The following is a 72,089-nucleotide window of genomic DNA, read 5'->3' on the forward strand; positions in this document are numbered from 1 at the left end:
GCATTATAAGTATTTTTTAAATTTAAAGCTAATAAACTTAAAGTTCATTCAAACAACTAATACATATTATCACGAATCGTGATAAAAATATTCACCTATTTTTGTTGTTTTTTAAAATTTAACTATAAAAAATTTACTTTTTTAATTAATTTTTAACATATTTTGGTAAAGTGGGTTAGGGATAAAGGTATTAAAAAAAGAAAAAGATTAAAAAAAATTGCTAACTCGGCAAATATGCAAATCAGATTGAGCTTTAGGTTTACTTTCCATTAAAAAGCTGTTTTATAAACAAAACGTGTTCTATAGTATACAAAAAGTATAACTTTCATAAGGTTAACTTAGGAATTACTCTAAATTTATAAAGTTTAAAAAAAAATTCGAAAAAATTTATAAAAAAATTAATGTTGCTTTTAATTTCAGCTTTCTATACAACTTAAAACATGACGCCATGGTTTCATAACATAAAACATAACGTTTTCACTAACTTTTTTTACCACTAAAAAGTCAGTTTTGTTAGTTAGGTACTCTACCTTTTTGGCGGGTAGCACCAATTGAATAAACATAGATAAAATATACATTCATTTCTTTAAACTATAAAGCAGTACATTGATTTTGGTTATATTCAAAGATTGACCAAATTCATAAATAATATGAAATTTGGTTATAATTATTAGTTATTCTAAGTTTATAATGTTAAAGTCTAGATTTTTTTTTATTATTTTATAATACAATTGTACATTTTTTTAAATCTTAAACATTTTATAATTTTAAAAACTATTTCTATAGCTTTCATAAAATTTTTTCTAAACAAATTTGTTATTTCTTGGGTTGAACAAAACCTGTAATCCTAAAAAACTTGGAATTTAAGAAATTTTGAAAAAAACCTGGAATTTCAAGCAAAAGTCATTCAAAATCCTGGAGTTTAAATTTTTTTTTTTACAAGTATGTAGTGAAAATTTGATTTTATACAAATAATCTATCATGTGAACAACATTTTTGGTAATTACCTAGGATGATGTCTCACCATCCAATATTAGGCTGAAATTATATCAATTTTGATATCTTTTTTAATCAAAATTTCAAGCTAAAAATTTATACTTCAGAATAACATAAATGAAATTTAACTTACTTATCATACGCGATAAAACTAAAATATTTAATTGCTTTTATTTTACAATATAAAGGAAAAATTATTATATCAATACAATAATTTGTATTGATTACAATATTGTAAAATAAAATTAAGTAATTTTTTTAGTTTATAATGTTTATAATTTATTTAATTCTTACTATGTATTTAAAGAGCTTGTTTAAAACAAAGTATCTTTTTGGATTAAACACATTAGGCTTAAAACATTGATTTTTAGCTTAAAATTATGGTTAAAAAAGAGATCAAATATCATTTCATTGATATTGGTGCAACATCATCCTAGGTAATTACAATTTTTTTTTGTCATCATCAAACATATATTAATTAAAGAACAAATTTAAAGTAGCATTACAGTATCTTTTCAATGTTGTTATAATACTTAACACAGTTTATTACTCTAAGCATAATTTCAAGGGCATAGGGGTGGGATCAAACACTTTTTTACAATTTGATCTTATTTTATATAGTTTTAACTAAGGTACAAGATGCTTTTTACAGATTTTAAAAATTCAAATTAATTTATTGGATATAGCCAGTCAAAGTTGGAGGCAACAATATGTTCATCATAGAAGGCACAAACTAAAACAGCAAAAATAGACTATTTACAGGGTTGCCACTCTTTGAGCCAAAAAATCTTCCCTGAGTGACCAAAAATTTCCCTGAGTAACCTTAAATTTCCCTGAGTTTCCCTGAGTATTTTTCAAATCTTAAAAAAAAAATTTTCTCTTCTAACACAAATTATTAATACCTCATTCTCATTTTTCTTCTTTAATAATAAAAGGAAGGTTGTATGTGTATGCTTCTGCATTTAAATTTATGAAAAAACTGTTTTCAAAAACTCAATCTTAAAAGGTTTAAACCAATTAAAAATTAAAAACTAAACTTTTGCACAACTTTGTGTAAACTTGTTAGTTATGGGCATAGGGGGGTAAACACCCATTTTTGGTTTTTGATCTTATTTTATATAGTTTTTACTAAGCTACAAGATGGTTTTTACAGATTTAAAATATTCAAAATAATTTTTGAGATATAGCCGGTCAAAGTTGGAGGCAACAATAGGTTCCTTATGGGAGGCGCAAACTAAAACGGCAAATAACTAGAAATTACTAAAAATCTATCTTCTCTTACGTTTTTTGAGATAACTACCTCAAATTTTCAGGAAATGTTCCTTAATATATTTAGAAATTTCTGTCCGAACAGAATTTTAAAAAAATAAAAATTTTATAACAAAAAAAACTGTTTTTTTTTGTTTATTTTTTATATAAAATTTTTATTTTTCATTTTTTTTAAAATTCTGTTCCGACAGAATTTTCTAAATATATTTAGGAACATTTCCTGAAAATTTGAGGTAGTTATCTCAAAAAACGTAAGAGAAGATAGATTTTTAGTGAAATAGTCTAATTTTGCCGTTTAAGTTTGCGCCTCCTATAAGGAACCTATTGTTGGCTCCGACTTTGACCGGCTATATCTCAAAAACTATTTTGAAATTTTTAAATCTGTAAAAAGCATTTTTTAGCTTAGCAAAAACTATATAAAATAAGATCAAAAACCAAAAATGGGTGTTTACCCCCTATGCCCTTAACTTTCTACATAAAAGAATAAAGTTTAATTTGTTTGACATTTTAATTGACAAAATTTAATTATACTATAATAATAATTTCACATGAAAAACTCACTTAAATGCATACATAATAACTTCATTATGACTTGTATGTCTTTCCTAGCAACTGTTCTGAATGCAGTAAATAAAACTTAAAAGCTTAACATTATTGTAAAAAAGTTAACAACAACTTTCATTTCTCTAAACTGTTTGATTTTACTTAAGTAAATATAAATTTAAAACTTAAAAAAACTACAATGTTAATACAAAGAATATTGAAGAACTAGCCGCAAGGCTAAAAAAATTCTAAATAACCACTTAAATAATAAAAATTACTACTTTTGAACAAAATATTGAAACTGGATTAACTAAACCTCATTCTAGATCTAGAAAAAAATTTCCCTGAGATTTTAAAAAACTTCCCTGAAATTTAGAGAAAAAATCAAAACTTCCCTGAGTTTCCCTGAGTTAAAAGAAAAATGCCAAAATTCCCTGATTTTCCCTGAGTTTCCCTGAGATTTTCTGCAGTTTGAAAATTCCCTGAGATTCCCTGAGTTCCCTGAGTGTGTGGCAACCCTGTATTTAGCTTAAAATCTATTTTCTCCTTATATTGCAAGGAACATTTCCTGAAAATTAAGGTAGTTATCTCAAAAAACGTAGCAGGAGTTAGATTTTTAGTGATTTCTAGTTATTTGCTGTTTTAGTGTTTAACTCCCCCCCCCCCCTATGCCCTTAAATTAAAAATAGACCCAAAAACATACTAAATTTGAACAATATATAAATACAAACTAAAAATCTAACTTAAAGTAGAGACCCCTTTTGAAGAAATATATGGTATGCAGCTTTTTTATTTAGATTATAAAAACTTAATGCATAAAAATATATAATTTTTTTTCTAAACTAAGTGTTTTTATTCTATTTTCAGTACTTCTCACTGCTTATTAAATGATAAGTTGATTACATTTTTTGGTTATTAAGAACATTTTTTACTTTTATGATTTAATTTTTTTTAAATCACCTGCCTGCAAACATTTTTTCTGTTAAATCTGACCAGTCAAATTAAGAGTTGTTGCTTAATTCTACAGGGTTGCTACTTTACCTAGAAAAACCTGGAATTTGACAATTTAGGCAAAAAAAAACCTAATTTGAAAAAAACCTGGAATTTTAAACAAAAATCACTAAAAATACCTGGAATTTTAAAATTTTTCACATGTTCAGTAGTAAGATTTTGATTTGATTAAAAAAATCTGTCCTATAAATAAAAAGTGTTGGTCATTATTATTTTTTTATTTTAAAACATATTTAAAGTAAGTTTGCAGTATCTTTTCAATGTTTTTATACTATTTAACACAATTTCTCACCTTAAACTTAACTTTAAACTAAAAATAGACCTAAAAATGTGTACTTTTAAAAATCTGGAAAATTTTTTGAAAAAATAAGAGGCAACCCTGACTCTAGTTTAAGTTACTATCAGCAGAAATAAGTAACTTGCCTGATATAAAACTAATTTTTTTGTAGTTGTTGATCAGTTCAACATTGTTTGTTTTATTTTTTTCAAAAGTTTAAAGTTCAATATTATCGTAAATGAGATTGATAGGGCCACAAAAACAAAATTCATTTTGTATAAAAAATGTGGTTTAGAGCCAGTTTAAAGCTTTAAAGTAGAACTTTAAACTTTTAACAAATAGCTATATCTTGGACATTGTTTTTTGTCACTAAAATGAAGCTCAGAACACTTATTGCTTTCTTTAAGAAAAAAACTATTTATGTTTGATTTTTATGATATACCAAGTAAACTAACTGTTTTTTTTTGTAATCTAACCAATGAGATTTAATAATGTAAATATTGAAAAAAAATAGTAGTAAAGCTGTTTTTATATCAACCTAATTTGATTCAAGTCTTTTGCCATGCTATTATATTTTTTTATACATAAAGTGAGAGTTTATGATTACACTTTACAGTTGTTTGTTTAAATACTAAAGTAAAATATGCATACTGTAAGTTTTATTTGCTAGTATTGATTTTTTTTACTTATTATTTTGTCATATAAATTTAAGCTCTTATAATGATAAAAATTGTTATCTACATTATTTAAAGGCCATTTAAAAATACTAGCCTTGAATTATTAATTTATGTCAAAATAACCCAGAATTTGATCTTAAAAAAATCTTGAATTTTGAACGGTTTTTAATGATAAACTATGATATTTTTATTATAATTAAAATATCTATTTTATAAAATTTTTAAAATATAATAAATTAAATAAAAAGTTTAATATTTTTTTCTTTTATTTAGGGTTTTATTTATTGGGCATAAAGGAAAAGGCATTTTTTTTACAATAAGTAATATTGGCTCTTATACTAAAGCTTTAGGTACAAACTATAAGTCAGTTGGACTGCAATATTTTCGTATGGACTGCAGTTTTTTATTTTCAATTAACTCTGAATTTAAAAAGTTCACTAAAATCTATCTTCTTCATTTTTTAAGGTATTGAACTTAATTTTCAGGAAATTTTAACTTCCCCCTTGCATAAGGATCCTGTTAAACTGTTTGTTGACTTTGTCCTCTCATATCTTTTTCTTTATAAAATACAAACTAATATTTGCAAATGTTATATAAATTGAAAATCTTTAAAATAAGATCAACATGTAAACAATGTTTTAATCCCTATATCCTTAAGGTAACATTTTAGTATCCTTTTAATATCTTCATACTATTTGAACAAGTTTTTTACCTTAAACTGAATTTTGCATTGAAAATGGACAACAAACTTGCACTTTTAAAACCTGGAAAAAAATCAGAAAACCTTGATGAAGTATATAAAAAGCTAGTGACCACTCTTTAAGTAAACATGATTTGAAAAATTATTTACTTGGTTTTTTTATTATGATGCTTTATGCAGGATTTCCATATCACTGGGTTATAACAATTTTACAAAATAAAATCACTGAGGTTCTCTTAATAGTTTTTTTAGTTGTAAAAAAACACTTGTTTTCCTGGGTTTTATATTTAGCCTAAAAAATATTATAACACTGTTGCCAAACACTACAGCTACTTGTGATAGCTTAGACAAGTTTAAAAAAATTAAACTTTAGTTTAGAAAAGCTCTGGCTAGTTTGAACATTTTTGCAAAATTTGGCTGATTCAGGTATGTTTGACTTAATTCTGCAAAACTCAGTCTAGTTACATTTTTCCTGAATGTCAGTGTTTTTTATTTGTTTTTAATAAGTCTTTATTTTGTTGTTGTGCCATTTTGAGGTAATTAATCATAGTTTAAAGTAAATTTATTAGATTTTAGTGTAAACAGTGGCTTAAAATTGATTGCATTTTGAGTTCACTAGACTTTTATGATCGGTTCATAAGCTTGGGCTGACTTAAGCTAGGTTATACACAGCTAGCATAGTTTTTTGTCATTCAAGCTTTTTTTTGATTCAAAGAGGAGCAACCCTGTTACTAGTAATACTGTATGTTCAACTTAGCAACTTAATTGTTTTAATAAATTGTGTTTTTTATTAAACCACATTAAAAATTGTACAAATAATTATTTTGAATAGTAATTTGTGTTTATGTGACAGTAAAAGACTAAAATAATTATGCTAAATAAAAACTATTCTCATCTAACTTTTTGTGGTCTGCAAAAGGCCTTAATTGTTGAAGTTTTTTATCTTTGGTTGACTTTATTTTTTTTAGTATGTACTCCTATTTTTTTAATTAAAAAAATATTAGTTGAATTAGATAGTAACATCCCAAATTTAAATAAAAATAAAATACATGTTAATAGTATTTATGTAATAGAACAATAAATATGAGTATAAAACATTACTAATTCACTTTAATACAGTGTTCCGAAAACTTAAGCTTAATCTGATGCTTGCTACTTTTTAGCTCAAACATGTTTGAAAATTATTTGTAGAAAAATTTACAATAAGGATCTAAATTATTTAATTTTAACTATTGGTAATCCTTTTATATTTTTTTGATTTTAGATAGTTCTTTTATTTAAACTAATTAAATGGTTTGAAATGCTTAAAAAAATATTACTACATTTAACTTACAACAATATTGTTAATTAGAGTTTTAGCTTATAAACAAGTATTAAAAATGGGTAACCAAAGTTCAACACCAGTACCAAATGACATAAAAGCTTACTGGTCAAAAAGTGACAACAACTTGCCATACACCCCAAGAGAAGGCCAATGCTCCACCCGTGTCAGCTCTAAAGTATTCATGTTCGGTGGAGTGACTGAGGACATAGAAGAATCCAACTCAATGTACATTTATGAATCCCAAAAAGGATCTTGGAGCAAGGTGGAGGACAAGGAGAGTTTTTCACCAAGGAAGAGAAGTGGGGCTTCCATGGCTGAGTTGAATGGAAATTTGTACATGTTTGGTGGACTTAACCAGGAAGTGGGTTGGCTGGGAGATGTGTGGAGATTTGATATGAAAGAAAACAAGTGGCATGAAGTAAAATGTGAAGGTTAGAAAAATGTCTTTAATGTGTACAATCTTTTTTTTATGGTACTAACTGTGGAATTAATCTAATTTGAAACTCATTTCTTTTTTTTATAGCTTATATGATAAAATAAACATAATTTAAGATTAATCATTTGAAAAAGAAATTAAATAATACACAGACAAAATTGTTTTCTTAAATGCATCACTTTTTTTAGGACAAATTCCAAGTGCAAGAGACAAGGCATCAATGTGCAACATTGATGGCAAAATATACTTGTTTGGCGGGTTCCAACCAAAACAGAATCCAAGCCCTGCTTCTTTAAATCCAGAAACTCTTCCTGTTGTCACGGAAGAGGGAGAAGATGAGTGGGAAGATGAACCAGAGGAAGATGATGTTACAAACACCCAGGTTGCCATGGAGTTTGAGTGGAGCTCAGAGCTCTTTGAATTCGATGGCAAAAATTGGAAGCTGTTGAAGTCAGGAGGTATCACACCTCGGGCTGCTCATTCCATGGCTGCCATGAAAAGTTCAGAAGGAAAGGTCAGGTTGTATGTTTTTGGTGGCCGTGGTGAAAAGGAGAGGCAGAATGACATTTGGAGGTTTGAAAATGGAGAGTGGGCACAGTTGAAAACAAAGGGATGCGCCCCAGACCCCTGCTCTTATTCCCAGCTAGTTTGTGTGGGAGAAGACCGCCTGGTTGCTTTTGGCGGCCTAAACCAGGACAACAAGCACTCTGACCACTTGCATGTGTTGGACCTGTCTATAAGCACATGGCTTTTACCTGAGGTATGTTTTAATGATTTTGTTTTTAAAATCTAATTTTCACTGGAGTTGAAACTGTATTTTGTATTTTATTAATCTTTAGTAACACAAACTAAGTTAGTAAAAATTTATTTTAATGTTGTTTTTAAATACATTTTAATGTAATTCATACTATTTTAAATAAACTTTATTTTTAAAACTTTTAGTAGTTATATTCATTAATATAAATATTTTTTTTCGTCAAGGTTTGTTCTGACTTGAAACCAAACGGAGTTTCTAGTCATTCAATGGAACTGATTGGAGAAGATGAAGTAGTCTTAGTTGGAGGCAGCTATGATTTTCAGGAAGGCTCGTGCCAAAAATTTTCATCTGCAATTTGGAAACTTCAAGCAAAAAGTTTAACACAAGGTGGTGTTCTTGAAGAAGAAGAAAAAGCAGAAGATAACTAAAAAAATTCATGCTGAAATTTTATAAAAAAAATTGTTAAATGAGTGGCTTTTATAGGAGTTTAGTAGGAAAGTTAGTTATTTGTTGAGTTAATTTACTATATATAATATAGCTGTAATTATAAAGTTGTCTAGGAAGTTCATGTTTCAAACTCACTTTATTTTATTTGAATCATATTTGTTATATGAGTATATATATATATATGCATATTGTTTATTTTTTAAGTAACTAAACTTTTTATCTTAAATACTTTTTCTAAACTTTATGGTAAAAAATTTCCTTTGTAACATTTTATCTCTACATTAGTCACTTTAAAATTTAATATACCTTATTTCACTCAATATAAAAAAGAAAAGTAGTAAATGTACAATTTTTAGATATGTATAATTATAGTTTTAAATTTTTGGTAAAGCTATAAACATATAATATATTATGAAAATTACTTAAATAAGTATAGACAAGCAAAACTATTAGTTTTATTTTTATAAAGTTTCAAATTACATTTTTGCAGTAAGGCTTATATTTAATGATATATACTTTTGTAACAAAATTAGTTTACTATCAAAATACTTAAGTTGTTAGAAATGAATTTAGTACTACCACAACTACATATTTTGCTTCATAAATTTTAATTTTGTTTCTTTTTCTGTCTGAAATTAATAAAAACATTTAAATTTTAGTTTTGAAGAAATTCTATAATTTATGATTTTTCTTTAATTAAATTTACACTTTTCATGAAAACTGTAAGGTACAACAAATTGAAATACATCTAAAATTTAAACTTCTGTTTATCTTAAAACATTTATTTATTTAGATTTTGAAAATTCTTAACGGTTAACTTACTTAAAAAATATTTAAGGCGTTTATGAATTTTTAACTTTTTTTTTTAAACTTAAAGCAAGTTGTGTTTAAGCATCTTCCAAACTTCTTTTTATAACTTTTAAATTAGTTCAAGTTTAGTCGGTAGTTTTTGTCATAAACTTTATATTCCAATAGTCTTGTAAAGTTGTTTTATAATTCTTGAATAAGAAATTAAATTGGTATATTACTAATTTATTTTTTGTTTTGGTGCAAATATATATTTGATATAGTAAAAAATTTAATTATTCATATTTTTTGACATTGCTATGGATGCGATGGTTTCAAAAATATTTTTAAAATTATGTACCCAAAATTTTATGAACCTAGTTGTATGTCATAAATACTACAGTTTTTCTTAATAATGTTTTTATATTACTATTAAACTTTTTACTAATGAAAATTTTTAACACTAAGTAAGATTGATTTAATTCTTAATATCTAATTACAATGTTGTAAAAAAAATGTTAAACAAACTCTGCTTTGTATTAGAGTACTTTATTTGAATTTTTTTTTATTCAAAGTATATTTTCATAATTAAAAGTTTGCTAGTTATTTAATGTTGTAAATTTATACAAATGTACTGTTGTCTAATGTAAAAAAATATCCTATATATTGTATAAGTAAAACATACTTATTATTATTAAAAAAAAATCGATAGTTTTTTAACATCTGAAAAACTCAAATATCGTTAAATTTATTACTTATTACCAAATTATATATAACTTAATTAGTTGGCTAGCTGAATTTTTTTAAAGCTTTTTACAATTTTTTGTAGTATGGCGTAAGCTTAATTTATCACATATTTCATCAGTGCAAACTATAACTTCAATGAAAATTTTTAATATTTAGGTAGTATAGTATAATGACAGAATTTTAAATAATATTTTTATTAATGGTCAGCAATTGAAATGAAGAAGATAAAGTTTTATTTTGTGCATACATTTAAAACAGAAAACTAGCTTTGTAAACTGTTATTTTGTTGTAAAGTAACTATTTATTAGTTACCACACAATCATTAAAATATTTGAAGAAATTGAAGGGATACTCAAGTTTTAATTAGGCTGGCTTAAAACTTCTTAGTTATTTAAAAAACTCAGGTTTATGTATTTTTAGATAGTTTTTAACTTATAAGTATGTTCTTTTCTTCATTAATTTTTTTAAAGTCTTTATTCTTATTAATATAATACAGGGTTGTCACTTTACCTGGAAAAACCTGGAGTTTGACAATTTAGGCAAAAAAAAAAACCTGGAATTTGAGAAATTTTGAAAAAAACCTAGAATTTCAACAAGTTCAGCTTAAAGTAGCTTTACAGTATCTTTTCAATTTTTTTACTATTTAACACAGTTTTTTACATTAAAATTAACTTTAAACTAAAAATAGACCCAAAAGTGTGTACTTTGAAAAACCTGGAAAAATTTTTGAAAAACGAGTAGCAACCCTGATAATACAAGATATTATAATAATATATATATAAATTCAGTGACCTACAAGTTTTTTAAAAATTGTGCTCAAGTTATTCTGAACGAAAGAATTGTTTACACACTAAATCAGGGGTCAGTAGAATTTAAAACTATCAGGCTAATTTTTATAAATAAAATTAGTCGCATTGTATGAAAAAGTCTTCTACGTGCCGCCGTTAATTAAAGAAAAACTATCGTTATTAAAAAAAAAACAATATTTTAACTAGAAATATGCATTAATAAAGCACTATTAAGTTATAGTTGTCAAAATAAGAGTATTTTGTACTCTTTTAGCAGGTTTTTTTTTTATTGTTAAAAAAAATAAAATAGTTGTTAGCTTTAGATTATAACTCGGGACGCAAATTTTTGTTTTGGGCTGCATTTGGCCCGGCTTCCACTTATTAAACTTTACAACATTAAACATTTTTCTAAAAAAATAGGTATCCAAAAAAGTAAAAAGAATTTTTGTATAATAGTATCTAACATTATACACATAAAACATATATTGAACTCTACGTTAAAAGTTAAAGTTTCAATCTAAAATGTTTTTAATTTTAAAGTTTATCAATAATTTAACCTTTTGTATGATTAAAAAAAATGAATAAATAAATTTGAAGTTAAAAAAAAAGTATGTTTAAGAATTTATATTTTACTTTTAACTTATTAAAAAGTAAGTAATAATATAATAAAGCTATGGCATTAAAAAATAAAGCTGAATTGTTCATAAAAAAGTTTTACCTATGGTAACAAAACTGTTGTTTTACTGTAGCATGTAGCTGAATTACCGAAAGGTATTTTTAAACACCAGGTCTACTGACTATATTTATAGGCATCTAATTTTCTTCTCCAGTAAATTATAGTGTGAAAAAATATGAAATTTTAGGTAATGTAGACTACTAACTGCAGCTAAAATATGATCATCTTTTAAAAAAATGGGATCAAAATCGAATATTTTAACTAAAAAATAGAACTGGTTTCTTAACGTTTACAAAAACTTAAACATACTCTTAACAGATTAACCCACATGTGCTTAGATAATTCACTACTTAATAAACCATCAAATACTTTGAATAGTAAAAACAATTTAATAGATAAAAAATCAAAACATAAATTAAAAAGAACAAAAAATATAACTAAGAATAAATTTAAATTACTTGGTATGTATGTGATTTTCTTTTATTAGAGTTCTCTCCTGATTTTATTAACTAATTAAAAAGTTTTTTATTGGTGTTTTCTAGCCCATTCTATCAAAAGAATATGTTTTTAAAGCCTCAACACTTGTCGAACGATAGAAAGAAGGACGGGTCAGTTTTGTACGAAGTCGCTTTTGCACGGATTTTACTTTTGTAACTTTAGTTACTCAAAATTAATAATAGTACAATTTCAATTTATCTACTTAAAATTAAAACATTTACTGATCAAAACTTATTCAAAAAAATCAAGTAACTTTATAAAATAATTAAAATGAGGCTAAATAAAGTTAGTGCAAAAGTGAATCTCGTTTTCTTTTGACGCCTATCTACAACAACTAAACTTTGTTTTTGACAAAAGCCGCAACAAAATATACACAGACTCTAATGACTAGAGTCAGAAAAGGCAATGCAAAAGTACATATATCCTTAGTCAAATATCTACAAAAACTACGTAGTACAAAGGTTTTAGTTTTTATTGAGGTTTTGAATGGTACTAAATTTTTTTAAAGATAAAAGTTTTATCTTTGTAATGTACTTTGATTTCTTCAAAAATTGAAACAAATTAATATAGAGATCTGTCTTGAGTTTAGCCTGCTGTCGAAGGAAAATTAAAGGTAGTTTTCGAGATTACGAGACTGCAGCCCAAACCACAAGTAAAAAAATATTTTTTCTCTCCTTTAATAATGACTGCTCAGCACTTTGCGTGCGTACCTTTAGTTTTTCTTAATGTCAACAAAAGTCCGATTAGAAAAAGTTTTTGGTGAAAAAATCATTCTTGATTTCAAATCTTCAACAAAAAATTTTATTCTGTAAAGATTTTGTGAGAGGTTTTTTCGTCTTTTTAGAAGTATAAGAAAATTTTTGATGGTACTTTTCATTGAGGTCACAATAGCATAGTCTTTAGAAATTTACCTTGAGAAATGCTGTGAAGAAGAGAAATGAGGGAAGCAACGCAATAACTGACCATCTGTATCAGGAATTGGCAAAGTGCTTAAATGTGACCTGCGAGCAAAAATAACTTAAAAAGACTTGGGATAAAAGTTTACTAGTTTTCTATTTTTTGCTTGTGAGTAAACTATGTTGCATATCTGTGTATATTTCATTAAAAAAATTTTTGTTACAAATTTATATTTTTAAAAGTTTAATCTTTCTAAAAACTGTAGCCCACGAAGAACTTTCCGCTTTTTACAAAGACTAAACATTTTTTTTTGACTTAACTTGACCTGTTTCTTATAAAAGGCTGCCGACCCTTGATACATAAAATTTTTATTTTGCTGAAACTCAGACTTAAAAAATAAATTGAAAATTTAGTATCATGTAGTAAAAGTTAGATTTATATTTTATAGTTGTTGATAAATAAAAAGAAGAAACTAAAACTAAACAACCAGATAAATTTAAATAAAAAATAAATAAAAACATTTTTTTAAATATATTTGTTTTAAAGGAATGTTTTTATATTTTTCATTTGTAATCTATTGAATATTATAAATGATAACAAAATGATTTTGATAATTTTCTTACTAATCTATTAAAAAAAGTTATTTAAATATAGATAAAACATAACTTCTATAGATAAAACTGTAAACCATGTGTTATAGTTTTATTTATGTTATAGATTTTTTAATGGCTTAAATTACTTTTTTATAAAAAAACATAAAAAAAAATAAAAGAATAATAAAAGAGCATTAACGTTAATTATTTCTGAATTATCATAAACTTCTGGCTAATCTTTTTTTTTATGTAAAATTTATGGCATACCGCGATATTTTCAAATCTAGCCTAACAATACGTCTAAAAACTATAGACTTCTGTCTTAAAAGTATTTGCAAAATCTCAAAAAAAAATTTACACAAATTTTTTATTTTTTGATTTTGTATTATTGTTTTATCTTATATAAAGTGTACTCTTCAATTTATTTCGTTTCTGGTACTATATTGAAGCCCTGATAAACCAATTTTTAACTAATATTTAGTCCAGGGGTCGGCAGCCTTTTATAAGTTGCAAACCAATTATTCTATTTTAGCTTTCTCGTGGGCTGCACTGAGTAGATAGAGTATTTAAGAGGCCGCAGTTATTTTGAAATTATTTATTAACTTATAATAAAGTACTTTTTTCACACCATAATAATAGAAAATAAGCAGTTATAGAGCACTAATAAGGAACATTTTTAAAACTAAAAGACCAATTGTATGTTTATACTACTAAAACTTTTTTTTTTTTTAAATATGATTTTCAGCTAAAACATATCGCAATTTTGACCAGCAGGCTGTAACTTGCCGTTTCCTTTACCAGTGTTATAATAATAGTACTGTGTTTAAAAAAAATAGTAAAAGTAAGTAGTAGTCAGTAGTATAAAGTAGTCAGTAAAAGTAATAACAATACCATAAAAAAATTCCTAATATTTTATTTACACAAGTCAAATAAATTTTTAAACAAAAAAAAGAGTCTAGCAAGTTTTTTATCCACACTGATTAAAATTGCAAAAAAAAAAACAAGATAGAAAGGTTTTGTTAAAATAATACTTATTTAACTTTTTTAAAGCACAAGAAAGTTATATTTTCCAAACTTCAATTTAAAAAACATTCGCAGATGTATCGTTTGTAATCTATGTTTGAGCTTAAAATACTTATACTATAGCACTTACTTACAAGTATGTGCTTATTTTTTTACAATTTCTAAATTTGTTTTTACATCAAAATCGAAAAAAAGTATTGAAAAGCTGTGGTAAGTTAAGAAACGCTAAAGAGAAATAAGTGTAACTATACCAAATTAATACTTTTAAATTTAAAGCTTTGGTTACAAACTTTTGTATGTGTTAAGACAATTTGATTGGAGTTGATACAAACTCACTTAAATTAAACTATTAAGTACCCCCACGGAAACTACTACTTGATCTTTAACTAAACAAGACCTTTAAAGTTTATGAATTGCTAAAACACCATAGGTTATTAATTATTTAAGTTTTTACACAATTAAAAAAAAAAATAGCTTTTAAAAATATTATAAGTTATATTTTTTGACAAAAAAACGGTCTAAATCCACTCTGTTCTTAAACCCTATTGCTAGTTGTGCTAAAAACTTTCATTAAAAATATTTTCTTATTAAACAGTTTTTTTTTTAATCTTTGGTTGTCGTGGACAAGTTTAAAAAATAAAAATGATTGCGGGCTGCAGTTGTAATTTTAGTTACAACAAGAACTTGTTTACTCTTAATAATTGACCCTGGAATACCTAATATCAGGGGCGTCGCTAGGGATGGAACGCTGGAGGTGAAGCTCCACCTAAAAAAATATTTTATTTTTATTTTAGAGTTTAAGCCTTTAAACACGCTGCTTTAGACGGCCTACTGCTTCAGCTGTACAATCCTAAACTATGTCAAAGTAACTTTACTTTAAAGCTAAAGAATTTAGTTTTAAAGTGATATAAAAAATTATAAACTACCTTAAAATATAAGAAAGTTATGTAATCATGAAATTATACAAAAAGTACAGCAAAATGTGTACATGAACGTCGTTAAATTCCCTGTTAAACTATTTATTTTTTTAATTTTTATATTTGATGTTCAAAATGTTAGTAAAATTGGAGCTGCAAGCTCAATCTGTGTCAGCTACATCTTAAATCTTTACAAGTTTTCCATACAAAAAATTTTGAAAACTTAAACTCTGGAGCTGCATGAACTTGCAGCACCAACTGAATTAAATCATGAAAACTTACTAGAACGCGAGACCAGTAAGACAAGTTGAACTCGAGCAGAAGAAACTGGAGGAGGAAATACTCAAGCAGAGGCAACTTGAGCAGGAGCAACTCGAGCAAGAAAAGTTTGAGCAGGAGCAACTCCAGCAGGAAAAATTCGAGCAGCAACAACTCAAGCAGGAACAACTCGAGCAGAGGCATCTCGAGCAGGAGCAACTCGAGCATGGGCAACTCGAGCAGGAGCAACTCGAGCATGGGTAACTCGAGCAGGGGCAACCTGGTTTTTTAAGTTACTTGCATGTTTTTTTTTAACTATTTAGACATTTCATAAAATTAAGTCAGTAAGTTTGTAATTGTGCAAATTCAAAAACTTATATGGACATAAAAAAAGGTTGTTAAGAAAGGGTGATGATATACAAAGGTATGAGATATATGTTTTTATTTATTTATTTTAGTTTAATTTTATTTTTTTAATTAAACAAATTTGTTCAATCTTTTTTTCTAAAAATTTGCTAATTCTTTGATTACGTTTATGATTTTAATCTAAATGTTTCAAACTAGGGAATTTTGTAATTTGACAATGTCAATCTGCAGCACCCCCTAAAAAAAGACCACGCGACGCCACGGCCCAAAATACGTTTTAAGTATCCTGTCCGTTATACCTGATATTTTTTAATCTTTTTAATTTCAAACTGCCAAATATCTAGAGTAAATTTCGGAGCTTTTTCTAGCGAGCTAAGTTTTCTTGTTGGTGGGCGGGTTGCAGTTTTACCTTTTGTGGGATTTATCCCAGTTATGATAAAAATATGTTTGCGGGCCATTGAGTTAGACTATTAAATGTAGTATTTTGAAAATGACTTACAGATTTTAATACTAAATATTAAGATATATTTCAAAGTATGATTTTTCTTTATTACTTAAAATTTTTATCATTTTTTAGCCCTGATAAATTAACTGCTAACTAATAGTTAGACTGTTAAACACTATAGTATTTTGAAAATGCCTTATAGATTTAAAATATTAAAAGCTCTTTTATAATATTTAAATTTTAAATGCACTCATATACTAAAGAATAGTATACATAATAAATGCAGTAAAACTTTTTTAGCAGTAGGCAGGGTTGCCACACCGTCAGGAAAAACTAAAAAAAAAGAAAAAAAATACAGGAAAAATGGGGGTTTTTGAAAAAAGTCAGGATAGTCAGGAAATTTTACTAAATATAAAAAAAAAAGTCAGATTTTGTCAGATTAAAAATTCCTTGTTTTCCAAAACATTCAAATAGAAAAAAAATTTAACAAAAATCCTTTAAAGTCAGACTAAAATTGCAAAATTTTCCTAGAAGTTTTCAAAATTATTTAATTTCCAATGCCTTCATTTGGCATAAATTCCTAAAATATCCTTTGTAAAACTGCAAAATTTTTCTATTAAAATATTGACCAACTACCCTACTTGAACAGGGCTGCCACTCGGTCAGGAAAAGTCAGGAAAAATTTTAAAAAATGACAAAAGTCAGGAAAAGTCAGGAAAAAATGGGGGGTTTTGAAAAATAGTCAGGAAAAGTCAGGAAATTTGATAAAATTTAAGAAAAAGTCAGATTTTGTCAGTTTAAATTTACAAAATTCCTTGCCTTCAAATGGTAAAAAATAATTAAAACTCCTTTAAAGTCAGAAAAATATTCCAAAATTTTCCTAGAAATTAACAAAAATATTTGATTTTATTTCTAATACCTTCATCTGGTATAAATTAGTAAAATATTCTTTATAAAACTGCAAAAATTTTCTATTAACATATTAAACAAGTACCCTACTTGAACAAGCAGATTTTGTAAGCTTTTTAGTATTGATGATCTGTAGCAAGGACACTTCCATAGTGAAACTGTGATATATACACAAAAGTTTATTTAGCATAACTTTAGATTCAAAGTGTTTTTTGTTTAAGTAAACAATTGAGTTCTTTATAACTAAGCAGTTAGTTTAGTATTTTATGTAACAAGTTAATGTGTATACTGAAGCGGAATGCAGACCAGATGAAGGAAACCATATCTTTATTAGATGAAGAGGTTGAAGTGCTATTAAAAAAACGGAGAAAATAAATTTTAGTACATACCTTTAAAAAAATAGTATTTGATTAAGTTCTTTATTGTTTTAATGTTTTAACTGTAAAAGTTTGTTATTGTCATAAGGTTTGAGTTGTCAAAGTTCCTTATTGATTTAAGGTTTTAATTGTAAAAGTTCCTTATATGTCGTTTGTTTATCTAGATACACTTATTCTAGGAAATGCTAAAAAAGTGTGTCTTTTTTCAGACAAGCTGTGTTAAAAGGTAATAATATAAGTATTTTGCTGATAGAGCTGTTTATTACAAACATCAATCTTACACAGATGGTTTAAGTGATGTACTGGAAGTTTTATGATAGAATTCAGCAAAAAACTGTTGTTTTTAGCCTGTATTAAAGTTAGATTGAAAGCTTTATATAGTTTCAAGTGTTAGATTATGTATTTTATAATAAGTTTAATTTAAGAGTTTGATTTAGAAAAGTCAGGAAAATTTTGGTACAAAGTCAGGAAAAAGTCAGTAAAAGTCAGGAAATTTTTTTCAGCTTGATCAGTGGCAACCATGCTTGAACAAGAAGTTTTTTTATGCTCTTTAGTATTGATGATCTATGGCAAGAACACTTCCATAGTGAAACTGTGGTATATACACAAAAATTTTCTTGCATTTCTTTAGTTATGTGATATCTCTTATTTTGACATTGTACCAGAATACCCAGCCTGTTGTTGCCTTAATGCATGAGGACATTTCGTTCTTGGTAATTAAATTGCTGTGCATCATTATGAACGACATGATAGTTATGAACCTCAGCTTAACCAGTTATTCAAGGTTGGATTATAAAATCAAGCTTCTCTAAAATCTGCCCTTGATCTTGGTTGTGCTGCAACCAATTTGCTTGCAAATTTGAGGAAAAAAGACCTAGTTGAAGAACAAAAGGTCTTAAATTTCAACAAAAAATATAGATTATTCAGGGTTTGTGGAGTCAGGCTAAATCAGGCTAAGTCAGGCTAAATCAGTTTTTTTGAAAATATTTGGAAAACCTCTGGCTAAATCAGATTTTTTGTTACTTAAAAACTTGAGAATCTCAGTTTTTCTCAGTTCAAATGCTTGAAAATTTATGATTAAAAAGAATTGAGAAATCTTTTTAAGATAAAATTGAGATGTGAATTTATTTCTAATTAAATATTTAGTTAATAAATTCAAAATCAGTCAGTATTTGTAAAAATAAATGCTTAAAACCTTTTGTTGAATCTCTGAAACATTTTTAAGAATATTCAATATTTTGTTTTGAGTAGATTATATACTTCATAATTATGAAAATTTGTAAAAAAATACAGTTTAAACATTACAGTTTAGTTCAACAACTTAGCTGTTTGTTTGAATTTGTTTACATCAGCTATGTTTTTCAGAGCTTAATTGGTTAAACTGTTTTAAATTTCTAATTTAAAGGCTTTATACCAAATACTTTTTAGATTAAAAATCTTAGCAGTTTATTCATATATTTTACTGTTTGTTTAAAGTTATTAGAGATATTCACAACACTAAAACTCAGCTTTAAGATATAAGTACTAAGTTTTGTGGGAGTACAAATTTTAGGTGCAATTCATTTTTCTGTACAAGAATTTTTTTGATTTAATTGTAAGCTTTTTAAATCTGATATGACATCAACAATCACTGTATTTATTTAGAGTTTAGGATTTATAATTATGTATCAATTTTAAGTACTAGCTAAAATACTATTATAAATATTTTTTACTTATTTTAATACTCTTGTAAGTATTTCATTTTAAATTTTATTAAAACACGACAATGCATGTTGTTTTATTATAAATCTTCTGTTTAAAAATTTGTGTACTTAGTGCTTAATTAAATTGAAAAATTGTGTTAAGTAATATATATTAATTTTTTACACTAGTAATAGATTATATATAACACGTATTTTAAAACTTATCACATATATTGTTATGTTAAGGGCATAGGAGATGGAGGTCAATCACCTTTTTCACAATTTAGTCTTATTTTATTGAGTTGTAACTAAGCTATGAGTTGCTTTCAGCAGATTTTTAAAGCTCAAAATATTTTATAGATAAAGCTGGTTGAAGTCGGAGACTACAATAGTACTAATCAAGACCTCCCAACACCTAATATGACTTCTAAAGGGGATTTTCCTTACTTAAAAAAATGTCAGGCTAAATTGGTCTCAGTCAGGCTAAATAAAAAAACTTTGTGCACGAACCCTGATTATTTGTTATAAAAGCGGTTGAAAATCTCCGGAGCAGAATGGCTATTGGAAGTACATTTGTAAAAAATATGTCATGCCTAAATTCGCATAGCCTAGAAAAATTAGGAGTCACAGTTAAGCGTTGTTAAGCGTTTTGCCAACATTGTGCACTCCTTTCCATAGTAAAAAATGTGCTACAACTCTAAAGGTGATACTAGCATTGAACAATTTAGAACTTTGGTAAATTGTCCAATGAATGCATTAAAGTTCAAGAGCTTAAAGCAAAAGGAAGATTGTTTGGACCAGTTCTATTTTGAAACATTAAAATTTCCTGCCAAATCTTCTCTCGGAAAGTTGTTGCAACTTCTATTTGTGTTGCACAATGACCAGGCTGAGGTCGAACTAGATTAAGTATTAACAAAGCTCTGCTTGAAAACAGTATGAAATGAGAAACTATTAAATCCACAAAAAAAATTAAAGATTAAATGTATGCATACAAAATAAAACTGCATCAAGTTAGAAAATACAAGTATTTTGCTGATAGAGCTGTTTATTGCAAATACATCAATCATACACAGATGGTTTAAGTGATGTAATGAAAGTTAGATGATTGAATTCTTCAAAAAAACTGTTGTTTTAACCGGTATAAAAATAAGCTTCGAATATTTATATAGTTTTAAGTATTTTAGATTAGTGATTATGTATTTTAGAATAAGTTTAACTTGAGTTTAGATTTAGAAAAGTCAGGAAAATTTTAGTTAAAAGTCAGGAAATTTTTCTCAGCTTGATCTATGGCAACTATGAGTAGGAGTTACATTATAATATCTCACATATTAAATTGGGTTACCTTCTATTTTAGGAAAATTTATTTTACTTATTAAATTTATCAGTTCCAGAGTTACTTTTTGACATTATATTCAACTTTTTATAGGGGTAATAATTTAGAATTATTATCAAAGTTAGTTTTAACTTTTAATTTTGTTTTTTTATCAATTTAAGTATTTTATTATTTTTTTTTTATCACTGTTACCCCTAACCCTTACCCTTGGTTAGTAACTTATTATTATTATTTTTTTTCTTCTTAGTTATTGTTTATGTTTTATTTTTTATTTTTACTATCACTGTTACCCCTTACCCTCAGTTTGTAGCTTTTTTCTTTTCAATTATTATTATTTTTTTTCTTGTATTTTTTATAATAATTTTATTAGTTATTTTTATGAATTAGTAGCCCTGCTAATAATGTCAAAAAGTACCTCTAAAATAATAAATTATTAAGTAAAATATGCTTTCCTAAAATAAAAGATAATCTTCATTTGTTTGTAGTGGGTTGTTGTAGTGTTTATACTGCACCAAGGGTACATATCTTAAACAAATATGTGTTGCCTGGTGGTGTAGGGGTCCTAATGATGGCTTTGAAAACTCTCTGAGTTGGATGTGCAAGTTTGAAACACATGAAAGACACATATGCAGAAAAAATTGTAAAGCTTCAGTTTTGTATAGTTTTGGTAAAACTTTTTGGTTAAAAAGATAAAATAAAGCTGAGTAGTCTGACAGGTATCTGTAATCTAGATATTTAAAGTGGGTAGTTTTTAGGTGGGAGCTTGCTGCTTGTAGTGCTTATAGATTGAATGTTATACTCTTGAGATGGTAACTGCTTCATTAAAAACCTAGGTTACTCTCCCTAAACTATAAAATATCTGTCACAACTATGAAAAACAGTAGTAAAATTGCTGAAAAAAATTAAGATCCTTTTAAAAATAAAATATAAATCATAGGACTTTAATGAATAAATTTGAACTGTAGAAATGGGTTGTCTGAAAACAGATTCCTTTATATACTTTCAGCTTTGTGTTTTGTTCAGGTTCATTCATTTCTAACCCAATCATTTCTAACCTGATCATTTCTAACCCGACCACTTCTAACCCAATCACTTCAAACCCGATCACTTCTAACCCTATCACTTCAAGCCTGATTCATCTAACCCATTATACTAAATTATATTTTTTTATCTGGGTATGTTGCAAAAACAAAAGAATCGTAATAAAATTATTAAAATAATAAAATTATTTTTAATTTTTAGTTACTATAAAACATAAGGATTTTAATGTGTTAGGTATACAATATTTTTTGTATAAATTTTGATTTTAGTATTAACATAAAATAATTTTAATTTTTTTTTTATTACAGCAATTTTTAATTTTTATCCTACACATAATTTCAATTTATTTTCATTATTTCATACTTTTTTGTTTTTTTAGACTTCTTTAACAGACGTTTTTCGTTAACCATATACAATTTACTAAACTGTTTACTATACAATATTTTGAACTCTTCTTTGTAGGATTTCAAAGTAAGCAGTTATAACTGTATAAAAGATAAATCTTATTGTAATTCACATAATTATAATAATTTTAACATAAGCAAATTTTTAAAAACAAAGCTATACAGGTATAATACAAAAACTTTATATTACGGTCGTCAAAAAACACGTTGGTTGCGTTGCAAGTCTGACGTAAATGTAGTACTATTTCTGACTAATGTATTAATGTTTTATAAAAGATTAGAATTAAGTTTCATCACAATAACTTATATAAATTGTTCTACAACTTTCATTTATTAAGATAATAAAATTCAAGCAAACATTAATAGATATTAAATACTTTTGTTATATTAAGTGGAAAAGCTGGATTTTTAGGTATAACCTAGGTATTTAAACAGTTATATTGTATAACAAACCGCAAAAGTATGTTACATTGATCTTGATTTCACATACTTAGTCCAGAAAAGTTTATTTTTATAACAAGTCAGAGGGTAATTAAATCTCGCCTAGGTAATCTTCTTCAAAACTTTAACTTTAATTAATATGTTATACAAAATGTTTCAATTATTACTTAAATTAGTACTTTAGTTAATAAATATATCTTTAAAATTTCATTTTTTATAAAGAGTTGAAATAACATAAGTAAAAACAATATTAGAACTAAAAAAAAACATTTTGAAACAGAATAACAAATTAGTTATTAAGTATAACTAGGAGGAAAAGCTTATAAAAACTCATTTAAGCTCTTTGTTTACTTTAATAAACTATTTTTTCAGACTATTATTACACACAACATATTTACTTTTTATTCATTACAGTAAAGCCAGCTTGAAGTGATTGACTTTATTCTCGGTATTTTTTTTCACCTTTAAATTTCTATAAATGTTTTGAGTTTTTTCTTCATTAAAATTTAAACTTATATAGTATGTTTCACAATACAAACAATTTTTATTATCTTATTATAAGTTTCAAGTTATACAAACTAATCTGATAACTTATATTTATAACTCATATTTATGATCGCTAAATAATCTACAGCTTTTGTGTTTTTTGAAACCTTTGAAATAATAAAATTTAAAATAATGTATGCAGTCAAAATTATCTTTCAGTTTAAATGTGGAATTAGGTTTTAAACTATATTTATTTGAACATTAAGTTTTATTTTAACAAAATAAACTAGATTTCAGTAAAAAAACAACTTTGTTGAGATTAGTTTTTTTTAAAACAAATCATTTTTTTGAAACAATAATAAATTAACATATTAATACAGATCGAGTTGTTGGGTTAGATCAGATTAGAAACGATCGGGTTAGAAATGATATTGTTAGAAATGATTGGGTTAGAAGTGGGCAGGTTAGAAGTGTTCGGGTGAAAAGTGATCGGGTTAGAATTGATCTGGTTAGAAATGATCGGGTTAGAAGTGATCAGGTTAGAAGTGATCAGGTTAGAAGTGATCAGGTTAGAAATGATTGGGTTAGAAGTGATTGGGTTAGAAGTGATTGGGTTAGAAGTGATTGGGTTAGAAGTTATTGGGTTAGAAGTGATTGGGTTAGAAGTGATCAGGTTAAAAATGATCAGGTTAGAAGTGATCGGGTTAGAAATGATTGGGTTAGAAATGATAGGGAGTGAGAAATGATAGTAAACCCCAAAAATCACATATTTTTTGATTTTTTGACTTAAACGGTAATAAAATCACTTATACATATCTTAGACTTATAATTTATATCTTAAATGAAAGCTTATAATTAAAGGCATACATCTAAAAACCTTTCAAATGCTTTTGAAGTATTATGACGTCATAATCATCATAAAAATCCAAAGTTTGTCTGTAAAATATAGGGGAAGGGAGTACAGCACATTTTTTTGGTCATATTCTAAAATTCAAATAAGTACATATGATTAGGATGTGTTTTTGGTTAGTTAACAAGAATCTAAAAAAAACTATAATTTTGTAAAAAAAAAAGTAGCTGCCCCAAAAACTGATTTCAACCCCAAAAATTACATACTTTTTGATTTTTCTACTTAAAGAGAAAAAAAGTATTTACATGTCCTAGACTTATAATTTATATTTTGAATAAAAGCTTATTATTATAGACATAAATTAAAGAAATTTTAACTGCTTTTGTTGTATTATGATGTCAATGTTACACTAAATATGCAAATTTTGTCTATTAAATAGTACTTTTTTTTTTTAAATAAAAAGCAAATTCTTCTGCTATTTTACTTTAGCTTTTTGATTTAGAATATAAAATGTGTCAAGTCAGCTAGGCAGAAAGATATTACTGATGTAATGTCATTTCAATTGCATGTTGATATATACAAAATACATTTTAAATCACTCTCCGTTATTAGAAATCATAATTATATAGAGCATATTATAAAAGTAAATACAATAACAATTAACTGCTATGATTTAAAAAAAAATTAAAAAAAAAGATAAAATCTTTGAAATTAGAGAATTAAAACATTTGAACAACCTAACAAATTAAGTTTTAATTTATTTAGTTATACAATACTTTATAATCTTTAACTAATAGTAATTTGAAAACAAAAACATACTTAAAGCTAAAAGAAAATTAATACAGATAAACTTTTATTGTTTAATTAAACAAAAATTCTTAAATTTTATGAATAAAATTACACTAATTTTAATAAATTTATATGCACTTTTATGATATATAAGTCTAGATCTTTTACTCTTAGACAGGTGTTCTCAATAATCATAATTTCTAATAATGGAAAATGATTTAAAATGTATTTTTAATATATACCAACGCGTAATTGAAATGACATTACATCAGTAACACTTTTCTGCCTAGCGGACTTGACACATTTTATATTCTAAATCAAAAAACTAAAAGTAAAATTCCAGAAGAATTTGCTTTTTATACAAAAAAAAAATACAATTTTACAGACAAAATTTGCATATTTATTGTAATAATGACATCATAATACAACAAAAGCAGTTGAAATGTCTTTAATTTATGCGTATATCTATAAGCTTTCATTTAAGATATAAATTATAAGTCTAGGATATGTATAAGTGATTTTATTACTGTTTAAGTCAAAAAATCGAAAATATGTGATTTGTGGGGTTGAAATTAGTTTTTTTGGGTGGCTAAGTTTTTTTGAATTTATTTATTTTTCTTCAGATTCTTCTTAATGAACCAAATACACATCCAAATCATATGTACTTATTTGAGTATTACAATATGACCAAAAAAATGTGCTGTACTGCCTACCCCTACTACTAGATATTTATTGTTCTTTTTCATAAAACACAAACAAAATTTGAGACCTTTTTAAAAAATCAGGACATTTTTTTTTATAGACTTTGAGTGAGGTTTAGTTTATTTATTTGCTATATTTTGTTATTCTTTAACCAATTTTGTTGAAAAAGTTGATTTTTAAAAATTTTAAGGTTTAAATACTCAGGATGACTCAAGACAGTTTGTGGTCACTCAGGACAGTTTTTTGACTGAAAAGTTGCAACCTTGTTAATATACATTAATTTAATATAATTTTACAGAAAACTAACTAATGTGACAATGTGTTTCACAGTTTAAAAGCATTCTCAATTTACTCTGTATAATATAATCACTACTTAAATACAGGCGTTTGGCCAAATCGGGCTCAATTAGTTTTATTATCAACATAGTTCATACATTTGAAAATTTGAAATTTTGAAAAAAAAAGTCATTAAGTTTTTTTACTGTATTATTAAATTACGATTTTCCTTTCAAATAAGAATTAGTTTTGAGCCTTAATTTAGTAAAATTAAGGCAATATTAAGAACAAATCAGGGTTTGTTTACACAAGTTGTTGAAATATTTTGACATTTATAACCAACTTCGTTTCAAAACCTAATTTTTAATGATTTTGAAAAGTTTATTTAACACTAAAATAAAGTATTTAAAATTTATGTGGTATAAAACAGATTAATATTACTAGATATATTGAAGTATTTTTTTTTATTTATTAAAAATAAATCTTTGATATGTGGTGTGTTTAATACCAAAATAATATAAGATTAAATTTTTTAGTAGTTATTATTATAAAAATAACTTTATTTATAAATGTTTTTGTATAGTTTTTCTGACATTATATTGCAAAATACTTTGTAAACTTCTTTGCAAACTTGTTATTAAAGTGTAGTCTTAATCTTAACTTTTTCAGTGATTTTTTTTGATGAAGCTATGTATATTCTATGGTTTTATCTGTTTAGTTTAAATAAAAAAAAATATGAGTCAATCAATTTTTAAAGTTTAATAAGTTTACTGAAATTGAAAAAAAGGCCACTATTTGAATATTTTGGTAAAAGATAACATTTTAAGATTTTTTAATTGAAAATATTTCTTCTAAACTACAAAGCTAAGGAAGAAGTCATTTTGCAACATAAAACACAGGAAAAAAAAATGTAAAAAAATTACAGTCCATTTTAAATACTCAGGCTTTTATTAAAGTTTTTGTGCAGAATTCAGGCTATACTTGAAACTTTTATGCTAGTATAACCTTTATGTTTTTCTTCTAGATATAAAGTATTTTTGTGTTGTATTTAAGTTTTTAGTGTGTAAGATTTACTTAAAATTTTATAAATATTTTTTACTACACAAATGAAAAAAAAATCAGGCTATCTCTTTTGCTTTAAAGAGTGGTAACTTTGATGAGCCATGAAACAAACAATATTAAATTAATTAATAATATTAAGTGTTTTTAGTTATTTAAAAATTGGAACTAATATGGTACTAAGTTGATAATAATCTGTAAATTAAACCGTTTTTAGGCAAAAGCTTTTAATAAAACTTGTTGAATCTAAGAGAGCTAAGATTAATAGCTTATAAATAACACTTTGGAAAATTTGAAACCAATGACTTTATTCACTATTCCTTACTTTTCACATTTAACATTTAATACCTAGGTAATAAATAAAACATCATCTGGTGTTTTTAAATTCATACTTAAGCTAGTTAGTTGAAAAAGTACTTCATGGGCTGTTTGAACATGAGCACTTAAAAACTAAGTAGTAACCATGTAAAAATTCTTGTCACCTAGTTTCAGTTTAAAATTGATGTTAAGCAAATTTAGTAAAAGTCTTCATTTAAGCAGAGGCTTAGTATGTTTAAGGTCAGTATGCAGGGTTGGTACACTTTAGTTCAAACTAGTTAGAATTTTAGAAAAAAATGTGTAAGCACAGGTTAAAAACTCAGCTGACTCAAACTTGTAACATAGAATTTTAATAACTCAAGTAACATAATTGTTACTAAAAGTAACAATGGTTCTGTACTTTACTCTTTATAACTACTGAATGCTAATTTTTAACAACAAAATACAGTGCAAAGCACTCTTCCTATTTTTAGTCTTAAATTTACATTACACAGAAAGCAAACTTGTAGTTCTTAAACATTTTATCAAGTTTAAAAAAAGTGGTCACTGTGAAACTAGTGTAAATCAAACTAAATAGATTAAACTTATTAGTCTTTTGAAAGTTTATTACAAGGAAAAAAAAGCATATTTAAATAAGAAAAATCAAATTGTATACGTAACTTTTTATAATTTTTTTTTCAAAATCTTATATCTAAAATTTGCATAAAACTTAATTTTTAATATTATTCAACAAACACTTTTTGAATAGATATTTATGTTAAATAAGTATAAAATTGGGTTTAAAAATTGTAAAATTGTTTTTTGCTATTTGCAATACAACACAAATGTGTATAATTTTCTCTTCAGTAAACTATAAGAACAAATCATTAAATGAAGTTAAAAAATATTCTGTTTTTAGTTCTTTTAGGTTTTTTCTGTCATCTGTCACACAGTTTTCATTTTGAAATTGATGTATCTGGAGAGCCTTTAGCCAATTTAAACCACTTTTGGAAAAGCACTGGATTCTGTCCACCAAATCACGGGAAGAATGATAATGATGTCAGTAATTTTATTCTTTCTGATGACATGAAACAAAATTTGTTGCTATTATCTTCTACTCCACATAGAGGAATAGAGCAAGTTAGAATTCACTGGTTATTAGATATGGTCTCTTGGTCACTTGGAAAAGGTTACAATTTTGAAAAGCTAGATGAGCTAGTTGACCTTTTTTATAAAAACGATTTAGCATTTGGTTTTGAAATTATGGGAAGTCCTTCAAATCATTTAAAAAATTTTGATGATGAAAATGACGTTTTAGAGTTACAAAGACTTCTGAAATCTATAGTTCTTAGATATGAAGAAAAGTTTGGAAATAGCTATATCAAAAAATGGAAGTTTGAAACATGGAATGAACCAGATCATAAGAATTATGACAATGTCACCATGACTGTAAGTGGATTTTTAAAATATTTCAAAGCAATTTCTACTACTCTAAAATCGATGAAGAAAAGTTTAGTTTTTGGAGGACCTGGTGGATCTTGTAGGAAACCTTCTTTTTCAAAACGCTGCTGGGCATTACTTGATTACTGCTCTAATGTTACTTTAGAAAAATGTGGTCTTGATTATCTTTCTATCCACAAAAAAGGAAACTCTAACTCTGAACAAATTTTAGACAGTGAGATACTAACTCTCAAAACTATTTTTGATAAATATCCTAACCTTTCAAATGTACCAGTAGTGAATGATGAAGCTGATCCGCTAGTTGGTTGGAATAAATCACATCAATGGAGAGCAGACGCTAGATATGCCACAATGGTTGCTAAAGCTGTTATAGAACACCAAAACTACTTTGCTGTAAAAAAAAAATCAAAAATTAAGTATGAGTTGTTAAGTAACGATAATGCTTTTTTGAACTTCTACCCTCATTTTTTCACCCAAAGAACACTAAATGCTCGGTTTCAAATTAACAATACTGCTCACAACCACTCACATTTTATAAAAAAGCCTGCATTATTAGTAATGGGAATGTTGACAAAACTTGGTAAATCTCAAATTAGATTTCGACAAAAGAAAAACTTTAAGAGAAATCTGACCAGTATAATTTCTGTAAGAGGTGAAGATTGTAATGATTTTGAAATTGCAAGTTTGTTTGTAAATTCTGCAAATGCTGAAAACACTACATTAAAGGATTATTTTACTGTAAGATACAATATTAGATCTATTCTAAAGACCAATATTAAACATGCAAGTTGTTTAAATAGTGCTGTTTTTATGACTTGTAATCTTAATAATTATCTAACAAATCCCTACATTGAATGGGTAAAAATGGGTAGTCCTGTTTTTCCTAACAAAACTCAGCTTGAAGTCTTACACAAGTCTGGAGAAATAAATTGCAGAAATCCAAAAAGTTTACAGCTAGACTCTGAAGGATCTTTTACACTGAAAAGTAGAATATTATTACCTGAAATTGTTATGCATCAAATATGTTGGTATTTTGATAGTATTATATCAGGACCTTCTTCATTGCAAATTTTTAATGTAACAAATAATCAAATTTTATTGAAATGGAGTGATGATTTATTAAAGACTAAATGTATAAAATCATTCCAAGTTGAATACTCTCAGAAAAATAAATATTTCAAAAAAGTTAACAAATACCCAGTTCTCTTTAACTCATATTACCACTTAAATGCATTAAAGGGTTACTATAGAGTTAAGTTTATAGATATGTTTGGTCGATCAAGTCCTTACTCCCCAACTAAAATTTACACTTAACTTAACTTATGGTGTGGAGTTGGTTGAAAAAGATCATTGTGTTTTATTTCAAAAATAATAGTATAGTATTTTTATTACTTTTACTTTGTTGTTTGTACATTTCTGAAATTATTTAAGCTTTGCTTAAGGTATATAAAAACACATAAAATTATATTTAAACACTTTTGTACATCTAATCAATACTTTTTGCAGTTCTTAAATAATGTACCACTAGTTAACTACTTAAGCAATAAATCTACATTTAGTTTTGAAGCATAAACTTCAAATTTTATGACAAGGGTAAAACAGAAGTTTTTTTTATTTACTTTATGTCAAAACTTTCCGAGTTTCATAAATCATATTTAAAACTGTTTTGTTTATGCTTATATATTTTAAAATCATATTTAGTTCAACTTTTCCATTTAAACTCTTATATCTTTTTTAGATGCTAATTTTATGAATTTCTAATTTTCAAGTAAGTTGAGTAACATCACGAACTTGTTTATTTATTGTCAATATCTAATAATTCTACTTCAAAGCTTTATATATTTACTTAACATATTTATTACACTTTACATAACTTTAGAAGTAATATTTTAGAGCATCATATTATGTAGTGTTGCATTTAAAACAATTTCTGTGAAATTTTTAGTAAAATTGAATGTGTTAAGTTTAAGTAATCATTTCTCTGTAGTTACAGTGTAAGCTATATAAAAGTAGATATTTAAAACATCACGTTGTTTATAATATTTTTCAAAATCAACAGCAAACTTGTATTTATTTTAATTATTAAACGTCTTTTCACAATGTTGTACCTCATTGGACTCGGATTAGGAGAGCCAGAAGACATCACGGTCAAGGGACTGAACATAGTCAAGTCAGCGCACAAAGTTTATCTCGAGGCGTACACGTCCATACTGTCGTGCGGCAAAGAAGGTTTAGAGAAGTTTTACGGAAGAGAAGTCATCGTTTCTGACAGAGAAGACGTTGAGCAAAAATGTGATTCCTTCCTGGAAGAAGCCAAGGAACACGACATTGCTTTCTTGGTTGTCGGAGACCCTTTTGGCGCAACGACTCACTCTGATCTTGTTTTGCGCGCAATTGAGATGAAAGTCCCGTACAAAGTCGTGCACAACGCTTCAATAATGAACGCTGTTGGCTGCTGCGGTTTGCAACTTTACCATTTTGGTGAAACGGTGTCCATTGTTTTTTGGAACGAAAACTGGAAGCCGCAAAGTTTCTTGGACAAAATCGAGAAGAACTTGCGGATGGGTCTCCACACCTTGTGTCTGCTCGACATCAAAGTGAAGGAGCAGTCCGTTGAGAACATGATGAAGGGAAACAAAATTTTTGAACCGCCGCGCTACCAGACAGTTTCCCAGGCGGCCGCTCAGCTTTTGGAAATTGTCGAGGAACGTCAGTCGGAAAACAAGGAATGCTTGTTGAAAGCGAGCACCATGTGCGTGGGTCTGGGCAGGGTGGGGTGCGATGACCAGATGATCAAGTCGGCACCGCTCAGTGAAATGGTCCATTGCGACTTAGGACGGCCTCTTCATTCGATGATCGTCTGCGGGAACATGCACGATCTTGAGCAAGATTTTTTAAAACAATACTCTGCTTAATTGTTTGAAGTGCCTTAATAATAGTAGTCTTAATATTTTTATCCATAGGTTATTAAGAAATCGTTTAGAAAATAATTTTAGCTGTACTTTATTTTAAGATAATTAATTTTTTGCTTAGAGAATATTTTTATAAATTGATTGCAATTTTTTACTAGGTAAAATAAACATGTACATTTATCAAATGATAAAATAAATCGAGCTTACAACAACTTGTAACTTTAATATGCTATGTTGTAAAACAATGAGTTTTAAAACTTTATTAAAAATACTTTGAAAAAATTAAGTTTCATAACTATACTTGAATTAGTATTTATAACTTATTTATTATTATTGTTTCATATAGTTTGAAAAGGTCAGATAGTCTCATGGAAACCTGTTATTTTTGTAACAATTAAATTTGTATTTATGTAATTATAACTATGCTTTGAAACCGAATTAAAATGTCATCTGTTGTGTATACAATAGCTTATAAAAAACAAACAATCGAACTGAATTTTTAAAAGTAGATTTTATATTAGATGGTGATGATAATAGTAAAATTTAATTTTATGTTTAATATGTTTTAAATTGTTTTGAACGCAGAAGTGTTAGAGTTTACTAAGTATATAATCTTATCTTAAAAAACACAATAACTTGTTGGTTACGATTTTACAATGCTAAAATAAATAAATACGAGTTTTAAACATTAATTTCTGTAGAAATAAACTTTATTTAGAAAAATTCCACTAAACATTTTAAGCTAGTTGAAAATTTTTTGGAAATATAAAAAAATAGTAGTAGTAGTTATTAAAATTAGTATTAAAAGTGAGCGTGTAAAATATATTTTAGAGAACTAACTGTTAAAATAAGAATTAAACAAAACCAAAAAATGTTTTCTCAACAAATTTTATACTGTAAACTACAATTTTTTAGATAAGTAGGATTTTTCAAACAGCTCCTTAATATAATGTCTTTACTTGTTTTTTATACGAAAGTTTTTATATGGTTATTAATAGTTAAACCTTGTCATTAAAAACCAAAAAGGGCAGTAAGATTCAAAATACTAATAAAACACATAGAATTTACAATGAGTACAATATAGAATTTATAATTAATAGTGCAATTTCAATGTGTTGTTCTTTATTAGAATGACAAATTAATTCTAGTTCTACAAAAAATTAAACCAAAGCTACTTTATTTAAACACACTAAAAGACAATTATTTAAACCAGATTTTATCAATTTCTTTAACATCATTTTGGCACTATAGTTAGTTTTAAAAACTGGCACAATAATTAGTTGCTGAAAACACAGTGGGCTTACAGAGGTTATTGAATGTTTTAGAAAATTAGACAACACCTATGCATTGTTGACCACTGGGTATTGTACTTGTTTTGTTGAATACTTTTGCACGAGGGGTCACTTTTCTACGAAGACATTTTGCACGGGTTAAATTTTATTTTTTTTAATATTTAGTCAATTTTAAATTTTTATATAGAATTTTTATTAATCAAAATTTTTTTTAATTTTTTCTTTTTTTATCTTTACTATCACTGTTACCCCTAACTCTTACTCTCGCTCGATATATATATATATATATTTAATGATTTATTTTGTTTTATAGTTTTTTTTTTAATAATTATTTTTATTAGTTATTTTTTATCATTGTTTTTACTATCACTGTTACCTCTTACCCTCGGTCGGTAACTTATTTTTACTTCTGTTTTTTTATTGTTTTTTTTTAATGATTTTTATTTTTTTTACTCTCGTGCAAAAGTGACCCTTCATACAAATGTATCTTCTTGCAAAAGTGTCTCTTAATGCATGTTTGACCCCTACCCGTATACATCTATGTTTTCAATGTGTTTTTGTGTAGTTGTTACAAACTTTAATATTGAAGAAAATTAAAAAATTCTCTGCCTCATTCAAAGTTACACAACTTGTGAAATACTCAAAGCAGAAAAGAAACAAAACCTCCTCGTTCATATTTGACCCTTCGTGCAAAAGTGTCTTCGTGCATATTTGACCCGTTCCCGTATATAAATCAGGGTTGCCACTTAACCTGGAATCCTGGAATTTGACAATTTAGGCAAAAATAACCTGAAAAAACCTAGAATTTAAGAAATTTTGAAAAAACCCTTGAAAAACCTGGAATTTTGAACAAAAAACCCGGAATTTTTAAGAATTTTAACATGTTCAGTAGTAAAATTTCAGTTTGATTCAAAAAATTTATCATATAGAAAGAAAATTTTTGTCATCACCAAACTTAAAAAAAAAAAAAAATTAAGTAGCTTTACAGTACCTTTTCAATCTTTTTTATACTATTTAACTCAGTTTCTTGCCTTAAATTTAACTTTAAAATAAAAATAAATCCAAAATATGTACTTTTAAAAAACTGGTAGAAATTTAAAAAACCTGGAAAATCTTTTGAAAAAACGAGTGGCAACCCTGATGAATATATAACCATTTATCTTAGATTTTATGTTTACTATTAAAATGTAACATAGTTTTTAGAAAAATATAAATACTCGATTTTTTATTTTAATAATTGCTATTTATTTTGAATTCTTAAGGAAGTTTAGTGGAAGATTTCATGGATGATTAAAGGTCATAAAAATAATTATCCAGCAAGTAAATTACATTTTTTTTTCTCACGTTAGAACATATATAACTAAAAGCTACAAGATGTTTTTCAGAAACTTTTAAGCAACGGTAAAAAACTTTATTAGGTTTTTATATGCAATATTTTGATCACTCTTAACGTTTTTTTAATGATCGATGTAAAAAAAATGTTTTAATTTTTAAAACAATACATCTTATTATTCGCTATACGTTATTCCAAAAATAAAACCTCATGAAAAAGTGTTTTTGGCATTTTCCTGTAGTTTTCTGAAAACCAGTTTTTGCTAAAGCTATGAAGATTTTGAATTCGTTGTTGGTTGGAATTATCTTACATAACTTTTAAAAATCTTAAAGAAGACAACAGTTTTATAAATAAGAAGTTAAATTCTATCCAACTATGTACAACACACATTTTATTTTTATTCATAAATATGTTTTATTAGTTAATTGCTGATTGACTTCTCTTTTTAGTCTACTGTCGAACAGTCATCTGTAATACAAAATATTATTATATAAGATATGTTCGATTAATTTTATCGAAAACTAATTAAACTTATATTATTTGAATTAAAATTATTTGCAATCCTACAAAATTGGAATTCTAAATTATTTTAAGATGTTACGTTCTAGCAAAGATATATAATTGTTGTTTACATGTTTAGTTTGAAGTAGTTTTTACAATTTTCTAAAGAAAAACATAGTTTTAAAAACTTTTTTTTTCTCTAGATACAATTTTTTATGCTCGCTTATTTGAAGTAATTGTATGCTTAAATTGTATGCTTAAATTTTATGCTTTCAGTTCAATTTGTTAGGGTATATAGCTAAGTAAAGTTGATAAAAGCAAATTAGTTATGTTTAAAACAAAATTCATAAAATTTTATATAATGCTTAAAAATATAATCTGTGTTTCTCTGAGAGCCTTAGCAAGCTTCACTTAACTTAATTTTTTTTTTACACTTAAGATTACAATAATATATTGTATGAATCAGATTCGTAGCTATCTATAACTTGATATATGATACTTAAAACTTTATTAAAGTAACTTTTAAGCTATATACATTCTTTAAAAAATTAAATAAAAATATGATCGAGATATTGTTTTACCTAGCTTTTATCTTTTGTTTTTCATCAAGTTAGAAACTAATACTTTTTTAATCCTACTTTAACAAATTTATTAAAATTAAACTTAAACCGTAAAATGTTTAAACCTTGAAACAATAAGACGTGCTTTAAGTTAAACTGTTTATTAAACGACAAAGACAATGCTCAAAAAATTTGGTCCAAGGAGTACAAAAAAAAACATTCGGTTGTCGAGTCATACACCATAGATGTATGTAGTTTGTTGTCTTGTCCAGGACAAGAGGTCTATACTTGATAGAAAAAATCTGTTAGAAACATTTTACTGCAAATATATGAAGTGTTTTATAAAAAGTACAATTTAAAAACTTGGAAGAAGTTATTAGAAAAAAAACAGTTCCTAAACAATATATAAAACTTTCATTTTGTATTTATTTGAACTTTATAAAGCTTAAATAACTTCTTCAAGTTTACTATATATAAAAAATTATCCTTTCTTAAACTATTATATAGTTCAAAATATAAATATAAAAATCTATATCTCGTTTAGTTTAATAAGTTTAAGATTTTACCTTTCTAAACTTTTTCAGAACCATGATTCTTGTAGACTTTCATATAAATTAATATTTTTTTTAAATTATGTAAAAAAAAGTCTGACTTTATTACAAAATTCAAGTTATTATTAAGCTTAATAAAATCAATGAGCAACATCATGCTTTTAAAGTATCAGTATAATTTTAGAATAAATGATTTCAAGTATTAAGCTGAGACACTAAATAACAGTAGAAAAAAAAATACGATTTATTTTTATACAAAGACTTGTATTAGTATACATCAAATCAAAAAGAAAAAAATTTCGTGATAAAAAAATCTATCTAAAAATATAAAAAAACCTATAGAAATTTTTTATCAAAGTTTCAAAATTAAACTAACAAATAAATATCTTTAATTATTTTTTATATTGCTCTTATATCATTAACAAATTAAATGTTAATATTTTAAATATTAAACAGTTTAAGCCTTTAAAAAAATTAAAAATTATGTTTTGTGTTAACAAGTGAAAGAAAAATAAATAATTATTTATATTATAAGAAAGTTTAAATTTCTGCAAGGGTTTATTGTTGCACAATTGAATGAAAACAACTAAACTGATAAAAACACTACTTTCAAAAATAGAAGATTATTAATGTTCATAGTTTAACAGTTAAACAAAGTTAAACTTTAACTCAACTATTGTTATAATTTTTGGACTAAAATATTTTGAAAAGGTTGTATCTATGTAACAGTTTAAATATAAAGACACAAACTACTCATTAAGTTTACTCCGAGCAAGCTCACCAACTTTTGGACATTCGAAACCAAAATATCTAGTTTTGTTATTACACAGTATAGGTGGAATTAGTTCTTTTTTATCAAAATTTTGATCTTGTTCCTTGCAGACGTTTAGATTAACACATTTTCCATACTTTTCTAGTTTTTTCAAATTAGATGGACCAGGAGTTTTATAAATCCTTTTTCTAAAATCATTGATATCAACGAAAAAGTGTTTTGTTGGATATAGATTTAATGACTTTTCAAAGTTGTTACCCTCAAAACTGTCTCTTATTTGTTTAACTAAGCCATTTGTACTGTTTAAACTGATTGGTGACTTTTCAAAATCCTTTTTAGAGGCTAGAATCACTGTTTGCCAGTTGAAGTTTTCTATATCCTGATTTTTTAATAATCAATTAGCAGAGATAAGAATCTTATACTTAATACAAGCTAGTTCTTTAAAATTTAAGTCATTTTAATAATTAGGAATATTTTATATTTTCTAAAAAAATTTTAAGCTTTTTACAAAAACAGTAGTTTGCACTTTAAAGTTTTAATTAAGAAAAAAAAGCAAATAAGTTTTTCAATATATTAATAGCTAAACTAAAAAATTAGTAGTTAAGCTATAAGTTAAATATTAAAAAAGTTATGTTTTAAATTTGCTTAAATGCCAAAACTTATAATGTAAAAACATTTTGTTCCTGGATATATAAAGAAATATTTCTTTACACAAAAGTTAAACAATTCTAAAAATAATTAAATCAAAGAAAGCTAAAGCTAGTACATAAACGGTTAAAGAAACCAAGTTTATAATTAAACTTACTACACTTTTTCTACTTGGGTTAAAAAATGTAAGACTTGATGATTGGTGTTTGTATAATCTTTGAACTGAATCGCTCACAATATCATTAACATCATCGGGATTAATTCGGCTTTGGCATTTTTCTGGGTTTCGAAGATTTTCTAACAATTTTATTTTGCACAAGCTACTTGTTGACCGTAAACTCGTACTGTAATAATATTTTAAAAACATGGATTAGTTAAGTTGTTCAGGCATATAAAAAGACTTACTTTTGCCTGTATCTTTGTAACTCTTCGTTTCTGTCAATAATGGACAAAGATGAAACGGATTCACCAAGAATACTGCGATGTAAATGTCTTGATTCATTAATAAGAGGATCTCTAGAAAAACATAGTTTTAGTTCCCGAATTAAACTCACATTTATGATTATTTAAGTCAGTTGTATCATTTTAGTGCATAAAAGTTTTGTTGCTTGACCGTACTTTTTAAGTAGTTAGAATTAGATAGTATATTTGGTACTTCTTTAACTTTATTTTGTTGGTTTTTAAAGTTTTTAAATAAGAATAAAGTGACTACCTGTGATTTTAATTTGTAAAGCAAAAATTTCAAAACCTTGTTAAATATGATATAAGGATAATAAATTTTTTATGCTCAAAAACTTGATTTTACCAATGAATAAGCTGAATGCAGTTAGTAATAATGTGTTGTTTACGTAACTTTTTTTAATACACTGCTAGAAAAACAAAGTATTAACGCATTGTTTTAACAAATTTAAAAACACTTCATCAACTAAAATTAGCTTTAAATAAGTTTTGATAAACTTTGTTCGAGTATTTTCGTAACACTAAAATTGTTATATATTTACTTGCACATACTAAGTGTGAATTAAAGCTGTAACTTAAACCCCTAACATTTGAAAACTAGTTTATTTTTAGCTTTAATGGTTACATAAGTTGATAAGATGGTTTTATAAAAGTTAGTAAAAATGAAAATATACTAAAAAAAGTAATTTTGTATAGTTTTAATAACCTAACTTATCACTTAGATTAAAAGATAAAGCTAAAACTAAATACAACTTTTCTTGACGATTCAAAGAAATACCAATCTTTTTTAAAAATAGAACAATGCAAGAATTCTTGTTCACTAATCTTTAACTATTTATTATTAAGCTGAGGTGTTCTTAGTAATATATGAGTAAACGAGTCGTTAACTTTATAAACTTATAAGTTTTTGATGAAAACTCAAATTGCCAGCTTAATAAAAAAAAATCTAAATAGAGATGAAAAATAGGACCTGGTATACTTAAACAAAAGTAAGCATTCCCGAAAATAATACTTATTTGTTAAAGTTTGAAACAGTTTTATAGTATAAAAAGATATTACACTAAAAAAAAAGTTGGCAACTTTATAAATTAATTACGATGTATTAAATTATAACACAACATCATATATAGAATATTACATTTACTACTATTGCATCAAAATATGATTAGAATACGCTAAAATTATTTGATTTAAACTTTTTCTTGAGCAGTTTTTATAAGCAAAAAATTATAAGTGTAAATTATCTATTGACCCTTTTAAAAACAATAGTATTCTAATAGGGTGTAGTTTAATCCTAAACAAATAAAGCTTTGTACTAAAACTTACAAGACTTGTTTAGCAGTAAAACTCAGAAAAAAAAAACTTTAGGTAAACAAAAGTTTTATATTTAGTTCATAACTTTAGGTATGACAAAAAATAATTTTTATTCAAAACCTTTTTAAAAACAAAACAATTGGTTAGAATAGAAAGATATATTTATAAAAAACTCAGCATTAAATTTCCTAAAAATTAATTTTTTAATAATTTAATTGTAATTTTCAGGCGTAGAATTATATTTTAAACTATTTTTACTTATTTAGTATTTTACATCTCAAAAAAGCCAATTGTACTTTAAATAAAGATTAAAAATTCTATTTTATATTTTCTACTAAATTAAAAAGAAAAAGTTATTGCAAAGTTTTACTAAAGTAAAACGTATAAAAACTTTACTTTAAAAATGAAAGTATTCTTTTTACAAAGTATATTTCTTATTTAGCTACATACCTTTATAATTTAATTTAAGTGTATAACACAGTAAACAAGATAAAAACATAATTAGTGGTTGATGAATCTGTGTTTTATTTAAAGACAAAGTTTTTTGAATTAAAAAAATGTTGTGGAAAAACTAAATTAAATTAATCAGGACTTTAGTAAAAGTTCAAAGTAAGTAGATTAACTATAAAAGTTGACTAAATGTTTTAGTAGAACTTTGGTTTGTTTTGACCGCAGATGGAAACAATTATAACTTTTGTTTTACCTTGTATTCGGTCGATGTGTTGACAAACGCTTTGTTGTACGTGAAAACTTATAATTGTTTGCTTCATAGATTGCATCTTTTGCTTTACTCAACTTAGCATCAGGTTTTTTGTATTTATTTTCAGATAACGAATGTCTAGCTGTTTTAAATTTCGTGATCATTATTGATTTTTCAAACATTTTATGTTTTTCTTTTCAATAAATTTAAACTTTATAAAACTAAAGCTAATACTTAATACTTAACTCAAAAAACGTGGTCTGAAAAAGTGAAACTACAAAAAATAAAAAACTGATTAAAAACTGTACAAAAGATAAGTTAAAGATGTTTTTATGTATACAGCGTATACAAATACATCTTTTGATATAAGTTTGAATTACACTGAAGTATATTTTAACAATCAATTTAGCTTATGATAAATAATTTAGAAATATATAAATTAATTTAAGTCTAAAATTAAAGCATGAGATAAATATTAATATAACTTAAATTAATATTTAAATTATAAAGTGATTATAGTATCTAGTTCAAATGATCAAAACAAAAGTATAACTTAGAATAGTGGTATAATAGACTAACATCTACACTTAATTCTTCTTTCCATTAGATTGAACGAATTTTAAACCACAAAATACGAAATATTTTTTACCTAGAAAAACAATTATGTTAAAAACTAAATTCTGTTAGAATCTACCTACTATAAATTTAAAGCCATATGTTTTGTTAAACTAAAAGAGCGAGGATATGTCATAAGTAAACTTTTACAGAACAATACATGAACTTTATTGTGCAAATTTGTAGTTATTGTATGCTTAAAGAAGGAGAAAAATAAGAAGTGCTAAAATGAAAATGCTTCTAAAAGCAAAGTTTAATTAATATTTACATTCATTTTTAAAAATAATCTAGATTAAAACTAAAATACATTAACTACAAAGCTGCTATAAATCACCTAACAAACTTTTGTTTACTATTTTTTTTTATAACTGTATAAACCAATACAAACAAAGTATAAAAGTTTATTATATACTTTTATATTTAATAAAAAATTGTGATAAGTAATAAATTTGGACGTCTTTTGTTATTTTAAACTAAACTTTTGAAAGCGATTCATGAAAATACCGTTTTTTTTGCTGCGTATATGAAAGATGACTTTTTATAACAAAATATTTTTTTTGTCTTTATTTCTTTTCAACTGATATTAATATTTTTCCAGTAAAGATCTGCTAAAAAAGTGTGTATAAGTTCTACACAAAGTTTAAAAGTTATAAAAAAAAATTAAAATGTAAAAACTTCTTATACGTTTGTATAAAGTTAACTTTTAAGTTTATAAAAAAGTTAGTAGCTTACTTAAATATATATTATTAAAAAAAACTCTTGTATAAAGAATTATACATTTTAAACTAGTGTTATTGCAAGTTAATAGACAAAATCTTTATATAAATCTGCCTTTTATTTATATCTGTTAATTTTTTTTGTAATTATATTTTATGAATTATATTTCAAAAAATTTATGATATTTTGCTAACTAGAAAATATTTAACTACACTTTATTCTTTTTATTAGAAAAACAACCAATAAATGAAATTATTTTTAAAACGTTTTTTATTAAAAAATGAAGATTTTTTCCATAGCTTTAAAACAAAATCAGCTGTTAATTATTTGATGCACAATAGTTACTTAACTTATTAAAAGTCTAGAACTAAATGTTTTTTAAAAAACAGTTTATAGTAATATTGAAAGTATAAAACATTTTCAAAATAAAAAGTAAGAACATTTCTATTGATTTTTTTAGTAACTTTTAACCTGGAGAGAAGGCAACTTATCTAGCAGGTGGGCATTTTTTGTCTTGACTTATTAGCAAAAAATTCTTCGCGGGCCGCTTAATTTTGATAAATTATACTATAGAATTTGAGACTCATTAGTAGCAATATTGTAATAAATGATAATTTAGTAAGCACTGCTGAAAAGCTTGTACTAAAAATCAAGTTAAAGCATGTTTCAAAATTTTTGTAATAACAAAGCGTGTTTTTTATTTTCACAAGTTTTTTCAAGCTATATCGCGTATCGGGTTCGCTCCAGTTATTGACTAATGTCAGTACTATTTTTAGTAATTTTATTTTATTAAAAAAAAAAAACGAGCAAGTATAACAAATGTGTTTACGTATGTTCTGAACTATTTTGTACTTTGAGGGTTTTTAAATTCTGCACAATAATTGATTTAAGAATTGTTTTGACTTTTTTATTTTGAGAAACTACTTAAGCTTTTAAAAGTTCAAAAATTTAGTTGCAATAAAAGTGATAAAAACATGCTGTATTTATATTCGTAAATATTTTAAAGTTTAATTTAATTATTATTCACTGTTATTTCAGTAATAGTCCAAAATAAAGTAGATAATTAATTTGTGGATTAAAAATTAACCCAACAATAAATAAAAAAATTTGAAAATTTTTATAAAAGGATTATTATTTTCCTGTCAATACTTATACAATTAAAATTGTGAAAATATACTAGTAAAGCTCCTTAAAATAAAAGCATTAAGTTGATACATACTTTTCTGAGAATAGTTTATTGTACTTGACAATACGTTAAACTGTATCCAATCGGTGTCCGATTCGATAACTGAAATGTTTTTTCGTACACCCATGGTCCTCACACCGATTAATTTGAGCGCTTGTTATGTCGTTTAATAAATATGTCATTAAAATTAAATAGACTACGATAAAATAAATTTCAGACCAATGCAATGTGATATTAATAAATTCAACAGAAGAAGGTTAAAACATATAGTAAAGAAATAGTTTTACAAACAGTAACTGTTGTAAATAAACTGTTTTTTGAAAAAAAAAACTTAACTTTTAATTAAATACTCGTTTAGTATATTCTTGTATGTCTTTTTTAAAAACACTTTATAAATCTCACTTTTAGCTACTTTCCAAATAAAAGAAAGTAGAAACTAAGTTTAATTAAAAAGTAAAAAGCGCTATAACTAGATTTAGTACTTTTACGAAACGCGTCACAAAATAAGTAAAGAGTTGTTGTAATCACATTAGCATACTTAACTATCTATTGAAAGAAATTTGTGTTTACTATCTGCAGATATATATCTGTAATTGTTTCGTCAACTGCTATAATATATTTGGTATAAATTAAAATTAGGACTGCCAGCCTGAAAACAGTATGTACATTGTACAGTTAAAAAAAACAATCGTTAACTAACTAATTATAAAAATTGTATACTTGTAACTTACACAATTTAATGATTAATCGAAGGAAGACAAACATGCTTTCGTTACAAACAGAATTTTAAATAATTTTAAGTCTATCACATTTAATATACTTGATAAACTATTTGGTCTGTTTTATAATAAAAATGGTAAAAAAATAAAATTTCAATATTCAGTAACAAATTGTGTGTATGAATATAATTCCTAAATTAGAACAGGTATTTAAAAAGAGTAATTAAGTATTTTAGTTTTAATCTTAAGTGTGTTTTTTTCCTAAAGTACCTTTAAAAACCAATAATCTCAAACTTAAGTACATAACTTTAGGTCGACGCTGTTAAATGTGAACTTACTGAACTTTCTCATGAACCTATAAGTAATAAAAGACTTATTTTTCTGGTATCTTTTGCAGAAAAAAACATTAAAAGTATACAGTACGTATGAATTTAACATAGAGTTTTTAAAATTATCTTATGAATGCTGATAATATATAAGTATAATGAAGTTCAATTTATTTCTATAACGTGAATATTTTTACTTTTTTTTAAATTGAATTTCTTTTTTATAAACTTTAAAAAGTTATATAGTGACTATTACGCTTATAATTCAAAAGTTTTATATAAACTATCTTAAAACTACAGTTTTACGTAACTTAAAAACTTTGTTTCAAAGTCACTAGAAAAAAAAAATCTTTTTAAACATACTTTAAGCAATAATTAAGTTTTTTGATCCTTTAACCACGTTTTATTTTGAAGTAAGTTTTTTAAACATACCAAAAAAACAAGCTTCAAGTTTTTGTCGATTTTATTTCAAAGGAACTTAAAAGCGTCAAAAGTAGATACACGCAAACAATGTAGAAATGAACATGGCACAAATGTGATCACATCAGCAGCATTTTCAAATTATACTTGTTCTTATCAGTTAAAATATACTGTTTATTTCAAGCTACAGAAGTAAACTCTGTCTATGTTAAAACGAAATTGACTTTTTTTTATATCTGAATCAGTTAACGAAAAAATAAATTAAAACAATTTCTTCGGGTGCGTCTTTAAACTTGAGCGCGTTTTAAAAAAGGCAAATTTTCAGCAAAAGTAGTTTAAAAAAAGCAATAATATAACAAATGTTAGTTGTTCAATTTCATAAATTTTAAAATTCTAGTTGCTGTGGTTCATGTCCATCGGGTCCGCTCCACTTCCTTCCAACGATCCCATCAAGTTGGCCATCCTCAGGCTGTCCGTCATTTTGAGCACGTCTATGATGTATGAGCTGAAAAATAATTTAATGTTTATAAAAACCACTATGATGTATGAACTCAAAAAAAAAACTATATAAATATGAAAACATTTATGAATACGTCTATGATGTATGAGTTGAAAAAAAAGCAAAACAGTATTGATTTTCAATTTCATAAGTTTGAAAAATAACGTCTGATATTTACTGACCACTGGATGTCACTCGGAACTTTCTCGCACGCCTTCGTGTTGGTGAGCCACACCCCGGTGCACCTGTTGCCTTTTATCTGCAGCTGCACGCTTTCGCTTCCCTCCATGCAGCAGTCGCTCCATCCACTCCACTCCATATCGCAGTTCAGCTGACACTCTTCTGCGACGGGGAGAAGAAAAAAAAAAGTTAAAAAACTTCAACAAACAATAAAATATTTGCAAAAAACAGTAAACAAATTAAAATTCTGATATATAAATTATTCTTATAACCGGACCAACCTGTTTTGCAAGCTTCAGTGAGAGTGTCACCTACAGTCATGCCGTTGTATTCGAAGGTACAGAACCCGTCACCCGGGCTTCCTCCGCGGCACTTCCTTTGCTTTGTCTAAAGATTTTATTGCGTTTAGTACGCTTACTTTTTTTTAAAAACTTAAATTTATGCACAAATCATACTGACCCTCGTTCCGGCACCGCAAGTGACCGAACAGGCGCTCCACTGGCCCCATCCCTCCCATATGGGGCAGTAGTCGAGACCGCAGAACCTCTTCTCGATGTTGACCTTCTCGTTGCACGAGTGCTGCTGCCTCCTCGTCTGGCTTCCGCCTCCGCACGACCTCGTGCACTCCGTCCACTGCGTCCATTCGCTGAAGACTCCTGAAGTTTTTGTGGTCCGTTTAACAATTGGTAAAACATTGTCTATACACTTTTGTTATACGTACTTTTTGGTATTTAACTTAGTAAGTATTACTGAAGCAGTATAAACGGTTATAAAGTTGGCTTATACTTTTAAAGAGTTTTTTAATAAAAGAATTATAAATGTAATATCAACCATAGACTTAAAGTTTAGCTTTGTATAGCTTTAATTAGTACCACAGCTGAACAGAAGTTGAGAAGATTGTTTTACGCCAAAATCGTTGAACAGAAAACAGTACTAAAACAGTTATTTTTGAAGTCTAAACTCAGCTTGAGATTTAATCAGTACAACAAAAGCACGTGCCTGCGTCTTCGTTGCAGTTTTGCGTCTCAGTCACGACTTCGAAGGTACAAGACTGGATCTTGCTCCTTTTCTGCAAACCGCCTCCGCACCCGGTCTTGCTGCACGGGCTCCACACGCTCCAGCTGGAGAAGGTGCCAGCGTACTCATTACACGAAACCACTTCTTCTTCGGGACCAGTGCATGTGTTTTCCCTTCTCCTGTTTCAAAAAGTTGTAAATTGCAACTATCTGAAATGTTATGAAGAAAACGTAATCTTGTTAATGTGTTTTGGTTAGCTAAAAATGTATGTTTAGGTTAGCTTATTTTTAAAACCTGTAAAGTTTGCTAAAGCTGTACTATTTAAAAAAAAATTTAAATATAGATAACTAAATGAATGACTATGCAGAAGCGATGGACTTAAAAATGCTTAAAGTATATTGATTTCTTATACAAATCTAATACTAATATTTACGCCTTAAAAGGTTTGAAAACAATTTTGAAATTATATCTAGCTTTATATATCAACTAATTAAATGCTGTAAAGGAAACTGAAAATTAATATTAAGAAAAGCATGCCATTCGCTTATCAGCATTGAAAACTGAACAAAACAAACTTTATCCTGGTTCCGCCTCCGCAAGGCTTCGAACACTCGGTGGCGAACTCCCACTCGGAGTAGGCTCCCTCGTTGTAGCACGCCAACGTCTCCTCGTAGCTGCCGGTGCAGCCCTCGTCGCCGATGTTGCCGGCCTGGCACGACCTCGTCCTCATCTGCACTCCCTCGAAGCAGGTGGTCGAGCAGGCGCTCCACCTCGTCCACCCGGCCCAGTACGCGCACACTGCTTCGATGCACGGCTGAAAATTGGCTGGGTTTATAAATTGGCTCTTTGAACGAAGGTATTTAAAAGTAAAAGTATGGTCTTTTCTTTTAGATTTTAGTAAAATTTTTGCTTATGTTTTTTATAATTATAGTTAGTATTTAATTTTGTTTTAATAACTATATAAGTTTAAACAAAAACCTATTAATTCAAACTAGCTTTTTAAAAATAACACATGTAGTTAAAAAAGACTAAATCAAAGATGCAGTAAATCTTTTATTTCTAGACCGTTTAAAGTATTTTTCTAAGATAACTCCATTTTTAAAAATGGTCCACAGCATTTTCACAAACAGCACCTGATTTTCAGATTCGAGGCTGTTTCCGCAAAGATCGGTTCTAGTTCTGGTTCTGACGCCCTCATTGCAAGTTGCCGAACAACCGGACCAGTCTGACCATTCCTTGAATCCAACTGCTTCGTTTGTGCAAATATCAACTTCTATTTGGTTGTCTGAAATACAGGAGTGACCGCGAATCTGTTGGATAAAAGTTTATAGATTGTAGAGTTATACACGAAAACACTGTTAACTGATACTAAACAATGAATAAATAAACTTTAAATTTCGGATTAAAACACTAATCTCATTTTTAAAATACAATTTTTCTAACTACTGTATTTAATACTATCTAAATTATCAAATAAAAATATTGAAAAGTTTAGTTTATGGTTTCTTACTTATACAAAAAGTTTTAAAAACTCAACTTTTTAATAAAATAAAGTTTAAAAAACGTTACACTAAAAAAAAACTGCCAAACAAACCTTTGTGTGGGTACCTTGGCCGCAAGAGGTGGAGCACTCAGACCATCCGGACCACTCGTAGTACTGACCAGGGTCGGTGTTGCAGGCCTCGGTGACCTCTTCGACAACTCCAGTGCACGAGTGGACCCTGCTCCTCATGTGGGTGCCCCCGCCGCACGTCACCGTGCAAGTCGACCACAATGTCCAGTCCGAGAAGGCACCCGGGTCGGTGTTGCAGTTCTGCGTCTGGGTTTCGGCACCCAAGCAGAAGTGGGTCCTACTCCTCATTTGTGTGCCTCCTCCGCAAGTCACCTGTGAAAAAAGAAACTTTTAATAACTTTTTTTTATAATTAGGGAGTTGATTATTTTTAATCGTTTTCGACTACCAATGATTTTAATCGCACTTTTTTAACTTTTTATGATTAAAAAGAGTTTAATTCAAATTAATAAAATACTTAAGTTTTCGATCTGTTCACCATATTTAAAAAATCGTCTTAACATTATGATTGTATAAACTCAAACAAACAGTGCACTCGCTGAATGCGGACCACGGTGACCACACTGGCAGCACGGCCGGGTCGCAATCTGCCGTTTCAACCAGAGACCCGATGCATCCTGTTTGTCCAACGTCACCGTCAACACAGACACGGCTCCTTGTTTTGTAAGCTGAGAAAGACAAATGATTGAGTTTAAAAAAATTATGTATGTTATTAAACTTTGTGTATACAAGTTTGTACTTTACATCGTTTACTACTCTTGTTTTAACAAACACTAAATAAAAGTTTTTCTTTAAAATTATCGAAAAATTTTTGTTGATTCTTTTGTACAAAAATACTGTTCTTAGTTAGATTACAGAAGATAGTAACGGTTTTTATTAACAAAACTGAAATTAGTTCTTTTTCAAAATCAAATAGTCGCAAATAAACTTAGTTTATTTTAAACAAGTCATTTTCAGCTAGTAATGTTGCTTAAGTCGGTAAACGTTTGTTTCTCAAAAACTTAAGTATAAACAAACTTAAACAAGATTCTACTGCAAAGTCAGAACTTTGGTTTTATGTTTGTAACTTTAAACTTTACAACTATCATTTTTACAAATTATGTCAACTTTTTGATGTTTATGTTTTTTATATTTGCATATACTACAGCTAAAACATATCGCTGGTCTTGAAGTGTGTTTGTATATGGATTGCATGCGTTATGTCACGTTTTTTCATGATCAAAAAACTGTTAAGTTGTCGAAACTTGATGAAAAACGTGCTTTATGCAGCCGGTTTAACGAGTAGCTCTGTCTATAAACTGTTAATTAAAAAAATCGAGTTTTTGTTAATTAGTCAATACTTTATATTACTGTTTAATTTAAAATACTTGTGTACACTGAAACTTTGATATTATTTTATACATTTTTTTTGAGTTAATTTTAGTAAAACTAAATTAAACTTTACTTTTTAACATGAATTTGTAAAATACTTCTGTATGGCTTGTTATTTCTGTGTTTTATTTTGTTATGTTTTAAAAGCCAATTCCAACTAAAATTAAAAGTTTAAGTATGGTTTGAGAATTATTATGTACTCTTTGTATTTTTAATTATCCAAACTAATTGCATCTTACCTAAAAGTATAACATAATTTCACAATAAACTGATCACTTATAAATGCTATCAAACAAACAGACTTCCTATTATTCCAAGATGTCTTAGTAGTCTTAAAAAAGCACGTGTTACTCACTAGCTTTGTGTTGAAAGTTAAACAACACTACTCTGACTCAGACCAATTACTCAAGTGTCTTACATGTCGTGACTCATAAAATTTAAGAATCTTAAGTTTTATAAGATTTTTCGTTTTTGTACATTTTACAACTTTTAGTACAGATTAACTGTTATGAATACATTATGTTTCGAATTTATTTATTTAATTCTAGTATTATTTGTTTATGAAACTAAAATAATCCTAGAATCAAAGTTTTATTCAAGTTCTCGGAGAATAATTTAATTTTAATAACTTAAGTAGCTTCATTTAAATAAATAAAAAACCTTAAGATACAAACATAAAATTATTTTTTATTGCTATTATAGAAAATCCCGGGTTCTTATAAGTTAAAAACAACGACTGAAAGTTTTTGCTTGAACAAAAAATACATATCTGGTATGAAACAAAACACTAAATAGATGCAAACTTACGGTTTGTGCAGATGTCCAAGCAGTCGCTCCATGGGTCCCACGGTCCGAACGAAGGACACGCCTGTTCGTTGCAAGAAATCGTCTCTTCCTCGGCTCCGAGGCAGGTGTGCACCCTGAACCTGTTCTTGATCCCTCCGGCGCACGACACGGAGCAAGCCGACCACGCGGACCAATCGGCTTCATACTGGCCAGCTGTTGAATTAATGTTTAATATTTATAATTTTAAATCAGTAGAAACGAAAGTTGTTGTTTAAAATTACGTCTTATCAAAAATGTACTAAACTTCCATTTTGAAGTATACATTTTTGCAAATAGAAATAAATTTGAACACTGAAACATTCATAAGCTAAAAAGCTACTTTGCGTACACTGCAACTTTTAATATATTTTCTAGTAAATAAACACTGACGTCCAGAGTCGCACTCTTCGATCTCCTCGTTGACGGGGAGTCCGTTGGAGCAGGTGCTGGCTTGAGTCCTGATCCTGACCCCGACTCCGCAGGACACCGAGCAAGGCTGCCAGTTGCTCCACTTGTACAAGATGCAGCACTGTGGTTCACCGCAGCTGATAGTCTGCAAGTCGGTTGTTGTTGTTAATGAAAGTTTAAAGACAGTTATTTTGAATTATACTTTGGTTAAAAAACACTCGTAATTGAAGCAAAAAGTTATATTACTTTAGCTTAAATAGTTAAGAGTCAATGTTATTAGATATTTTTATAAATTATTATTACAAAATTTTTAGTAAATGATAAAACTTAATAGAGAAAAAAAGTGAACATTATTTATACAAACTCTACGTTATAGAATACAAAAGTTGACTATCTTATTTGTGTAATTTTTTTCAGATGTTTTGAAGCATCAGTAAACAAACGTGACACTCATTTAGTTAAGGAAAATGTCAAATTTATATATATTTTTTTTGTGAACGAGTTACTAAAAAAAATAACTACTTATACTTTATCTAATATTCTATCTTTATATAACTATCATGCAAAAGTGCTAAAAGTTTTTTAGACATTTTTTGTAGTAACTTAAGTCAGAGCAATCATATATTAAACAGTTATTGAAATAATATTTAAAATGCACAACTAAAAATATATTTTGTATAAATTAAAGCAGCTGTAAATAAATTCCAAGTAAAGCGCTTTATAATTTTACATTACGCTAAAAAAATACGAAAAGTGGTCACAATTTTTTTTAAGTTAAACGATTTATAACTCTTTACTTTAAGCCAAACGAAATATTTCACTCTTTTGAACCCTTAAGCTTATTATAGAAATCGGATTGATAAATAAATTCGGCTACAAATAAATACAAAAACAAATAAATAAAAAATACTTGACAGGTTAATTGTTTTTACGATGATATAAGCTAATACTTTGTTTTCCAACAAACAGTTGTATTTAAAAGCAACAGAGCTCATTTATTTTAGAAACAATTAAAGTCCGGTTGCAGGCTTTTTGAACCATAAGTTTATATTTATGAAATAATGTTTAGGTTTAAATAAACTTTACTGGTAGCATAGTTAATAAAAGTATACGTTATAAAGCAAGCATTAACTTTTGGAGAGTAATTTATTATGTAAGTTTATTTTTTGTCGAAATTTAGAATTTTATCATTAAAAAAAGTTTATATAAACTTTTATAATACTAAAGTTTAATAAAAGAGCAATTTTATGCTCAAAAAAAAATCCATATACAAACTTTACGCAAGATACAAGACCTTAAAATTAAAAAGTCGTTAAGTTCAAAAACAAAATTAGTTGTTCAACAACAATCATTGCGCAAAAATATAGCAACAACCTTATATAAGTAAAAAAACTTTTAATAACAAAATGTTTATTAGTAGGTTCTCGAAATAAACTAGTTTAAGCTAAATAAATGTACAAAGCTACCTGTTAACGACTACGACGTTTGAAGTATTCTAATTATTGGTTTTTATTTAGTTTTATAAGTATATGAACTGTAGTCCCGAAACGCATAAGGTTATCAATTGACAATTACAGTCTTTTTTTTTTGTCTTTTACTTATTTGATCATTTTTTATATTTTCCAAAATATAACAGTAACCTATAACAGTTATTCATTAGATCATAGTGAAACAAAAACTATTTTTAATCTACTCATAAAACCACTGCTACTCCTTGAAAAAATATCTGAAATACTTGCGGTAGGCGTGACCGGTTGTAATCACATCTAATAGACGACAATCACACTTTTTTTCTGGCCTCAGGTCACGATAACTTATTTTAACCGAAAAAAATCAAAACACTACTTTTAACGTTTGTTGCTCGTGTTTGTGGAAAGATTTCCAGCTCCAAAAAGTCCGCCATTATGTAATTGGAAAATTTTAAGTAGTGAAAACAACTTGGAAAAGGGTGCGCTTCTTTTTCCAAGATCAATTGACAAGAAATTAAATTTCAAATAAATGAATTCAAATTTTTTAGGTGAAAAACTAGCCTCCAAAAAACACATATTTAAAGATAACGAAGCAATTTATAGTGGGGTAGGTAAATGACTTAAATTTTCCAGTAATTAGAAAAAAATCAGCCTAAGTAAAGTAATTTTTCTTATTAGAAGACAGCAGGAACATTGCGGCTAAACTGTTTTTGAAAAGAAGTTGTTGGGCGATAAATATAAATTTTGTTTGAAATGTGGTTAGTTTGTTTTATAAACAAATGTATCGCGAAAAACAACACAGTAAAAAAGGCTATATTTACTTTCAAAACATGAAACCGATGCCAAAGCGAAAATAGAACCGATGAAAGCGAAACTTTCGTTTGTGAACGTGTCTGCGGTAAACAGTTGACAACTTAAACTTGAAGATGGCACGCTTTAATAATTGGGCGACAAACCTCAACGTTGTCTTCGGCACCGCAAGTGGCCTTCTGCCGCCTGGTGGTCACTCCCCCGCCGCAAGTCAAGCTACACGTCGTCCAGCTCGACCAATCAGAGTAGGTTGGATCGGCGCCGCACGCCTCGGTTTCGAAGTCGACTGGTAAGTCGCAAGTGTGGCCCCTCTGACGTGTTCTGGTTCCTTCGAGTGGTATTGAGTTGTTAGCAAAGAAATTAGTTTGTAGCGGTTGAAATGGACGTAAGAAAACTAATTATAAAAAAGTTTGAAAATTTAAAAAAAAGGATAAATATTTTTTATTTTTTCTATTGTAAAGACATAGTGTTTTTACTTTTAAAATATGTGTTCTTTTATTAAAGTGTTCTAAATTTTATTTTGAATTAAAACCTCCAGCACATGATTGAGAACATGGGCTCCATTCTCCCCAGGTTTCGTAATCGCCTCCCGATCCACAAACTTCTTCTTCAATGTTGTCTGGAGCTCCACAGCTATGTACTTGGAATCTAGTCTGTTTTCACGTTTTGTTAGATTTTTTTATTACAAAATGTCTTAACAAAAACTATATCAAGTTCGATTTTTCGCTCACCCTGATTCCGATGCAAGTGGACGAGCATGTACTCCATTCGGACCAGTCTGAGTAAAATCCTGGCTCTCCGCAAGCCTGGGACTCTTCCTTGATAGGGAGGCCGCAAGAGTGGACGGACTGCCTGTACTGGATTCCGCCGGGACAGGTGGTGGAACATGCGGACCACTCGCTTGGTGCGCCGTAGCTTCCTGGATCGGTGTTACATGCTCTGCAGAAAAATAAATTGTTGAAAACAAAGTTTAAAAAAAAGTTTATTTATTTGTGAAACTTTTGTAATTTTGTTATTTTAGTTGTAAAAGAGAATCTAAACTAGTTTGTTGCCTGTTATTAGGTAAATTTATAAAGAACAAACAGTTTTTGCAGTTGACCTTATACAGTCCAAAAAATTTTTAAATAAAAATCACAAACTCAGCCTCGATGTCAACGACTCCGGTGCACACGTTGCTCCTCTGCCTCGACCTGGTACCTCCTCCGCACGTCACAGTGCACTCCGACCATTCCCCGAACTCCCCGAAACCGGGATCGGCTCCGCACGAGTCGGCCTCGATCTGCTGGTCGCCGGTGCACGACTGCACGCGGGATCTGGTCTTGGTGCCGATGCAGGTCGAGTCGCAAGCGCTGTACGCTCCCCACTCGAGCCAGTATCCTGGGCCGGCGTCGCATGCCTTAGAAAAAGTTTTTTAAAGTTTAAATTTGAATTTTAAAAAAAGAATTTAAAAAAACTAGTGTTTTTTAAACAAATTTATTATTAATCAATAAGTAAAGGTTGTAATTGTATCCTTCATAAGAATATAACTTCTGCTAATAAAACTTGTAATTATTTTTAACTTTAATGTAAGTTTAAGAAATTTTATAGTTTTTATCAAAGTTTTATATTTTGCAAATAATTATTTTTGATTTAAAAAAATATTTAAGGTTTCCATAGTTATTTTAAGTACCTTACTTTTAAGTAGAGCAAAAAAATGTTTAAAATTTAATAAATTTTTGTATTAAATAAATTTTTTACATATACAAACCATTTCATCGATTTCAACTACAGCAGGAGCTCCAAGCCTTGCAGTGCATTCTTCGTCGTAGGATTTAGTTCTAGTTTGCACGCCAGTGTTGCAAGTGACGCTGCATGGAGACCAATCAGTCCAGTCCAGCAAGAAGCAGCATTTTTGAGTGTTGCATTCTTCAACTTCTTCCTCGACTCCATTTCCCATGATATCTTCCGCTGTTTGATTTAATATTCATGTTAGAATATTTTTAGATCTCAGTTTGCAACTAAACCAAATTGTAATAAATCTAGACCTCATAATCAAAGGTCGTTTGAAAGTTGCAGATTTATTCAGTTTTAACCAAGTTTTTGTCAAAAGTTAGACTCTTGTTAAAGATACACTTTTTATTTATAAGTATTTAAAATAAGTGTAATGAAAATGTTTACTCACGGCAAGGGTGGGAGCGGCTTCTCCTGCGGGTTCCGGTTCCGCAAGTCTTTGAACATTCGGACCAGTTGGAGTATTCTCCCCAGCTGCCTCCATCTCCACAGAATTGTTCCTCACGCTAAAAGTGTAACAAAATGAAACTTTTGTGTCATTTGTTAAATATAAAGTAATTTAAGGTTGTTTTTAGTTTTGCCGCCTTTTAGTATAATTTAACAGACATTTTTGTATAATATCCGAAAAAAAAATTTGATGTAATTTTTGATAAAAAAAAACTTACTTCAACATCGGTCGAGCAGAGCCTGGTTCTTGCCCTCTTCTGTGTTCCTGACAAGCAAATTGAAGAACAGGCGCCCCAGCCGGTCCATGCAGGCCAGTGGTCTAAGTTGTGATGAATTATATAAATCTTGTTGGCTAAACTACTTTATCTACGTTTTTGTAAAGCTTTTTCTATCATGACTAGCAAATAAAGTTAAATAATGATATGTAAAACCAAACATTTAACACTTTGGTTGTTTTTTAGTAACTTCTGCCTTAAAAAATGTCTTAATCTGGTCAACTCTGCAAAAAATGTTTACAAAACATAAAAAATAATAAACTGTTTTACCTGAAAGTTTCTAGGTTAAAGCTGATGTCCAAAAAATATTTTAAACCTTAACTTTGATTTTATTTTGTTTTGACTGATTTTTATTTATTAATATTACAAATACAATACAATACACAAATCTACTGTAGTTAGTACTAAAAAATTGTTAGTTTAAGGTCAACGGTGTTTCCTGCTTAAACCAATAAAGCTATTTTATGAAAACTAAGGGAAATACAAATCAAATTAGATTAATTATTCTTGTAGTTTTTGAGTCTAAATTTTTTATTTTTATTTTGAAGTTCAGATTAAATCTAGAAAATCATTAAAAAACAAGTGCAAAAATGTCACCTGGTCCGAGACAGATTTCCTCTTGGATGACTTCTGGTGCGCCGCAAGTGTGGACCTGAATGCGAGTCCTAATGCCGGAACACGGGTCGCTGCACTCAGACCATGCGGACCAGTCCAAGTAGGAGCCTTCTTCGCCGCAAGGAGCTTGGTCCTGCACTACCTCGTCGGTGCAGGCGTGCACTTTGGACCTCAACATCACTCCGCCGAAGCAGGACTGCGAGCAGGAACCATAAGCGCTCCTGTGTATGATATTGGTTGTAATATCGCAACTATTTTAAAGATTTTTTGACAAGTTTTTTATTGCTTTTTTAATTGAATGGTTTTAGAGATTTTTTTACTTTGAAAGTTTTAGTGTTAACTCGCTTGATTTTTCTTAGTACTAACTACATAATAATATAACAATCAGAACTTATTTAACTGTATGTAGTTTAAATATACATATGTTGCTTTTTTTAGTCGTAAACTAATACTCGGAATTTAAGTTTTCAGACGAGAAATAAAAGTATTTTTATATTCTTGACTTTTAAAGGAAAAAAAAGGTAACTTTGAAAAACGAATCCATAAAAAAGCGCTTTGTTCGGAAAAATAGTTTTTTTTTAACTAAATACTTATAGCAAAAATTCTATCAATCAAAATTATTTTATTCTCAATTTTAGCCAACTTAGCAAAACTAATTTCACTTCTATGAAAAATTTCTACTTACCATTTTCCAAAGTCTCCAGCTTCTCCACAAGTTCCTACCTCAACATCTTCACCCGGAAGGCAAGAGTGCACCCGGGAGCGAGTTCTCTCTCCACCGGCGCAAGACTGGGAGCAGTCGCTCCACAGCGCCCACTCACCGTAGGATCCGTTGTCTGAAAAGTACCAAATTGTGTATTGAAACCGCGTTTTGGAGGCAAAAAATTCCGCGAGTCGCTCGGTTAGCCGCGAGGCATAACGGTCAACTTCGAATTAGGTGCAGCACGTGCGCGCTTTACTGAAAACTGACTAAAGTATTCGAAGAATTGAAGCTACTTTGAGTTAGTTAAGTAGAAACTAAAAGTGATTAATTTGTGGCAAACCTCAGAATTTTAGATTAAGCAAGATAGGTTTTCAAAAAGCTAGTGTCATAAGTTGTTCGTCTAAAAAAATAATAACTGATATACAGAAAGATATACCGCATAGAACTTAAAGCAATAGACCAAGTATATCAAAAAACTTTACTTGTATGAATATGAGCACATTGTTTAGTTTATTAATTTTTTGTATCTTGACTAGCTGTAGTATTTAAAAAAACTTGAAGGGTTCAAAACACTTTTTTAAAGCTAAATTAATTGACTTTCATGTATCAGTAAAAATCTACAAAATACAATTTTCAAAATCTAAGGATTTCTTAACTGTTTGTTTTATGACAGGATGTTTAATTTAATTAAAAGTTAATACTAGGTAAATATTAAATGAATGTTTTCATCGTTTAAATAGTTTTTTACTATTATTTTAAAATAAGTTTAAAAACCAAAAGTATAAAAACAGTAGTTGTATAAAAAATTTAAAGTGTATAAACTATACTAAAAGATTATTAATAATTAATTTTTTTTTATTAACTTTTAAAAATTCTCAATCGCTAAGAGTATAAGTTGTTTTTGCTTTAGTATTTTAAACATTTTTAATTTTATGTAATAAGTGTATGTTTATATTGTGACTTTTGCGTTTAAAACTTTTTTTTTTTAATTATTACTATTTCTTGTTCTGGAAGGTAAAGCTAATTAAGTAACGTTGTAGTATTTCAGTTATGATAATAAAATATGGCGGATAGTTGTTTTTTAAATTAAAAAATAAGTTGTTTGACAAAAATATACCATATGCATTTGTTTAACCTACTGTTACATTTTGTATGCTATCACAAAAAAATATAATGTAAAGAACTCTTATATAATGATAATTAAGTTGGATATACTTAAAATTAAAACAATTTTACAGGCATAAAAAGTGTTGTTAATTTTTTTAAGGCCATAACGTATCTTTTTCTGTGAAATTGGTAAACTTCAGTCCTTTAAGAACTGCTTATACAGATATAAATTTAATTACTTTAAAAAAAAGTTTGTGACAGGTTTTATATCAAAATCTAATTATTATGTGAAGTGCTTGTAATGTTGTTGCAAATTAGCGATTTAAATTAACTAATTTCGTTTAATAGTGTAATACAGTTTATGTAACAAGTATTTCTTATAAAACAATGTATATAAAAATTATGACTTTACTCCATTGCGTTATGTTTTTGTACCAATTTACTCTCATAAGAATTTAAAAAGTTAACAAAAATTAAAAAGAAATTGAGATAGAATAAAGTCTAACTTGGTTTATATTAAACTTCTAGGGTTGTAAGTATTAATGTTACACTGCTTGTGCATCTAGCTATGTAATGTTAGGAAAATGAACAAAATCAGTGATAGCAAAAAAGTAAAACAAGTTTAAACTGTTAAGTAAATTTAGCTAATTTTATTTGATAATGTAATTGTTATTAAAACGGAACTATGTAGTAATCACTTATATACCTTCTTTTGCTTTAGATTAATAATAGTTTTTATAATAACTTATTTCAACTAATATTTAAAAACTTACTGTCATCTCCAGTGTTGCAAGCTTCTACTTCTTCCTCTGCTGCAATTTCAGGACACACATCCAACCTGATTCTTGACCTTGTTCCCTAAAAATAGTATATATATATTATTAGTTTTAAAAGTAAATTAATCCTTTTTACATTATATTTTCAATAAAAAATTACAAAAGCACAAAATTTTGAATTTTTAAAAATAAATGTTTATTTAAAACTTAGTTTTTTAACATTTATTTTATAATAAATAAATAAATATATATATACTAACAGCACCGCACGATGTTGAACAGGCAGACCATTCGCTCCACTCAAGCTTGGCGCAGCAGATTGGTCCTGAGCAAGCTTCTGTCTCTATGACGTCAGCTTCTCCGCATTGTGAAACCTTGGTTTGAATTTTTGCTCGTAATTTTTATGTGAAGCTAGGTATTTATAAAAAGTTTGTTGAAGGAGTAGCAAGTATTTAAAAGTTGTTGAGTTAACAATATATTTTTTGAACAAATATTAAATAGCTCGCACATTTGTTTGGAAATGGAAAAAGTCCTATTTTTGTTTAGTTTTGTTTGCTCTTTGAATAACTATTAAGTTAATTAATTTAAGCATAAACTTACAGAAGTTCGGCTTCTTATACCACTTCCGCAAGTAACACTGCAATCACCCCACTCAGTAAAAGGTAAGAACGGTTCTGTTGCACCGATACATTCAATCGACTCACTGCCCGATCCAGCACATCCTAGAATAATAATGTGTTAAACAAAAAAGGTATAAAAAAAGGTCGTAAAAAATGGTAGTTTAAAAAAAATAAGCTAAAAACTAAAATAGGAGACAAGGTTACTTACATGTTAAAATATTTATTCTTAACTTTATTAAAACTTTCGTTTGTATTTTAAGTTTACAATACTACAATGATAACAGTAAAAGAACTATTTTATTATGTTGTTATTTAAATTTGACGATGTTGAACATAAGCTAGTAATATAACAAATATCTCAAAAAAAAGTTATTATTCTAAAAACAATCATAATTTTTTCTTTATGTTTAAACTTTAGAGATTAAAATTTTAAAAAATTGCGTAAAAGTATTAAACGAGATGTAAACCGTTTTGACAAACTAGTTTTAAAATACAGCTACAAGTATAAGAATTAGTTTAAAACTAGAATACAAAACCTATAATTTTATGATAACTTTGGAAGTTAGACTAACTTTATTTTAATATTTTTGTTCAAGATAGTTATCATTTAAATTAAATTGTTATTCTAGTTTTAAATTAGATAATTTTTTTAGTTTTTAATCGTGAAGTATGTTTGTATACAGTACAATTCTTATGATTTTCTTTTTAAATATATTCGATTTTTTAATAGCCTAATTTTAACGCAATTTTTTTACTCAAAAGCTAAAATAAACTTATCAATAACCTCCTGATCCAGCTATTCCTCCAACACAAGTCCTTGTTTTAGTTCTGACACCGTTGAAGCAAGAAGCGCTGCAAGCTCCAAATTCTCCCCAGCCAGACCAATATCCACAATCATTGACTACTGGGTTTGAACAGGGCCTGTATCAGAAGAAAATAAGTGTGAACTGCTATCGTTTCTATTTACTTTAAAGTAAAAGAAGTATTTAAAACCTATTTAAAATAAATTCAACGTAATAATAAAGTAAGATTTCGAACCTTCATTTTATAAAATTCTAGAAGTTTTAGACTTAAAAAAGAGTTTTACATTAAACTGATAAGGTTCTCTATAATGTTACGAGTAAAAAGAAATCTTAATGATTTCAAAACAAAATACTAAAGTTTCTGACAACCTATAAGCACTAACTTAAAATCTAAAGATGATCCTGCACAAAGCGGAGAGTCTTTACCACAAGAGCACCTTCTGAACCTGGTTTGAAGGGAAGTCAAGCAACCTGCTTTGCAAGAGCTCCATGCAGACCATGGTAACATGCTGCATGCTGATTGAAAAAAAAAATTAGCAAAAACTAGCTTATGTTGCTTTGGGCGTTGAAGTTTAGATAAAAGTTCAATAGTTAAGCTAAAAAAATCTTTTCAGTTTTATTTCCAATGCTGTTGAAAAAAATTGAAGAGTTCTATTTTATAGTATTAAAGTGTATAAAATATCAAGTAGTGGTTATGTGAAACATTAGTAATTCAATATATTGCTTACCAGGTGTTGGCTCTGGAGTTGTTGTGGTAGGTGCTGAAAAGTATAACGTTTATAAACTAGGTGCATATAATTTTAAACTGATTCAAGTTTTAAAAATACATAAGTAATTACAACAGACAGTTTTGTATTTACCATTGAATTTGAAAAATATTTCAAAACAAATATTGTATACACTATCAAAATTAGTTGAAAAGTAGAATAACAACAACGAAATTTAAACTAAAATAAGTTTCATTATTATAAACTATAACTACAAAAGGTAAATTAAAGCTATTTAAGAAAATTTTTCACAACGTTTATCATATAACATTAATAGAAAAATGAAAAATTAGAATAACAAGATTGACTTACGCAGTGTAGGTGCGGATGTTCGAACTGCAAAAAGTAATATATTATAAAAAAATACCAAAAAATTGTCCGTAAAATTTTTACGTAAAAAATAAGTTATAAATTACTTTTTGTAAATTACACATACCTTGACAATCGGACGATTGAGATATGTAAGTTCCTGCAGGTTTTGACAGAGTGCAAACTATGTAGGCCTGTACGGCTGCTAATTGCATGGCGGGGTCTTGTGAAGGCACGGAAAATCTAAACTGCCTCATCAGTCTTTCCGCTATTCCCGAAACGCTGCCTGTCTTGTAGCACCAACCGCCTGCACCGCCTGGCTCGTTCTGAAATTTTTGTTAAGTTTCTTTACATTAATAATAATATTGTACAAACTGTGTCATTAAAAGTGTTCAGTTATAATTTAAAAAGTTTTTTGTGTGCATATAAAAAAAACAGCTGACTTATAAACAACTAATTTAATAGTTACACTTTTTTGTTTTCAATTCTTATTAAAAAAATTATTAAATTTTTTCTTTCGGATTTCACAAAGTTTACTTAAAGTTTATAATTAAAAACGCTGAAATCATTTCCTCGTACGATCTTTACTACAAACTGCGGTGTACTCAAGTTTATCACAAAAATTTACATGCGTGTTTAGTAAACACAGCTCGCTCGAGAAACGGGCGCCCGTCCGACAACGGACGCGATAAAATTTTTCATCGCAGCGCTGCGGGCCATGCGAAAGCTCGCCTACCGTTAAAAATAAAACATCAGTAGAAATTTTTTGTAACCAACCCTGCCGTGCACGTGCCAGCAGCAGCCCACCGAATTACAGCTTGCCTCATCCAATGCACCCGACTCGCAAAGCTCGTGGTCGCTCAGCGTGCATGCGAGAGCTGTGATAAATTATTTTCAATGATTTGGTGTTAAAGTATTTTTCTTTAGCATTAATGTTGAATGTAGTAGTTGAAACTTAAAGTTTTAAATTTAAGATAGTTCAAGTCTGTAATAAGTAAACCGTAAGGCCTAAAAAAGCATAATGAATTTCAATTGGTGCATAAAAATTATTTAGAATAAAGCTTTTAAAAAATATATTTTCAAGTTTTTAAATTCAATACTTTATTAAAACTAGCGTACTGCAGAAACACTTTATTCTAGTTACGTTTAAAATGCTTATAATAGTCAGCTCCGATAGCTTTCTTGAAAAGATACTTTTTATTTTTAATATTTATAATTGAGTTTACACTAGGTTTTGAAATTGGACAATCATTCTTGTCCAGTAGGTTATTTTTAGTATCTACTCAAAATATGTCAAATAAAATAGTTGTAAATTAATTGTTAAACATATATAAGTTTCGATGAAGTATAAGAAGTGTTTTAATTCTTCACTTATAACTAGATTTTAACTATAAAATATTAGAATTTTTTTAACTTAAACAAAGAATTGAAACTGATACAAAATTAAGATTTTTACGTTTCTACAATACAAGTTGTTAATAAACAGGTAAACTTTTACTGTAAGCACAACAAAACATAAATCGCTAAATTTTCTTCACTTACCTCTTATGGTGTTTTGAACTCTGATTTGTGTGTTGGTTTGAGCGTAGGCTGCTCCAGCCGCTATAAGAAGAAACAGAAACCCTTTAGATAGAGTCATGTTTAAAATAAAAAAACTCTACATTAATATATTTACGTAAATAAATTTTTTTACTTAGAGCTAAGTACTTTTGCTTAGCTCTAACTTTTTTTATTAAAAAAAATCTTCTTGATTAAAAACGATTTCTTCTAAACTTACAGATACAGTCTATTTTTTGCAAAATAATTATTCTCAATAAGAATTTTAGTATCGAGTTATAATATTCTAAGCAACGAAAGAAAATTTTTACTTCAGTGGATGTGGTTTTTTACAAACATATTTTTGGTTTGTATATCGTATAAAGTAAAATATAGTTTTAGATCAAACATACCGAAAATCAGATACATGTATTAAAACTTAAACTTTTGTAAATAAACCATCAGGTAAAAGCTTTTTTTATTATAGTATAGACTACACAAGTTGAACTTTATAAAAACTACAATTTAATAAGGCATCATTTGTAATGTTGTTTACGAGCTTTTGTTCACATATTTTTCAATTTTTTAAACTACATAAAATATAAAAAAAGTAACTTTTTTTTTCAGATTTTATTTGTCACTAAACATGTTTATGCTTTTGTTTCTATCTTATTAAACTCTATATCTGATTAAAATAAAAACTTTAAATATGAGTCTAACTTATAAAACATCAATACTTTAAACAAAAACACTAACTAGAATTTATAAAAATAACATTTAATATAATTAATAAGTCGATCAAGCTATTAAGTTTAGTTTTTTTAAACTAGTAAAACTAATACTAATACTTATAATTAAAACTCAATTCTGTCATAATATGTTTTTTTTTGTTTTGTAGAAGTCAAAAATATGAAATAAGGTTGTTTAATATGACTGTTATTTTTGAAACTTTAGTTATTTTTTTTTCGTGACTGCATAAGTTAAATATCATATATTTTTATAGCTTTATTAATACCAATTATAAAAAAATAATAATGTTTTTTCGCAGTCTTTTATTTTCATTTTTAATTACATTCCGACAAATAATATAAAATCAGCTACACTTTACTCAAATTATTTAATTAATTTATTTTACTCATTTAACCGCCTTTGGAAGAAGATTTAGATTTTACTTGTGAAAACATTTATACAGTTAAGCGCTATAAAAATCGTAAAAAAGTCTGTTAAACTTTAATAAAAGAATAACTATTTAGTTCTTTTTAGCTACGCGCTAGAAAGTTCAGGCGTTATAAGTAAAGTTTTTGCTGTCCGTACCTTTTAAGTGTTAGCAGAAATGGCCTTGGGCTAAAAACTTAACCAGTAAACGGTTTATAGAGCACTAGAAGAGATAATAATGACAAACGGTGTGTTATTACTTGTTTTTAAAAGGTGCTGTTACTCTAAAATAATCATTGCTTGACCTGTGGCCGGTGTCCTTATTGGAATTTTCTTTTTACGTAATTCACAGAAACTATGTCGGTTTTTTTCTTTTGATTGTTGTAATAAAAACATGATAATTTAGTTTAACAATCTGTAGAGTAACATAATTCAAGTATTAAGTATACTTTTCGTTGATTAATTATAATAATGCGATAATATTTCTTTTTAATTAAAAAAACAATAATTTGACTTTTTTTAAAGCAAAACTTGGGAACGCTTTTTTAGCTTTTTTGCACTTCAAATTTCATTGAATATAAAATTATGTTTAAAACTTATCGTTGCATGTCAAAATGTGCACTTTAGTTCTATGTTTACCAAATTTATTGAAAAAAACACCAGCATTTTAATACTGTTAGTAAAATTATAGGCTGCAATAACTTTTTATAATTAAAAAAATAGAAATTTAAAAGCCTACCATAAAAGAAACACAAAAACTGTAAATAAAATTACAGTTTCTAAATAAAGTTTTAAAATCATTTCTTTACCACTTAATATTATATTTTGATTATAAAAAAGTCTTTTTTTCTTTAGTAAAAGTTTACTAATTATTTTACCGTTATCTTGAATGATCTAAATAAGCTTCTATCTAATTAGGCAATATAAAATTAAAAGTTTATAATGGTTTAAAAAGCATAAAAAGGTATAACAGTTCTGAGCAAGTACAACAAGTATTTTTAATGTTTATAGAGTTGTACAATAAAATAAAAACAATTTTAAAAGTTTTATATACACAACTAACAAAACTAGGCTAATAACTTTCTTAATCTTTTTCAAAAATATTGTTTTTAGTGCTTTGGAGATAAAGTATTTTTATATAGTTATAGTGTAAAAAAAATTGTTGCTTAGAAACTTACCAATGTTTTAGTATTTACTAATTTTTTAGATTATATTAGACTTTTTGAGCTTAAGTAAGGTAATTTTTTAATCTAACTATCATTCATAAGTTTTAATTTACTTTTGTGTGAAGACATCGAGTTTAATTCAAGAATTACATAAGCAGTAAACTTTTAAGCTAAAATTAAAAGTTTAAAAGTTTTGGTTAGTAAAAGTTTTCAAATCGTTGAATTTATCGTTCACAGAAAACTGACTACGTTTAACAGTAACTTAATTAAAGTGGTTTTAGTAGCGATTTTTTGACTTTGTTATCAAAAGTATAGTTCCGTTAAACACTTAGGCAACAACATGTTGTTTCTAACAACAAAGCTTTTACTAATTACACTTATAAATTCAGAAATAGCATTGAGAATTTTTCCTAGTATTAATAAAGCCACTGTAAATATTTTTCCTAGTATTAATAAAGCCACTGTAAATATACAAGCTACAATACAGTTAAAGATTACATTTTGAACTACTTTAAAAATAGCTCTTAAGAACTTTGATTTTTAAGCTGTTTTAGTTTTAAAATAATATGAGGGTAAGTTTGTATAACATGTGTTACACCAAAAATTGTTTTAGCTTATATAAAATAAATTACAAGTTTTTAGTTTAAGGTGTGAACAGTTTGATCTAATTTTAGGTACTCAACAATTTTTCTTAATAAAATTGAATTATATAAGCTAACTTTTTTGAAGTTTATTGATTTTATGCTAATTGAATCATAAAACACCTTATATTTTTACTGTTAATTAAATAAAAGTTGTTGTAAGTTCGGGGAAAAAATTGAAAAAAAAAATATATATAATGTATATTATAAAATGTAACGTTAAAAGGCGTTAAATCCTGGAGATCCTGATAAGCTAAGCTTATCCGAATATATACCACATATGTTTTTGTGTCAAAACTTTATTCCGACTAACGGCGTTTTACTGCTCTCAAATAAGTTTAAGAACAGATCTACGGAGTCTCAAAATTCTTAGAGCTGTTTTGAGACTCCGCAGATCTGTTCTTAAATTTATTTGAGAGCAGTGAAACGCCGTTATTCGGAATAAAGTTTTGACACAAAAACGTATGTGGTATAGTATATATTATATATTAATATATGTCCTTTAAGTTTTACATCTTGAAATAAACCTTTTTATTAATAAAGCCCTTAAGGTGGGCTCAGTGTGAAAGATTTGATTTATCAAGTTAAATAACTTATTTCTACATAATAAAAATGTTTATTTCAAGATGTAAAACTTGAAGGACTCGAGTTTCGTGCTTATGCACCCATCAGCTTCAAAACAAGTTCAAAATAAAGCACAAAACAAAACACACAAATGGAAGTTAAAAAACTTGCATAAATAGATTATGACGTAATTTTGCAACTATCAAAAATCATGCAAAACGGCTTGTGCAAAAATTAATTTACCAATCGACAACAAACTGGCAAAAACTCATAAAACTTCAGTGAGTAACTATATATTAGGACTCGAGTTCTTCAAGTTTTACATCTTGAAATAAACCTTTTTATTAATAAAGCACTTAAGGTGGGCTCGGTGTAAAGTATTTGATTTTCCAAGTTCAATAACTTAATTCTATGTATATATATATATATATATATATATATACTACAATGTATAGCCTAAATATAATACGTTTTTTCATGCTTAAAATTAATAATTTATAAATAAAACTGTTTATAAATTGCTACAAAATAAAAAAGTTCTTCACACAAACTATTGTGTGAACTTTAATACCAAAAAATTGAGGTTATCACAGTAATGATTTATTTTAAGCAGTATAAAAAAAAGTAATGATTTTAATTGTTATGTAGTTATTTAAAACTCTTTATTTAACATAAATTATGATTAACAGTAAAGTTAAGTTTGTAAAAAATACTTTAGTTTTATGATTAGCATTCAAAACATAATTTTCAAAATGTTTATAAAAACATATGTTTAAAAAATACAGAAAAGTTTGGAAAAACATGGGAAATGTAGAAAACATCTATGTTTGTTTGAAATGCTGTAACTTAATAATTTAAACTTCCAACAAATTGAAATTTAATTTTGAATAAATACTTGTTACGGCAGAAGCAACTCCTTTTCTTCGCGGTTTGACCGTCTGCTCGAAATAAACAGTTTCCTAAAATTTAATTTCAAACATTCAAACAGCAATTATAAATTAAATTTAATTCAAAACTATTTTAACTATAACAATACCTAGAAATACAGATAGCTTCGTTGTTTTATTATTAATAAAAATTTGCGATTAGTTTTTTTTTTAATATTTCACCTTTGTAGTTTGTCTCTAGTTTAACAAGTTTTTTCGGTGTAATATTTTGAAATACCTAATAATTTAAATACTAGAAAGTTTGAAATTTTTATTAGCTTGCTGTTAAAAGAAATTTGCGCTCTGCAACGTAAAGACATGTAATTTATCAAACTAAAGCAAATTATTTAGAAAATGTTAAGAATTATTTTACCTAAGTACAACACTTAAAAAACTTAGTTTAGAGAAAATTTAATTGGTTGTTGTAAAAAAATCTCTAGTAAAGTCTTTTCCGTTTTAAAAAAGATAAAATAGTATTTATTAATATCGTTATACGTAGTTTGTAGAAAAAATCAATTAAAAGGATTGTTTAATAGCAAGTATCACTTTACATCATAAATGAAAATTTATGATGTAAAGTAACACTAGGAAAAGATATTAAACTCTATCCATTGTGTATGACTCGATAACCGAAAGGTTTTTTTGTGCACTAGGTCCTTGTAACAAACTTTTTGAGCTCTATTTTTTTTTTCGTTAAAAAAATAATTAATTATAAATGTACCAACTAACTCATTTAGATTTAAGATAAAAAAAAGTTTTAAATTAAAGGTCTAAAATAAGTTTGACTCCAATTAAAAATATTAACGAAATGAAATCTAAAATTGAACTTTAAAGGTCTAATATAAATTATTTAAATAGTTTTATAGAAAATATTTATAAACCTTTAAAAAGATTAATTATATATTTTAAATTAAAAAAACATTTTCATAAATTCCTACGGTAAGAAACATTAAAAAAATGGAAAGTACAGACGGTATACCTTCCTCGGTAATTTGATGAACCAATATGACGTAATAATTTAGTTTATAAAAATTTGTTTTGAGCTGCTTAAAATAGATACGTTTAGTAACTGTTAAAGAATTTTTCACTTAAAAACTATATAGCAAAATACCCTATAGTACTTTTCTAATTAACTGGAAAACTTTCAAAATACATTAGCATAATTAATTATGTAACTAGAAATTTTAAAACGCTTTGTTTTAATCAACTTTAAGTTTTTATAGTGGTTTAAACTAGCTGATTTACTATTAAATTTGTTTTTACAAGTAGTTGATTTAAAAGATTAAAAAAAATAATCTTGTAGTTAACAATGGTATTTAAAATATTTTTGACATATTGAAACTTTTTTATCAAAAAATATTCGAACTTTTAATAATAGCTACAAGATATTTTTCAATATTATAAACAAGTATTACAAAGTTACCCTTTTTGGAAAAAAATTTAGAGTAAATTTTATACTCTCAATAAGAAAGCTTTGTTTTGTAAGGGTGTCTTATATATACGCAATTAGTAACATAATACCCTTGTAAACGTACCAATTTAAAATCAACGGAGCAACTAATACCGAAGTGGCTATGAGGTACGTCATACCATGCATGATAGATACAGTTTGCTTGTAAATCGTCAAGAAAACCACCGTGGAAAAGAGGAAAGTTAGAAGCTCAGTGAAAGACAACACAGAGAAAGCAGCTCCTGTAAGTTTATTTATTTAAAATATTAAGTTTATAAAACTTTTCCTAAGAATAATTTTATTACTTTGTCAGTTATAAAAACTGTTCAATTAACTTTTAGTCTAAAAAAATGTTTTACTCTAGTTTTTTATACAAAAATTAATTATATACATTTTATTTAATTACATAAAATTTTTGTTTTAGATTATTAAAAAAACAATTTTTTTTAGTTATTTTTATACAATCTATTAGTTGCTTAAATATTTTAAAATAAATTAGTCAAAATAAAATAAATTTTATCTAACTGAACGTAAAGTATGTTTTACATTTTATGATCTAATACATGACACACTTACCAGATTAGATAAATTATCAGCAAATAATAAAATCTAAAAAGTCATAGCAACAAACTAAGAGCAAAAATACAAAACGTTGATCAATTTTAAAAACAAGAATTAATCTTTTAAGCTAAAAGTTGTTGTTCGTTTTTATAAGTTAATTAAATCTAACATAAAAATAAAAACTGTTTCAAAAAGAAATCTAAAACTATATAAGTTTAGTTCGCATCTAATTTTGTTAGTAAATAAAAATTTTAAGTAGGAATTAAAAGTTATTGTCGTCATTCAAAAATGCTGTAAAAAAAATTTTGTCGCAGGTATATTACAAAAATAAAACGGTAATAAATCAGTTGTAGTATATATTCTTTATTAACTAAAAATTTTAAACATAACTCACTCCTTTTCGAAAAAAAAATATTATTAGTTAATATCGTTTAGCGCATCTTCAGAATAATATTGCTAAAAACATTTAATATTATAAAATAATTTTAGTTATATACAATGAATTTGTAAAGTCTAGCTAAAATAGTTACTGTGTACAGAAAAAAAAAACTTAGTCCACACTACATTTTCTGGAATTCGTTTTGTCCCACCAAACAAAAATTGAAGATCATACAATGCATAACCAACAGAGCTATTAAAATTTGCACGGCCTACTGTTTGGATCTAGAATTTGACAACATCTAAAAAATTTTTCTCTCACTAGGTTACCCCGAAACAGTCATCAAGAAGACAATTAAGGCAACTCAGTCCAAAATGAACCGCTTACCCTCTTTCGGCCCACATCCTTGCCCAGTCTACTTCCGCTTCCTTATATGGGTGAAAACTCAATAAGACTGGCTAAACAAGCTTCATTAGCTATTAAATCCACTTTTAACAGAGTTTCGCTACGTGTTGTGTACAACACCAACTGCCTGCTTAACGGAATTGTCCATCCAACCTACCCATGATTTAAGTAATGTAGTATACATATTTTAATGTCATTGCGGAAATAACTACGTAGGTCGAACATCTCAACGTTTCCACGTCAGGCGAGAGCAGCATGTCACGAAAAAGCTAAAAAGGTTTATTTTTAATGACGACGTGAAGCCTAAAGGTGAACAGTCAACTATTCATCAGCACCTCCTCAACAACCCTGTTTGTGCCGAGAACTAACTGGATATAGTTACTTCGAAATTCTATCCCGAGCTAGAAACACCTACCATCTTTTAGTTCTAGAAGCTTTGTTTATTAGAACTCGCGAGCCAAAAATTTGCAAACAAAGAGATTTTTACAATTTAGAATTTCATAAATAGCGTGTTTAGTAGTATTATTGTTGTCGTTTTAGTCGTTTTTTGTAATGTGCTTTTTATTTAACTTAGTTTTAGGTAAAAATTCCTACTATTTTAAATGTTTTTGTTTTAGCAATTTTGTCTTATAAATTACTTCAAATTAGCTTAGTACAACTCAATTCTATTTTTCAAACTTTTTCTAAACAGACTTTTGATACTATATGACGTAACTATTTTTAGCTAGACTTTTCAAATTCATTGTATATAACTAAAATTACACTATAATATTAATAGTTTTTAGCAATATTATTCTGAGGATGCGCCAAACGAAATTAGTTAAAAAACTTTTTCGAAAATGAGTGAGTTATTTTTAAATTTTTTAATTAAAACCAGTACCAAAACCAAAACATATTTTATTAGAAGGTAAACATGAATATAAATTTTTAAAAGTATTTATTAATTGTTAAAAAGATTTTATAGCTGTAGCTTTTTTGAAGTATTTGAGGCTTATAAGCAGTATTTATATTTATACTCTAAAGATGGATAATTATAAATAATTATATATGTTAGCTTAAAATACACTGATATAGATAAGCTTAACTTATATCGATATATATTTTTCAACACGACTATAAACATTAAACATAATTAGTATAAGTATACTTAAAAAAAATAAAATGGTGTGACTGTTTTTTTCTAAACCAGTGTCCAAACAAGTTTGAATTAAACGTTTAGACTGTAATCTAATAAATACTTAGTAAAGAAAAAACTGATATAACAACTAAATTGCATTAAAGATTGTATAAGTTCAATATATCATGTTTATGTACTTCAAACAAAAACTAAAAAAAAAGATAACTTATGTAATGAAATATGCTTATTTTGACTAGTAATTATTCTTTTTCAATCTTGGAATGTTACATGATTAAATTAAACTGTTTGTATTAATCGTCTGAGAATTAAGACTAAATATATTTTTAAATACATTTATACGTATATTCTATAATCAATGAGTCATAAAAAATTTAACATACATTTGGTTAATTTTTCAGAAAATTAGGTTTTTTTTCTATAAAGTTGTAAAATTTTCTAACTACTAATACAGTTTTAAAACACTATTCTGTTGTTTTACGTTGAATAATTTCGCATAATATTAATATGTAAAATACTTTACTTGAGTATAAAACTAATAAATAATTTTATTCTCATATGTTTTTTGTTATACTTCAGTTATGTAATACACTTTTAAAACACTAAAAGTTTGCAGATATCTTAGCGATATTTCGATGTTTTTTCAGATTTTTTAAGTAAAACAAGAAATGTAAACGATTTATAAAATAAAAGCTTTAAAAAAAATAAGCAAAAAAATCACAAACCATGTTCTTTTTCAGATACGAGTTTGCTGATCTGGCTTTGTGCAAATGGCTTGGCAGGCATCGATATTCCGTTTAAAAACATAGCTGAAATAAAAAAGCTTGTTTGTTAACTTAGAATAAGTTCAACATTTTCTTACTTTATGAAAATTTTTAGAATGGCCCAAATAGTTTTCTAGTTGAACTGGTATCTACAACATGTTTTTTTGTTTTGATATTTTATCATCATGAGCTAAATATTTTGATTCGAAAAAAAATTATGTTGTTAAAAAAAAGTACCTGTTGAACTAAAAGTAAAATACTATTTTTAGACTTGTATACACTTATTTTCATTTCACCCATAAAACTAAAACTATAAGTTTTGAAATTAAAAAAAAAAAAAAAATATTTTTGTGTAACGATTAAAATTTAGTTAGAGAAAACCGGTCATTTAAAAAAAAAAGTAGACAAAACCAGCTAAAAATAAATCCTGTTTAACAGCAACTTTGTTAAACTGCTACCAATCAAATAAATTTAATCAAGTTAATTTTTAATACTTTATTAGATATATTTATTAGATTTCCTCTGTGTATAACAAAACCTGTTCCTTAATACATAGTTAATTGGCCTGTTAAAGTGCTTGGGGCCTTGGGTTTTTAAGTTTTGTTTATAGTCAGTGTTCTCAACATTTATCAGCTACTACGAAAGTCCAACAAACGCTGAGTTATCTAAGTATTAAAGATTTGAAAGTAAATATAAAGCAGGCTCTCCTAACAAAAGTGAAACACGTTGTTCAGATCAGATAAAAGCGGTTCTAGTTATACGAATAAAAGTGAAACAAGTTGTATGGATAAAAGTTAAACCAGTTACTCAAATGAAGGCTGAACCAGTTGTTCAAATAATGTGAAGCCAGTTGTTCGAATGAAAGTGAAACCAGTTTTGGAGTGAAACCATTTGTTTGGGTGAAGCTGGAGTAGGATATTGTTGTTCTCTTTTCGGAAGCACCGGAATTATAAATTTTGTGTTATAATTTTTGTGTTTTTATGTTAATTTTAAACTTTAATTAGTTAATTATTTAACTCAGTTTTTTTCATTTTTAATGTACAATTTTGGTTTATTTTTGTCTTTTTGTTGTATGTCTTTCTGTATAAGTGGCCTAGATTTTGATGCCTGGGTCCTTCGTATGACAATAAACTTACAATAATAATAGTATTTTCAGAAGCACCCTTTAGAGCATGTGCGATTACTCTAAATATAAAAATTTACGGTTAGCACAGCATATGTGTATTATACGTTTAATAGACTTAGCAGTAGCTAAACAATGTAATATTGTATCTAATAATAACAAGTAATATATAGTAGTTATGCTTATTTTTAGTAAACACACATACTCGCCTACTTAGCTCTATTCTTACAGTACTTATTTATTACAGAATTCTGTTGAAGTTTCTTAAGTTGTTAATGGACAGAAACTTATGTTAGTTCAATAAAGAAAAGTACTTTGAAATTTTATTATTATTATCTAATAAATCTAAGAACATAATCAGAAATCCAGACTAGGACCA

The 72,089-nt window shown here is 27.1% G+C and overlaps 4 protein-coding genes and 1 pseudogene across 4 annotated transcripts; 3 read left to right on the forward strand and 2 right to left on the reverse strand.

Moving 5' to 3' along the window:
- Positions 1-6,852: 6,852 nt before the first annotated feature.
- LOC145838928 (kelch domain-containing protein 1-like) lies at positions 6,853-8,455 on the forward strand. The gene is made up of 3 exons (XM_082946548.1): positions 6,853-7,228; positions 7,422-7,993; positions 8,215-8,455. Exons 1-3 carry the CDS (start codon positions 6,853-6,855, stop codon positions 8,416-8,418), a joined length of 1,152 nt encoding a protein of 383 aa, XP_082802674.1. The 3' UTR covers positions 8,419-8,455.
- Positions 8,456-27,948: 19,493 nt separating this feature from the next.
- LOC145839541 (alpha-L-iduronidase-like) lies at positions 27,949-30,072 on the forward strand. Its single transcript, XM_082947141.1, has one exon. The coding sequence runs from the start codon at positions 27,969-27,971 to the stop codon at positions 29,850-29,852; it is 1,884 nt and encodes a 627-aa protein (XP_082803267.1). The 5' UTR covers positions 27,949-27,968; the 3' UTR covers positions 29,853-30,072.
- Positions 30,073-30,634: 562 nt separating this feature from the next.
- On the forward strand, positions 30,635-31,613 carry LOC145839543 (diphthine methyl ester synthase-like). The gene has a single exon (XM_082947143.1). The coding sequence runs from the start codon at positions 30,638-30,640 to the stop codon at positions 31,451-31,453; it is 816 nt and encodes a 271-aa protein (XP_082803269.1). The 5' UTR covers positions 30,635-30,637; the 3' UTR covers positions 31,454-31,613.
- An 11,975-nt stretch (positions 31,614-43,588) lies between these two features.
- LOC145839540 (uncharacterized) lies at positions 43,589-61,558 on the reverse strand. Its single transcript, XM_082947140.1, has 30 exons — positions 61,448-61,558; positions 60,683-60,783; positions 60,033-60,231; positions 59,909-59,932; positions 59,558-59,590; positions 59,213-59,345; positions 58,811-58,947; positions 58,007-58,128; positions 57,667-57,780; positions 57,404-57,488; positions 55,506-55,656; positions 54,803-55,041; positions 54,149-54,249; positions 53,875-53,989; positions 53,461-53,660; positions 52,853-53,109; positions 52,445-52,652; positions 52,246-52,366; positions 51,860-52,041; positions 49,417-49,579; positions 49,009-49,200; positions 47,359-47,498; positions 46,854-47,144; positions 46,393-46,569; positions 45,835-46,073; positions 45,242-45,438; positions 44,702-44,898; positions 44,524-44,629; positions 44,245-44,404; positions 43,589-44,068 (listed from the first exon to the last, which is right to left on the reverse strand). Exons 1-30 carry the CDS (start codon positions 61,542-61,544, stop codon positions 43,957-43,959), a joined length of 4,593 nt encoding a protein of 1,530 aa, XP_082803266.1. The 5' UTR covers positions 61,545-61,558; the 3' UTR covers positions 43,589-43,956.
- Positions 61,559-66,955: 5,397 nt separating this feature from the next.
- LOC145838929 (proton-coupled folate transporter-like) overlaps positions 66,956-72,089 on the reverse strand; it is a 17,678-nt pseudogene continuing 12,544 nt past the window's right edge.

The sequence above is a fragment of the Thalia democratica genome, chromosome 6, assembly GCF_965202585.1.
Source record: "Thalia democratica chromosome 6, ktThaDemo2.hap1.1, whole genome shotgun sequence".
Classification (NCBI taxonomy): Eukaryota; Metazoa; Chordata; class Thaliacea; order Salpida; family Salpidae; genus Thalia; species Thalia democratica.

Coding starts and splice junctions, on each gene's coding strand:
- LOC145839543 (XM_082947143.1), top strand. CDS start 30,638: ATGTTGTACCTCATTGGACTCGGATTAGGAGAGCCAGAAGACATCACG.
- LOC145839540 (XM_082947140.1), bottom strand. CDS start 61,544: ATGACTCTATCTAAAGGGTTTCTGTTTCTTCTTATAGCGGCTGGAGCA. Junction 57,489..57,666: donor GTTCAACATCGTGCGGTGCT/GTTAGTATATAT, acceptor TACTATTTTTAG/GGAACAAGGTCAAGAATCAG. Junction 55,042..55,505: donor GCTGGAGACTTTGGAAAATG/GTAAGTAGAAAT, acceptor TATCATACACAG/GAGCGCTTATGGTTCCTGCT.
- LOC145839541 (XM_082947141.1), top strand. CDS start 27,969: ATGAAGTTAAAAAATATTCTGTTTTTAGTTCTTTTAGGTTTTTTCTGT.
- LOC145838928 (XM_082946548.1), top strand. CDS start 6,853: ATGGGTAACCAAAGTTCAACACCAGTACCAAATGACATAAAAGCTTAC. Junction 7,229..7,421: donor GCATGAAGTAAAATGTGAAG/GTTAGAAAAATG, acceptor CACTTTTTTTAG/GACAAATTCCAAGTGCAAGA. Junction 7,994..8,214: donor GCACATGGCTTTTACCTGAG/GTATGTTTTAAT, acceptor TTTTTCGTCAAG/GTTTGTTCTGACTTGAAACC.